Source organism: Panthera onca, chromosome F1 (assembly GCF_046562875.1).
Source record: "Panthera onca isolate mPanOnc1 chromosome F1, mPanOnc1 haplotype 2, whole genome shotgun sequence".
Classification (NCBI taxonomy): Eukaryota; Metazoa; Chordata; class Mammalia; order Carnivora; family Felidae; genus Panthera; species Panthera onca.
In genome coordinates, this window is record NC_138355.1 from 3,828,891 (window position 1) to 3,889,838 (window position 60,948).

Sequence of the window (60,948 nt, forward strand, 5' to 3'; positions counted from 1 at the left end):
GAACACAAAATCCTGGGCACATTTAAAAACAGGATGCAGAGGGAATTAGGGCATCTGGAAAAGTCATCGGCCCGTGGTGACCATTCCATAAATTAGAGCTATTGTTACAATTCTCAGGATGCCTCAAATCAGACTCATTTTCTCTTCTCCCATCCCCAACCTGAGCCTCTCCCCGTAACCCTCGCCTCCCTCAATGACGTATCCGTCGTCCCGTTGCTGAGGGTGTGTGACAGTATTATCTTTAACTTCTCGGGTACCTTATTTCTAGCACCCAATCGTTAAGTACGGCCAGTTTGTTTCAGTCCGGTCAACTTGAACAATTTCTCTTTTCCACCTTGAAAATCATTGTTCTAATTCATATCCAAAATCTTATTTTTCCCTGACCACGATGCCGTCCTCCTAACCGGCATCCTTTCCATACCAACCCTCTGCCTTCCAATCTGTCCCCAGAATTACTGCCCCAGACACACAACTGAGTGATTCCTCTACCTCTACGGGCTCCCGATGGCCCACAGCAATCACCCTCAAGTGTTTGCGGACTGGTGGTCAGAGACAGGCTGCTTCAGGGAACAAGAGGGGGCTGTGGGGGCCGTGGGGGGCTGTGGGAGCTGTGGGGGGCAAGTCTTGGGCCTTCCCCCTGCTTTGCCGGGAAAGATCTGTTAGGCTGTATTCAGGTTCCCGAAAGATCTTCACTGTAAAAACAGGATTTCCCTACTGTATCAGTCTGAGTCCAACAAAGAGACAGAAGCCAACAGTAACTTGAACAGGGAGAGTCTAATACCCCTCCATGGAGGGAAGGTGTGTACAAAATGGTCTCCAAAGGCAGGAGGAGCCATAAGACAGAATGAAAAGGCCGATCAATCCAGCTTGTGAACCTTTATTTATTTTTGAGAGAGAGACAGAGTGCAAGCAGGGGAAGGGCAGAGAGAGAGGGAGACACCGAATCCGAAGCAGGCTCCAGGCTCCAGGCTCCGAGCTGTCAGCACAGAGCCTGATGTGGGGCTCGAACCCACCAACCACGACCTCATGACTTGAGCTGAAGTCGGACGCTTAACCGGCTGAACCACCCAGGCGCCCCTGGAGAAATGGTTTATTAAGGGGACTTAAGTTTTGGGCAGTCACCAGTGAGTAGGTCTCCGTACCCCACCTCCCTCAGGACCTGCTTTTAGAGCTGGAGGCTGGGAGGACGCCGGGGGGCCACGCGAAGGGGTCAGGGGAGACGGTCACAGTCAGATCTCCAGGCCTCGAGGGTAGACGTAGGGGTGCGGGTGAACAAAAGGAAAGAGTGGGGGCAGGGGCCGGTGCTCTGGATGGTCGCGATCACCAGAGGGGATTTGTTCGAGGTGGCGTTAGTCCGGCTTACACAAACACCACAGCGGCAGATCGGAACAAGAAGAGACTGGCTAGCAAGCAGGAAAGAGAACTCTAAAGAATGCAGGAACACAAGTGTAAGGAGCGGGCACAGCCCCTGAGCTAAGACACAGCCTCCGAGGAAGGGGCTCCCTCAGGGCTGCGCCCCAGAGCTTGCTGGAGGGCACAGCTGTGGCTCAGGGGTCGCAGGGCATCGCCCGGGGACTGTGCTGACAGGTGGACAGGACTTGCTAGAAATCCGCCTCGCTCTCCAGGATGCCAGGGAAGGCTGCTCTTGGGGAGCCCCCCGTCCCCAGCTACTTCCCTACAGACCATTCATGGGAGCAGGGGTGCAGGGGAGGCCGCTGACGGACCGGGCCCTGGAGTCGATATGGCTCCATTGCGTGTTCCAATGGCTCTCCAGAAAGGAAGGGTATTTAAAGGGCCTGAATCTGGGGCGCCTGGGTGGCTCAGTCAGTTGGGCGGCCGACTTCGGCTCAGGTCATGATCTCGCGGTCTGTGAGTTCGAGCCCCGCGTCGGGCTCTGTGCTGACAGCTCAGAGCCTGGAGCCTATTTCGGATTCTGTGTCTCCCTCTCTCTGACCCTCCCCTGTTCATGCTCTGTCTCTCTCTGTCTCAAAAATAAATAAACGTTAAAAAAAAAAAAAAAAAAAAAAAAAGGGCCTGAATCTGTCTTCACAAAGCAGGCGAAAAAAAAAAAAAAAGTGATTTTGGAGCTCAGAGGCAATAAATTGAAAACTGGCACAAGGATTTTAAAAGAATTAAGAACTAAAGCAATCGCCACTGGTCTAGGGAATTAAAGCCCCAAATCCTGGGCACACGCGCAGGTACCTCCCTCATCTTCCAGCCGCTTACACAGTTCATGCCCTTTGCTCCTACTGTCCCTTTTTCTTGGAAACGTCCTCACATCCTCCTTCGCTTTTTCACTAACAAACCCCTGCGAGTTCCCCGACGCCGTCATCCTTCGAGGCCCAGCTCAACCGCCACCGCTTCCGTGAAGCTCTCCCTGACGCTTCGGCTCAGAACTGACGACCGCTACTCACACGTTGTCGTCGGGTTTTGTCTGCACACTTCACTAGTGGCTGGAGGGCGCAGCTAGCTGAATCACTGGGTCTCAAGAACACAGAACAGTCTGGGAGACTCAGCCTGTCTTTCCGAACGTGCGATGTTGGGAAGACGGTGTGTGAGGAGCCCCCCTTCCGGCCTGCCGGGTCAGTGGGGCCGGTTCAGCGGATCCATGGGACCATCACCTCCGCAACCAGGTCACTTCCTCCTGAAGGCGGGCGGGGGGGACCCTATCTTGGTGTCTCCCCAGGGCCTTATCCATTTAGTAACCAATATCCACTTGCTGATTTGAACTTGGGTGGACTATCTTTCCACAGCGGCAAAGCTTTAAATTAAAAAGAGTGCGTCTAATGACAGAATCCTGAGCGTTAGCCACGGCAGGAAACTTCCCACGTCATCACATAGTGGGTCTTAAAAAAGATACTTAAAGAAGAACAAAGTTGGAGGCTTCGCAATTCTTGATTTCAAAACGTATTACAAAACTATACTAACCGTGACACTGCAGGGTATGGTATTCACATAAAGACAGACATACAGACCGAAGAAACAGAGACAGCCCAGAAATTAACCCTCACATATATGGTCAAATGATCTCTGCCAAGGGCACCAAGACTAACCACTGGACGGAGGGCAGGGTCTTCAGCAAATGGTTCTGGGAAAACCGGACAAACACAAACACGAGAACGACCCTGGACCCCCACCTCGCTTTGCTTACAAACATTAACTCAAAACAGATCAAACACCTAAATGAAAGATCTGAAACTATAACTCCTGAGAGAAAATCATGGAGGAAAGCTTCGTGACATTGGATGTGGCAATGATCTCTTGCCTACGACACCAAGAGCACAGGCAACATAAGGGAAAACTAGATAAATGGGACAACATCAAACTGTCAAACTTCTGTGCATCTAAGGACAGTCAACAGGGTGACAAGGTAACCCACAGAATGGGAGAAAAGATTCGCAAATCACGTACCTGATGAGGGGCTAAGATCCAGAATATATAAAGAAGTCACACAACTCAACAACAACCGTGAAATACACAGACCAATTAAAAACTGGACAAAGTTCCAGAGATGATATACAAACGGCCAATAAACATCTGAGAAGACGCTCACCAACACAAACAGTTCAGGAAATGCACATCAAAACCACAAGGAGGTATTACCTCACGCTGACTAAAATGGCTACTGTCCAGAAAATTACAAGCGTTGGCAAGGATGGAGAGATACTGGAAACTTGTGCACTGTTGGTGGGAAAGTGAAATTAAAATAGTGTATCCGAGGGGTGTCTGGGTGGCTCAGTCGAGCTCTGCGCTGACCGTGCGGAGCCTGCTTGGGATCCTCTCTCTCTGTGCCCCTCCCCCACGCGTGCTGTCCCTGTCTCTCTCAAAATAAATAAATATACTTTAGAAAATTATAAAAAGATAAATGGTAACGATGGTAAATTGTGTTATGTGACCTTTTACTATAATTAAAAAGGAGAGGGGCGCCTGGGTGGCTCAGTCCAGTAAGCATCGGACTTCGGCTCAGGTCATGATCTCGTGGTTGGTGAGTTCGAGCCCCGCGTCGGGTTCTGTGCTGACAGATCGGAGCCTGGGGCCTGCTTCGGATTCCAGATTCCGTGTCTCCCCATCTCTCTCTTTGCCCCTCCCCCGCTCACGCTCTGTCACTCTCAAAAAAATGAATAAACATTAAAAAAACGTTTTTAAAAGGAGAAAAAATAGTTAATTACAATCTACAGAAACACTCAAACCTCTTTCAAGTTAGTCTATGGGCTCACCCTTCTTTCTCCACATTATAAACCTGCTCAAACATAGGAAAAACAACATCTGGTTTTAGTTTCCTCTTTTTCACATATAAAGCCCTTCTCCCTGTGGAGGGGCCATCGCTTACCTCACCCGTCACCAAGACCCACTGCACCGGACCCAACACACCCTGACCAGGAAGGCAGACGGAAAAGGGAGGCCAAGAAAACGCCCGCTGTCTGCATTACAGTAAATTGACTCGACCATCTTTAATCTGAGGAATTCGAAACTCCACCCATTTGCTGTATCTGCTCATCCTCATACCTGAGACCACCGTCTTGCAAAGGTCCTCCAGTACTTTGCTGGCATAAAACCTCATTTAGAACCCCTAACTCCTACAAGTTCAAATATTTGTTTTAGTTACAAGTTATTTGTTTTGATTGGAGAGGATCTTCAAAGCGAGCATTGATTTCAATAATTGACACAAAAAAACCATATGTTTTGAAATTTTCTCTATTAAAAAAAATGTGGGTGGTTCAGTCTATCGAGCATCGGACTCTGTTTCCGCTCAGGTCACCATCTCAGGGTTCGTGAGTTTGAGCCCCGAGTCGGACTCCATGCCGACGGTGTGAAGCCTGCTTGGGATTCTGTCTCTGTCTCTCTCTGCCCCTTCCCCGTTCACACTCTCTCTCTCTCTCTCTCTCTAAAAATAAATTAACTTAAAAAAATGTATAGGGAATATAAGGCCACCAGATGCAATATACATAAACAGAGGACAGTTTGAATGAGCTTACTGGCAGAAAGTGTTAAATTGTTTGCAAAGTTTTATTCTGTTGTGCTCATCCGTGATCACCTGCCCCAGGTTAACCAGTTGGCCACAGGTGGAAAGGCAATAGAATGTTTTCACACACCCCTTTCAAGCAAAACAAAACTGCATGCAGCTAGTGAATTTAAAAAACAGACAAATTAAATTAGGAAGTGATAATTCACTTTTTAAAGGATTTTCTATGCGTTTCCTTTATAATGAGAGTTCCCACAATGTATTTAAAGCATAATTCTATTTATAGGGGTCCAATTTCAATCCAATCTATATTTTTAATGTGTACTTATTTTTGAGAGAGAGAGAGAGAGAGAGAGAGCACACACGCGAGCGAGCAGGGGAGTGGCAGAGAGAGACGGAGAGAGAGAATCCCAAGCAGACCCTGTGCTGTCAGTGCAGAGCCCGCCTCGGGGCCAATTCCATGAACTGGGAGATCATGACCCGAGCCAAGTCAGACACTTAACCAGGTGCCCCCCAAGCCAACCTATTAACAAAGTATCAAATTTTACTAAAACAGGGTAGAAAATAAATTTCAGACCAATTTGTAATTGGTTCTATGGAGAGCAATACGCTAGGCAGAAAGTGAAATTATAATCTATTAGGGGAGATGAAACAAACATCATAAATTTGTAAATGTATCAGAAACATTTTGGCATAAAGCATTCACCGACGCCACCGTGCCCTGGAGGTGGGGCGGGGTGGGGCAGAAAGAAAGAAAGAACTACAAAGGATTTCACAATCTGCAACAAGATAGGTGCCCAGAATGGGGAAAGTGCGTCAAGTCGGCCAGGCCAACCACCACCCCCTCCCGTTAATCTCCTTGCTTTAGTTGACCCCCTTTTCCAAAGCCTGTTTACTCACTTAGCTTTTCCTGCAGTTTCCGCATCTACTACGCAATAGATTCCAAACCAGAGCTGCAAAACAAAGAACATACTGGAGACTTTTGAGACCCAGAACTAAGATCAGAAAGCTTCAAAAATTAGTCATTTATGCACCCTTATCTTTGTTATAGGATGAGGATACAAAAGTATGGAAATATTAAGTGCTAACCTTAAAAATAGGAGTCAGTTACTTTACCAGTGAAAGTAACTGATTGTTACTACCAGTAAAGTAACTGACTGTTGTTATTTGGGAATAACAGAGAATTGCGGTTGGGGACAGGCCCGCTTTGGCAACAACCATAGGCAAGTCCAACAAAGAGGAGAGGAACGTTATTTTATGGACAAGAAGGAGGAAGCTGGGAGGGGTTGTTTTGAACCAAAGTCCACTGGAGAAGCATCGGGGTTGAGGGTGGTGGTGGTTTCTCAGTGGCTGAGCTGTGTGTGGGGGGGGGGTGGGGGGTCTCTTCTCCGAGAAGAGGTCTCTTCCCCTCACATCTTCCCCGCACATCTTCCCCCCACATCTTCCCCGTGGCGCCTGGAATTCAGGATGCTTTCCTGTTGGGTCTGTAATTGACAGTTCTTCCTGTGATTGACCTTGAGCGGTACAGCTCCCCCTTCCAGGCTCCCCTTCTGCATCCAGAATCCGCTTTAGGGACGTTTCCCTTTATTAATTTTCACACACACACACACACAACCTTTAAATTTTTTTTTTATTTTGAAATAATTGCAAGGTAGTACAAGGAACTCTTGTAAACTCTTCATCCAGATTCGCCACTTGTTAACATTTATGGTATTTGCTTTGTTAATCTCCTCTATCTATTGAACCATTTGAGAGCAAGTTGAGATATGGCCCTCTACCCCTAAAACTTCAATGTGTATTTCCTAAGAAGAACATTTTCTTACGAGATCACAATTATCCAAATCAAAAAATGAAATATGATTACATTATCTAATACATAGCCCATATTCAAATTTTGCCAACTGTCACAATAATGTTCTTTAGAGCTATTTTTCCTAATCCAGGATCACCCGTTAATTTAGTTATTTTATCTCCTTAGTCCCTTTTAATCTGGCACAAATCCTTAGTCTTTGTCTTTCATGACAATACTGTTTTTACAGAGCACTGATCAATTATCCAGATTTGCCTACCTCAAATAAAGGTTATGCCTTTTTTTTCTTTTTTGCAGGAATGTTATGTTGTGTCACATCCTCAGGAGGTACATGATGTCCATTCCTCCCATAACTCCTGATATTAATACTGATGATTTGGATACGATAGTGGCCACCGAATTTCTCTATTGTAAACTTCTTTTTTATCTTTGCGATGAACATGTAACTTGTGGGCAATTATTTTGAGACTACCTAAATATTAGATTCCACATCACACCTTTACTTTCTCAGCTTAGTATTTTTTTGATGATTCCCGCCTAAATCAACTTAAAATGTTTATTTATTTATTTTCAGAGACAGAGAGCAAGAGAATGCGTCCCAAGCAGCCTCCACCAACCCAGGGCTCCATCCCACCACCCTGAGACCATGACCTGAGTCAGAGGCTTAACGGATTGAGCCACTCAAGCCCCCCTAAATCAAGTTTTTAATTGAGATATAATTCATATATTCTAAAAATCATTTTAACATTTCAGGGTACTCACAAGGTTGTGCTCCCTCTATCTCAGACTCTGAAGCGCCTTCATCCCAGGCCCCACAGAACGCATCTTCCTCCCCTCTGCCCCCCAAGTCCCCGCTCCTCCGGCCCGGCCCCGCTCCTTCTTCCTCACCCCAGCAGGACCCTGGCCGCAGCAGGAAGCAGCTCCCTCCCCCGCATCCCCCCCCCCCAGCCCTGCACACATCTCCCCCAGCCCATTACCCAGCAGGGCGGCCCCGCACCCCACCATCACCCAGCAGCACCCCGGCCTCGCACCCCGCCATCACCCAGCAGGACGGCCCCGCACTCCCCATCACCCAGCAGCACCCCGGCCCCGCACCCCGCCATCACCCAGCAGTAACCCGGCCCCACACCCCCAATCACCCAACAGGCCGGCCCTGCACCCGCCATCACCTAGCAGCAACCCGGCCCCACACCCCCCATCACCCAGCAGGACGGCCCCGTACCCGCCATCACCCAGCAGCACCTTGGCCCCGCACCCCCCCATCACCCAGCAGCACCCCGGCCCCGCACCCCGCCATCACCCAACAGCACCCCGGCCCCGCACCCGCCATCACCCAACAGCACCCTGGCCCCGCACCCTCCATCACCCAGCAGTACCCCGGCCCCATAGCCCCCATCACCCAACAGGACGGCCCCGCACCCGCCGTCACCCAGCAGCACCCCGGCCCCGCACCCCCCCCCCCCACATCACCCAGCAGCACCCCAGCCCCACAGCAGGAAGCAGCTCCCTCTCCTGCATCCCCTCCCGCTTCCCCCTTCCCCGCCCCCTCCGCGCCACGGACTAGGCTGCAGACTTCCAGAAGAGTGTTGTCCCTTGGACCTGGTTTCTGTCATTTAGCTTGATGTCGTCAAGGTTCTTCCACTTGCTTATTGCAATCAGTACCTCACTCCTGTTACCTGCCTAAAATAATCACTCCTGGGTCCGCGGAAACCACGACTCTGAGCCGCGTCCCACCTGCACTCAGGCGACACTGTGGCCACCGTCCCGCGTCAGGGGGCGCGCCAAGAAACGCGCTCCGGCGGACAGCACTTCAACCGGCCGGGCTCCCTCGCGCTCCGGCCCTGGGCGGCTTCGGGTCGCCTTCCCGGGGCGGACACGGCCCGACCCCGCCTCCCCGCCGCGAAGACCTGCGACCTCCGCGGCGATCTCCGCAGCTCCCTCCGCGCGTCCCCGCGCAGGCTCCGCCCCTCCGGCGCCCCGCCCCGCCCCGCGCCCAGGCGGAAGTGACGCACCGGAAGCGCCCCTGGGCCCCTTGCAGTGGGGGGAAGGCATCAAACCCCCAAGATGGCGGCGGCGTCGGAGGAGCGGATGGCTGAGGAAGGAGGCGGCGGCCACGGCGACGGCGGCCCCTGTGCGGCCGCCGGCTCTGCCCAGCGCCTGCCGCCCCCGCCCCCGGCCCCGGCCCCGCAGCCGGGCTCCCAGGCGCCCCCGGCCCCGCCGCTGGCTCCCGACCAGCTGCCTCAGAACAACACGCTGGTGGCGCTGCCCATCGTAGCCATCGAGAACATCCTCAGCTTTATGTCCTACGACGAAATTAGCCAGCTCCGCCTGGTGAGGCCCCCGCGGGACCCCCGCCGCCCCCTCCGCCGGCCGCGGTCCGGGGAGGGGGCGGAGAGGCGAGCGCGTCCCCGGGGAGGGAGGCGCAGCCGGCTCCGGGACGCGGAGTCCGGGCGCCGGTCAGCGGGGTCGCCCCCCCTTCCTGCCGCGGGGTCGGGACGGCGGGGCCCGGGAAGCGGGGCGGGAGTTGGGCGCCCCGCCGCCGCCGCGCCCGAGCGCCGACCTCGCGGCTCCGGTCGCCGCCTTTTGTGCCCCACCTTCCAGCCCCCCGGCCGGGCCGCGCCAGGTTCGGCTCGTCCGTGGGGATCACGCACTGTGCCCCCCTCCGCCCCCTAGGTTTCCCTGCTGGTCAGGCCTCCCCCACCCCGGTGGGCGCCCGGAGGGGCGGGAACGCGACCCGGCTGGCCGGTGACGGAGCCCGGCTGGGCCTCGCCCCGACCCTCCCCACCCCCGGGCCGCGCCGGGTCTCCCGGCCGTTTCCTAACTAGTGACCCCGGGCCCCCGGCCGCCGGCTCTGGGGGACGCCGTGCCCCCTCCCCCCACCCCCCCGGAGCCGCGGAGGTTCCGCGATCTGTGCCGTCAGGACCCTACCGCCCGCCGAGCTTCGGCCGAGGGCTTGACGAACGGCTCAGCTGAGGGAGAGGTTGGGCTTCCTGTCGGTGGGTTTGTCTCCAAGTGGGAAGGAGGTTGAAGGGGGTGGACATTTTGAAGGGACTGCAGGCCGGTTCTGTGTCGAAGCGAAATCCGGGCTCGGGGTGGCTTCTGAGAGGACAAAGACGGACTTCTGGATGCGCTGTGCGCGGCAGCTTCCCGTCGACCGGCCGCGTTCACACCTGCAGCTCCGGCTTGGCCATGACCGCGCTGTGGGAGGGAGACCAGGCCTCTGAAAGGAAAGTGGACGAATTGTGATTCAGACCGACGGCCGGTGTTCTTTCTCGCCATCCCGGGCTGCAGGGCGGGGAATTCTTCCGCCGGAAAGTGCCGTTTCAAAACTGGGTGTCCCCGAGTTCCCAGAGCATGGCACCCTGGAAGTCCCTGTGGAATCTCCAGCGTTCCGTCGGGTTGGTAAAGCACGGTGTCCGATCGGGCTTCCTGCCGTCCTGTCTTGCGTCTGCGGGTCGAGCCTCTGAGCCAGACAATGGCTCTGGAGAGCTTGGCGCGGTCACACTTCTGTAGGTGTGGAGGACACGGTTCCTTTCTCAGTCGTTCGCTTTTTCAGAAATTAAAAGCATTTTTAAAGAGGGGGAGCTGGCTTCTTTCGGGACAGAGTTAAAATGCACCCCAGTTTATTGATAAATGACATCTTTCCAGTGAAATACTGAGCTGCATTCTTAAGCGGTCACCTGTCCCAAGCTTTTAAGGATACGATTTGTGGTCTCAAACAAGGATTTTTCATAGGGAGTCCCTTAGCATCCCCTGCCCCACCATCACCCCCCACCCCCAGCCCAAAAGGTTCTGCAGCCAATTGTATGTCTCAAAGAGGGGTGCTTTTTCGCTCTGGTTTAGGAATGAGGAAATTCCTTTGCTTACTTAAGATCGGTAGATGATTCTTAGATTAAGTGGGTAATCTTTTGTGGGGATTTGGAAACGTCTTTGGTTTCAGAGTCATTGGTTTGGTGTCCTAAGGCACAATTCAGGTAGCATTATAAAAGAAAGGTGTTCTGTCTTGCCACTAGATGTCAGCATTAATTTAGTTGTGGTCTTTATGAAACTGGCAGTCTAGAAGCTGTGTGGCGGGTGCAGGGGGTGCCCGCCGTGCCCTTTCCGGCCAAGTGGCCGTTTGTACCTAAAGAACTGTTGGCCAGAAACTCCAGGAACTTCAGTGTGGGTGCTGCTATCTGGAGCATCAGTTTCTTAGCTCCTTTCATTTCTAAGTGTGTGGGGCTTGTTTGTTTGTTTGTTTGTTTGGTGGAATTAAGGCTGGATATGCTTTGAAGAGAGCGATATTAATTAAGAACAGAATTAGCTTCCGTAAAGCTAAATGTCAACTACCCAGCAGTTGATGTTGGGATATTTGGGGTTTTTCTTCCTTCCCAGGTTACTTGCCTTACTAGGACCTCAACTGTAACTGTTAGCACCTAAACTAGGTGCCCAACAGGCACAAAAGATTTGCTCTCAAAACGTTGAAATTGCTAAAATAACATTCTCGAATTCTCTGTGCACTTTGGTTGGTGTAGTCTTTGCTTCCTGTGACCACGAATAATTTAAATTTGACTCCGCAGTCTGGCTACTTCCAAGGGATTGTGCAAATAGCCTGTTGAATTGTTGGGGTTTCCCTGCCATTGACTGTTACTCCAAAAATATGCCCGGAGCCTGGAAATCCTGGTTACACAGAAATAGTTCTTTAAATATTTAACTCTTCCAACATACTTAAAATTATTTGGCCAAATAGAACTTTTGAAATGACAAAACTTGTACTTTGAGTTGTTTTTCCAGTAGATCAGACAGATTTGTGCTGATGCAGCTTTAGACCGTCACCTAGGCCCCCTTGACAAGTTTGAGAGTTTTTGAAACAAGTAGCAAAGGTTAAGAAGTGAGTTCCTGCCCTGTTAGGGAGCATGTCTAAGCCAGGCTTGAGCGCAGAGCTCCGACTGGTGAGCACGGTGTTCTCACTCACTGAATCATGAATGTGGCAGGCATTTTCAAAGATGTTTTAGCGAGATCCTAGGAGTTTCTTCCTGTGCGGTTTGAGCGTAGCTCCTGTAAATTTAATGGAACCCTATTAGCGGTTCAGGTCATAAGTACGACTAAAGGTTAAATTCAGAAGGCTTGCTCGTTATCTAGAAGGAAATCTTTTGGTAGGTAACCAAATGCAGACATACTTTATCCCAAGGTATTGCCTTAGACACTCTAGCTACTTAAATCTGTTCCCCGTTTATAGTTCCTTTTCCAGCTTGTGTTCAAATATGCTAGAAAACTGTAGTCACAGAGAAGGTTGATTGGTAGAAAATACAAAGGATAATGAGAAACAGTTATTCTTTATTTTTTAATAGCCAAGCTGTTTTCCTCATCTCTGTTGTTCTGTAACATTTTTTTTTTTTTTAAATCCGGGACATCTTTACACTCTTGAAAGTTATTGAGAACCTAAGAGCTGACCTTAGAAAATTCTAGAAGACACAGGAACACAGGAATAGACAGTACATACTTCATCAGCTGTCAAAAAATGTTATCACGTGTCCTGTTGCCTCTGGAAAAGTCCACTATATGTTATAAAAGAACAAGAGTAAAAGTGGCAAGTTACATCTTGGTATTAGGAAAATAGTTTGTCCTCACAGACTCTCAAAAGGATCTTGGGGATCCCAGGGGTCCCTAGAGCACACTTGGAGAAGCACTGCTCTTTGTTGCGGTGTTACAGAGAATATATTCTTTGTATTGCTGATTTGTGGCTCCCCCCTCCCCATCTCATCATTAGGTTATTTTTATTGCCAGGTACTTAAGTACAGGTACATGATTATAACATGTGGGGGACACTTCATTATTCCTGAAGATTCTAGTCTGAAAGAGGGTTTCAGTCAGTAAGCCTGCCCGCAGGATCATGAAAACAGAAGGAGCATACTTACAAGGCGGCAGATAACAAGTGCAAAGATGATAAATACAAGAATGTTGACGTTATTCAGGAGAGGCTCCCTCAAGATGAGTTTTTGTCCAGTTAGTAACAGTGAAAGAACGTTCCTGGCGGAAACAAAAATGACATACGGTGTGACGAAGTGCTTGGAGCAGGGTGACTAATCAGAGCAGCGACAGGATTGTGTGGCGTGTCATATGACCTACGGCAATGGTCAGGCTCCCCCTCCCTTTGCCCTTTTTCATGTCACAGACCGGCCAGATTTAAGAAGCTGTTTTGAGAAGCTCCAGCGTGGACAACTTTTGGGAGGGGGGGTGGTCAGGTGAAGACATCAGGAAACAACCCGCACCCCTTCATGTCATCATTTCCTGACCGGGGCCAGAGGCACCTGCGCGCCCCGCATGCAGGGTGTGCGGGTTCTCGCGGGGTGGGAGAAGGTGCTAGCTTCAAAGGATGGCCTGTGCGTACGGTCCAGTCTCTTGACGTTTGAGACTAGGAGCAAAAGATCACCTTTGCAAGAGGTTTCTCCCGGGCACCTCCTTCCAGTGTCTGGCACGAAGGTTGATTGAAACCAGCATCGTCGAGCTGTTGGGTTTCCCAGATACCCCGGTCCTGCAAGCACGCCTCTTCTGTCCGCAGCCGCTCCTGCCTGTCTTCGGGGTACACCGTCCTGTTAGCACCTCGGGAAAGCCTCTGGGATTCTTGCCTGAACTTGACCCCCTCCTGTTCCTCGGAGTTCCCCCTACAACACTGCTGCTCTTGCGTGTTGTGTTGGAATTGTCTCCGGAAGGGCCGGTCGGGCACTGAATTTAGGCTCCTTATACCCTTTCATCGGGGATCCTTCATAGTCTGTGATTCTGTATCAGTATTCAGTATTTGTTGAATAAATGAAATCGTTTTCTCTCTCTCTCTCTCTTTTTTAAGTTTTTTACTTACTTTGAGAGAGAGGGAGGGAGAGAATCCCAAGCAGGCTCTGCACTGTCAGCAAAGGGCCCAATGCAGGGCTCGGCCTCACAAACTGTGAGATCATGACCTGGGCCAAAACCAAGAGTCAGACGCTTAACCAGCTGAGCCACGCAGGCGCCCCTGAATCGTTCTAAAAAGCGCTTCGCTGCCCTGTGTGATGAACACAACATAAATGTTGTTGTGAGGAGAATGTATTTTCTGTACAAATTATAGCAGAGCTGAAACGTGAGCTGCTTCGTATTTACCTCCAACAGACAAGATGAGAAAATGTTTTAATTTAGGAGCATTTTAAGAAGCTTGAGTGAAAAATTGTCTTTTTTTTTTTTTTTTTTAACATTTATTTATTTTTTAAAGAGAGTGCGTAAGCAGGGGAGGGCAGAGAGGGAGGGAGACACAATCTGAAGCAGGCTCCAGGCTCCGAGCTGTCCACACAGAGCCCGATGCGGGGCTCAAACCCACGAACTGTGAGATCATGACCTGAGCAAAAGCCGGACACTTAACCCGCTGAGCCCCCCAGGCGCCCAGAAAAATACTCTTAATGATAACAAACATTGATAAGATGATATGAAGCTAGTGTATAGTTAGTGAGTAGCTGTCTGCAGGAGAACAAGAGAGCAAGACAGAGACAGAGTGAGCGGCAGAAGGGCAGAGAGGGAGGGAGAGACAGAATCCCAAGCAGGCTCTGCACTGTCAGCACAAACCCGACTCGGGGCTCGATCCCACAGACCTCGAGGTCATGACCTGAGCCAAAATCAACAATTGATTGCTGAACTGACTGAGCCACCCAGGCGCCCCAGAAGAGCTTTTCTCTTTGGCTTTTAGGAGGCATTATAGAAATCCTGGGAACAGGCTTTTCTTCCTAATTGTTTTGCTCCGTCTAATAGTAAATTTATATTTTCTTTCCAAGTGAACATCTACGGGGGATACCCAAAAAATGTAAAAGTTGTGATTCTAGTACATAATTAACTCTGTGTCTCTTTATATGGCATTGTATATTAGATAATCCATACCACCGAAGCACAATTTTTAAGTGATTTGTTACCCATCATTAACTTTTTGCCACATTTGCTTTATCTCTTTCAGTTGTCTGATCATTCTCTCCCTCTCTAAATCTACACACAGATTATTTATTTCACTAAACCATTTGAAAGTAAAATGCAAATAAAATGACATTTTTGTCCTTTTTGTGATCACACTATTATCACTTTCCAGGGATTTAAAATTACATTTTACATTTTAATTTCTCAATTGTCCCCAAAATGTCCCTATGTGTTTTTTTGGTTTTTTGTTTTTTTTGGTGGATGATAAGTGCTTTGAATCTAATAAAACATTTGTCTCTTTAGAACATTCTCCCTACTTTTTTCATTCTTCCACGCAGTTGGCATTTTGAAGAATCAGGACAGATGGCTTATAAAATGTTTTACAGTGCAGATTTGTCTCATTGTTTTCTGGTTTTTGAACTTTGGAAGAATTCTAGAAAGATTTTGGTCTAGCGCCATCTCTCTAACTTCAGCACTGTGGGGAGAACGCCCACCGATGTCCTTGAGACCTCATGTTGCCTGCTCAAGAAGTCCTACTTGAGGCCGCTGCTGACAGTCCCTGCCGCAGGACAGTGTTAGTGAGACCGCAATCAGTTGAGAGTAATTAGGGTGATTATTTCCATCTCTATGCTGCCGATTGCTAAATTTAAGAAGATACTAATTAGAAGCCTGAATTCTTAATTTTCCTTTTGCCACTGAATGGTGTGGTGACTTTGTGCAAATTACATAATTTCTTAATGTCTCCATGTCCTCACTGAAGGTTCTGGTGTCTTAAGTTCCTTCCAGTTTGAGGGTTATTAGTAAGCAGCCTAATCTTTGGTAATAGCTTCTGGATTCATTGGAGAAAAACATCAAGTATTCAGTTCACTTGAGAATGTAGACCATGAAATAAGTACATGAAAAATGTGGTTCCATTACAGTATTTCCTTGATTCTAAGATACAGCTTCAGATTTTAACATTTTTGAAATCAGAATGTGTCTTGATCAACTTATATGTAGATTTGTGTAGCAGTGCTTATGTTCCCCCCCCCCCCCAGAAGAGCTTTTGTTAAATTGGTAGCATCTTAAAGTCTCTATAACATCTTAAACAAAATCAAAGTCCACCATTTTATATTCCAAGGCATTCTAAGACATCTGAAGAAGAAATGCTGCCAGTTATAATTCTAGGACCATTTCCAATGTCAAATGTTAAAATATGCAAAAATGTGCATCTTAGAATCAGCCAAGATTTTGATATTAAGATTAGGTTTAACAGGGAAATTGTGGGTCGCACACATTGATGGCGTACATGTCTTGCATCGTCAAGGACCGTGGTGGCACAACATGTCAGAAAAGATTTCTAAACAGAGTGAAGAAAAATTTTCATTACTACTTATGTTAGAAAATGATGAAAAAGATACACACGGCATTTTAAATCTTGAAGTACTTAACAAGGAAAAACCACATCTGTTCTCTCAAAGCGGGACAGCAAGAGGGATCCAAGCCAAATGTCCCCATTAGAGGCTGATATTCCATCAGCTCCCTTCTATATTGATAGTGTAGGTTTTGGCTGACCTATAAATGTCATGGTAGTTTTTGACAGAGTCATCATCTTTGTATATTAGACTTCAGAATTGTATTTTACTGTCTTGGGCAAATGGCTGAATTGCTAGGATTTTTGTTTTGTTTTAATAAACCAAGGAAATAAATACTCTTCCCTTTAGCTTTGGGAAATTCTTAAACTACCCATATGTATAAAGCTATATTTTAAATGAGATAATTTTGCATTGCAAGCTAGCATACGTAATCAGGTATCGCAGGGGAAATTAGCATACAGTTGACCTTTGAACAACACAAGGGTTAGGGGCACCAACCACGATGGATTTGAAAATCCACATAGAACTTTTGACCCCCCCCCCCCCCCCCCCCCCCCCCCCCCCCCGCAAAAGCTCAACTACTAAAAGCTTACTGCTGATCAGGAGCCTCACCGGTGACATAAGCAGTCCATTAACACATGTTTCAGGTGTTGCACATATCATATGCCTTATTCTTATGATAAAGTAAGCTAGAGAAAAGAAATTATTTACAGTTAAATAATCTTTAAAAAAAATCATAAGGAAGAGAACATACATTTACAGAGCTGTACTGAATTTATCCACAAAAAGAAAAAAGAAAAACGCATGTATAGGTGGCCCCGTGCACTTCAAATCTGTGTTGTTCGGGGCCCAACTGTTCAGAGGCCACTTTGCTTCTTTCTGAATTCTCCACAAAGATATATGATCCGTTGTATCTTTGTTTTTGTGCTACTGGTCAGTCCATGCTTATCAAACATCCAGGAAAGAAAGAATACCACTTTAAAGGCTGATCTTTTCCTACAGTATTGACTAATGCTTAAAATATTTTTGACTTCAGCTTTTTCGGTGCTGTTCCAATTTGTCTGTCTTTGTGACCTCCTGTTTTCTCTTTTTACCAGCTTTTTTTTTTTCAAGTTTATTTATTTTGATAGGAACACCCTGGAGGGGAAGAGGGAGGAAGGGAGAAAGAGAGAGAGAGAGAGAGAGAGAGAGAGAGAGAGAGAGAGAGAGAGAATGAATCCTAAGCAGGCTCCACACTGTCAGCATGGAGCCCAATGCGGGGCTCAAACTCACAAAGCGTGAGATCATGACCTGAGCCGAAACCAAGAGGCAAGACGCTCAACCGATTGAGCTACCCAGATGCCCCATCTTTTTACCAGCTTTTAACATTAAATATTACTTGAGGGGCACCTGGGTGGCTCAGTCCGTTAAGCATCTGACTTCTGCCCAGGTCATGATCTCCCGGTTTGTGAGTTCATGCCCTGTGTTGGGATCTCTGCTGTCAGAGCAGAGCCCACTTCGTATCCTCTGTCCCCTTCTCTCTCTCTGCCCCTCCCCTGCTCATGCTCTCTCTCTCTCAAAAATAAAATAAACACTTTTTTAAAATGTTGAGACTCTGTATATAAGCCTTTATTTTCTTATCTTCCATTTCTTCCTTTGGGGGTTCATCTCCATGGATTTTCTGGACCCACATCTTTGGTCCTAATAGATTTTCTGCTTACAGAAAATGACCATTCTCCATACAAGATCTTTCCCAAAATGGGCAGTCTTTTTAAAGTTCTTTCTCATTACTGATTTCTCTGCTCCAAGTATTTCACTCAGCTTTGCCTGCACATCTGCTCTGTCGTCACTATTTGCTCAGTGGCGTATTCACTCCAGACCCTGTGCCTTCGCACGGGCCACACCTCTATCTTAGGCCCTTTGTCCTCTTGAATGGAGCACTGGTTCTTCAGGTTTAGTCCTGGGATCCCAAAGCGGTTCCCAAGACCCTTTGAAGGAGTCTGTAAGATCTAAAATATTTTCATTATACTACTAAGCTGTTCTTGCCCATTTTTCACTCGCCTTCTTTCACAAGTGGACAGAGCTTTCCAGTAGCTGTTGCGACATTAGATGATGTCAGCAAACCGAGAGTTCATGAAATGTATCCTTGTATATTATGATTTCTAGAATTTTCCAAGGTAGTATCTCAGTAGATTGAATACAGAAGCAGATATGATATTTTACTTCCTCTAAAGCCACATATCAAAGAGATTTGCAAAAATGGAACTCACTAGATACTTTTAGAAGAGTTATTTTTCCTTTAAAAGTTATTTATGTTGGGGCACCTGGCTCGCTCAGTCGGGGGAGCATGGGACTCTTGATCTCGGGATTGTGGGTTCAAGCCCCACGTTGGGTGTAGAGATTACAAAAAATAAACGTTAAAAGTTATCTTGATACATATTGTTTTTATTACTGTCATTTTCTTTAATAGACATTGAAGGTATGTTGACAGTTGGTTTATTTTAGTTAGAAACAGATCCCTCCAGGGCAGCTGGGTGGCTCAGTGGGTCAAGCATTAGACTTCAGCTCAGGTCATGATCTTGTGGTTTGTGAGTTCGAGCCCCACATCAGGTGAGCATGAGCCCCGCTTCTCTCTTCCTTCTCTCTATGCCCTTCGCTCACTTGTGCCCTCTTTCTACCAAAAAGGAAGGGGGGGGGGTAGAATCCCACCATATTTTAAAATCCCATTTATTAAGAATTACTCAGTACTTAAAATTTGCTGTTCTTGTTTTCAAATTGAAAAGCAGTGTTTCTTAACACATTTCATCTGGCGTGTTGTGAATTAGGAAGCCCATAGTATTTAGTACTAGAGCAGTAAAGCCTTCATTGTCCAGGTTGCCAGAATTTGTGTGTCTGTGTTCTCAGGGGAAAACAGACACCAAGGATTTCATCAGCATTTCCGTTTCAACAAGGGTTTGTCCAGCGTTTGTGCTTGGGCACCACGAGAGATGGGAAGAAGCACATGACAAGCCCACCTGCTTGACTTGGCCCTGGTACAGATTTACCTGTGTCGTGCACTCTCAGTGTCCACACTATGCGGTGAGAGCTGGTGTTCAAGTTGATGGCGCTGAGTCACTGCCAAATTCTCAGGGATCAAAGAAGAAATGGATTTTGTGTAGCAGGTTGTGTTAGGATAACAAAGGTGCCGGGATGTCGCAGAAATCTAGCATCTATGGAACAAAGTTTTCAAATTAGTACTAAGTTCAACAAAGTTTATTTAATGCAATCTTTACATAGTACTTTAGAGTTTACCAAGTGATTTTAGCGTCTATTGTTTCATTTAATCCTAATGATCTCCCTGGGAGTTAGATGCTGCCCACCTTTTACACACGGTAGCTGACTTGCTCAAGAATGTGTAGAAGTCAGGGTCCACTTTAGATGTTCTGACTATGATTTTGTGCTTTTACTCTATAAAAAGCACAGTATTCCTCAAAGATTCAAAATATTCAGGATTCTGCTACATATGTTAAAATATGTCATGGAGACTATGGTAGTCTAGCAGAGACTAACTCTCTGTAGTTAACCCTGACTGGTAGAAATAAATAAGAATTCTCATTCTGATTATAGGTGATATAAACTTTATGAGAGGTTGGACTTAAGTTTGAATACACATTTTTAGCTAAAGGAGAATTTTCTTTTTTCAAACTTGGAAAAACCTTTTGAGAGGCGCCTGGGTGGCTCGGTCAGTTCAGTATCCAGCCTCGGCTCAAGTCACGATCTCACAGCTTGTGGGTTCGAGCCCCTCGTCGGGCTCTGTGCTGACAGCTCGGAGCCTGGAGCCTGCTTCGGATTCTGTGTCTCCCTCTCTCTCTCTACCCCTTGCCCCTCTTGCGCGCTCTCTCAAAAACTTAAAAAAAAAAAAAGTTTAAAAACCTTTTGAATACGTTGATCTTCATGACTATAGTTCTGACCATAGTGGTGGGGATACATTCAGAACATTCAACAAATAGCTAAAGGTGAAATATTCCTTGTCTACACTAATATTAATTTCTTAACATAATGTTGCAAGAGTTAGAAACTATGAGGCATTCGCCCGTATATACTGATTCAAAGATTCAGACGGCAAACGAGGGGGCAGCATCGGCACAGAGCACTTGCAGCTGACAGGAGTCTAGGTTAATTGTTATTTATTTGGTTTTTACTTTTTAAAATTCTTTCTCCTTCTTCCTTCCTGTAGGTTTGTAAAAGAATGGACTTGGTCTGCCAGAGAATGTTGAATCAGGGATTTCTAAAAGTGGAGAGATACCACAATCTATGTCAGAAACAAGTTAAAGCACAACTTCCAAGGTACGCTGTGGCTAGTGACGGCAGTAATTTACAAGTGGGGATTTTTGTTCGTTTCTTGGTTGTTTATGTTTTTGGAATTTATGTCATCTCTACACCCAACATGGGGCTCAAATGCATGATCCTGTGATCGGGAGTCACAGCCAGGCACTCCTGTTTATTTGGGGTTTTGTTTTTTAATCTGGGTAAGTTGATGTGTTACACGGTTTCCAGATTTTTGTAGGGAAGGGTACCCAGGTCACAGTAAGTGATTTTGACCCTCATTTGTCCACCATTTCTGTTCAACATTTTATTGGGGGTTATAGCCAGGGCCGTCAGGCCAGAAGATGAAATAAGAGGCGTCCAGGTTGGAAGGGAAGAATTGATATTCTCTTTTCATAGGTGACATGATCTGACATGTATGTGATCGCGTACATAAGGAGTCCACTAATGGTTAGAGCTAATAAACACGTTCAGCAGGGCCACAAGATGTGAGATTGATACACAAAAAGGAGTTGTGTAATTGTATGTACTAGCAATAGATGATCCAAAAACCAAAGTAAAACCGTTCCAGGGTGCAGGGATGGACAGAGTGGATGAACAGGAGTGGGGGATACAGACTTCTGGTTACGGAATGAGTAAGTCATGGGGATGAAAAGCACAGCACAGGGACTCTAGTCAAGGGTACTGTCACGGCGCTGTGTGGTGCCAGACGGCAGCTCCACTTGCCGCGAGCGTGGCATAAGGTACAGAGACGTTGAATCACTACACTGTGCGCCTGAAGCGAATGTAGCACTGTGTGTCAGCTAGACTCAGAAAGGGGGGTGGCTCCCGGTGGGCTCAGTTGGTAGAACATGTGACTCTTGGTCTTGGGGTTCAGTTCCAGCCCCACATCGGGCGAGAGCTCACTTTAAAGAAAGGACCAATCCCAGGGGCACCTGGGTGACTCAGTCGGTTAAGCATCCAACTCTGGCTCACGTCATGATCTCGCGGTTTGTGGGTTTGAGCCCCCCCGTTGGGCTCTGTGCTGACAGCTCGGAGCCTGGGTCCTGCTTCGGATTCTGCGTCTCCCTCTCTCTTTCTCCGCCCCCCCCCCCCCCCTCGTGCTCTGTGTCTGTCTCTCTCAGAAATAAATATATTTTTAAAAAGGCAGTTCCATTTACAGTACCATCAAAAAGCATAAGATGTATGTAATGCCTGTAACAAAAGATGACTTGTCCCCTGAAAACGAGAAGACATTGGTAAAGGGGATTCGAAGAGACTTGAAAGAGACATTTCACGGTCACAGACGGGAAGACTTCATACCGTGAAGACAGCAGTTCTCCCCAAGCTGGTCTGCACATTCACTGCAAATCCCGTCAAAATCCAAGTTGTCTTGTTTTGCAGAAAATGACCAGTTCGTCTTGCAATTCTTACTCCGAATAACCAAAGCAATCTTGAAAAGGAGGAACAAAGTTGGTAGAGTGCTACCTCTTCCCAGTATCAAAACTGACTGCAAAGCCACAGTAATCGAACCAGTGTGTTGCCGACACAAAGACAGACATATGGACCAACGGAGCAGAACTGAGAGTATGGAAAATAGATCCTGATACGTTTAGTCCGTTGATTTTCAACAAGGACGCAAGACCACTCAGTGGGGAAAGTGATGTTTTCCACAGATGACACCGGGACACTTGGGTGTCTGTGCGCCAAGGAATGAACTTGGACCCCTTCCCCACACCGTCTACGAAAATGAACTCCAAATAGATTACAGATCTAAGTGTGAGCGTCAGGGCTGGACGATAAACCCTTAGATGGAAACAGAGTCCTGACCTCCATAAACTTAGATTAGGCAGTGGTTTCTTTGCTAGGACACCAAAAGCACAAGTAACAGAAGAAAAAAGTCTGGACTTCATCAAAATTTTAAACTGTGCTGCAGAGGACAACATCAAAAAGTGAAAAAACTACCCACACGAGGGGAGAAAATATTTGCAGCTCATACATCTGATGAGGGACTTGTGTCCAGATTGCGCGAGGAACTCTTAGAGCTCAACAAGAAACATAATTGAGTTAATCCACTGACACATAACCCAATTTAAATGTGGGCGAAGGGCTTTAGTAGGTATTTCTCCGGAGACGATAAACTGAAGGCCGGCACACACGTACGGGGGCTCAGCATCATCGGTCAGCAGGGCATTGCCCAGCGGAGCGCTGACATACCGCTGAACACCCACTGGGACGGCTGAAACAAAAAAGACAAAACGTCTTGGGAAGGATGTGGACAAACCGGAACCTTCACAAATTGCTGGTGAGATCGTACACTGGTTCTCCCACTTGCGAAAACACTTCGTTCCTCAAAAGGTTAAACATAGAATTACCATGTGACCCAACGATTTCACTCCTAGGTATATAGTTAAAAGAAATGGAAGCATAACCACACAAAAAAATTGGGACACGAGCATTCAGTGCAGCATCATTCATAGTAGTCAGAAAGTGGAAACAACCCAAAAGTCATCAGCCGATGACCGGATAATCAAAGTGGTGGCGTGTCTATATGATAGAATATTAGTCGGCCGCAGAAAGGAACGAAGCCCGGGTACACGCTACAACGCGGCCGAGCTGGGGGAAGCGTGCTGCGTGAAGGAAGACGCACACAAGATGCTGCAGGCGCTACCCCTCCGGATACCTGAAGTGTCCAGAATAGGCGGATCCAGAGAGACAGAAAGGAGACCAGCGGTTGCCAAGGGCTGGGGAGTAGGAGTGACTGATGACGGTTATGGGCCCTCTTTCTGTGGTATGAGAACGTGGAGAAGTTAAATCGTGCTAATGGGGGCACAGCTCTGTGAATAGACTAAAAGGCATTAAATTATACACATTAAAAGCGAATTTTACATGTGAATTACTTCCCAGTGAAACTGTTTAAAAATTTAAGTGAGCTGATTTTACGGGTAAAAACATACAGCTCACTTGTCTCTGTGTCCCTTTGTAATTCTTTCCTTTATCTGATTTTTCTGATTCAAATGGCCATTCGGCTCGATATAGCCAAAACACAAAGAAACTAACATTTTTTTTCAAGTATTTCACCAGTGCGTACTGGTCTTCGGCAGGGATTTCTGGATATAGCGATTCATTGATCGTTGGTTACAGTTAAATGGTGACCCGACTGTAGAGATCTGAAGTAACATGTAAATGTTCAGACTATTTCAGTAAGGCTTTTTTTTTTTTTTTTTTTTTTTTTTTTTTTTTTTTTTTTTTTTTTAACTCGAGTGAGAGAATCCTAAGCAGGCTCCACACTCAGTGCAGAGCCGAGCACAGGGCTCAGTCCCGCAACCCTGGGATCAGGACCTGAACCGAAATCAAGAGTCTGATGCTCAACCGACTGAGCCCCCCAGGCGCCCCAAGGCATTTTCATTGCTTAACATTTTGGTCCACAGTACTTCGTTCATGATGCTTTCCTTTATTACAGGAGGGAGTCAGAAAGAAGAAACCACTCGTTAGCTCGCCACGCAGACATTCTTGCCGCCGTCGAAACAAGGCTCTCACTGTTAAATATGACTTTCATGAAGTATGTGGATTCCAATCTCTGTTGCTTCATCCCAGGAAAGGTAAACTAGGATTGCTTACGTAGGACAGCTGGTCGCTCTGCTTAAGCTGAAATTACTAGAAAGCGATTGTTGAAGCGTCCGAGTTGTTCCTGCCTCTCTGGACTGAGTTTCTGTGAATGGATTTGTTTAGCTTCGGTGCCGTAACTGATATAAATACGTCCCGTATGTGATCTTCATGTTCAAGATTCACGTTAGGAAGCGAACAGCAGAAGCCCTGCTGTGCTCTCGAAGCTTGTTAGGAAGTTTATACTGCACCCCAGTTAATACGCTGTTTCCGTAAATATGAAGGAAAAAAAGAGTTCGTGCTGAAGAACACATCTGTGAGCTTTGTACTCCTTGTTAAGAACAGCAGAGAACAAGATAGGTGCCTTCCCCGCCTTCAACTGTTCTAGTTTGGGGGTCGGGGGAGGGGGAGGGACAGGCTGATGTGGTCGTGTTTGAGAAGTGCTTCCTGAAGACGACTCAGAAACTTGCAGGTTTGGTAAGAATAGATGGTCACTGGATAGCGGCACACACAGGGCTGAGGAAGAGAGTTGTTTAACAGGTATAAGTCTCCTCTGGCATATTTACTGTCCCCAAGGTAGCTGCGACTCCAGCCCTCCATGTGCCACTCCTGCTGCTGCGGACAAGTACTGCAGCATATATAACTCCGGCGTAGCCTCTCGTTGCTGGAGTGGAGAGTAAATTCAGGCGCGGTCTGTATCTGTCGTGTGTGGAAGGCGTGGAGAGTGAATGATAGTAGCAAAAGATGCCCTTACTGTGGTTGGAACCTAGTAAAATTTAAAAAAAAAAATTTTTTTTTCTGTCATCTCCATGGGTCATGAACACTGGTAATATTTTCTATATACTTTCTTCGGTTTCAATTTTCTGTGAGTTTATGGGAGGGATTCCATTTCTTATTTTATTTGAAATAGTCTTTTTTTTTAATGTTTATTTATTTTGAGAGAGAGACTGAGTAAGTGGGGGAGGAGCAGCAGAGAGAGAGAATCCCGGGCAGGTTCCACGCCACCTGCACAGAGCCTGACCTGGGGCTCAATCTCACGAACCATGAGGTGACCTGAGCCAAACTCGAGAGTCGGATGCTTCACCGACTGAACCATCCAGGCACCCCTGGAATATTCTTCAGTATATCTCACTTCCCACGTACTAGCTACAGATTCTTTTGTGGGGTACTTAACTGTAGAAGGTGACCAGTCGGAAACATCAGATTCTGATTCTTACGCCAGATTTTGTCCAGATCTGCTTTATAGGCCTTAACACTGAAGTGTTCTGGGAAGTCCATTGAACTAGCATAGGTTGTCCCCTACAGTCTCCTGGGTTTTTTTGCATGTCTCAATGTTAAGAATATGGATATTTAAGAAACATCTTACAGTTTTCATAACCTCAAAACCGATTCAGCCAATCGTCACCAGGCAGAGGGGAGTAGTTTGTGCTAAGTGCACGTGGCCTGCAGAGCCGAAGCTGGTCGGTGTCTGGCCTTTACCGATGTCTCCAGTCTTGGTTCTGAGTGACCAGGATCACAGAATTGGAATGCTGGTCTTCGCTATCTGAATGAATAAGGTCAGATCCAGATGAGTCCTGCTGGTTTTTGCAAGTTTTTGTTGACTTTTCGCTCCGTTTCTGTAGCAGAACAGCAGCCGAGGCAGCCACGGCCGAGAAAGTGTGTGGTTTTCAGGTGCAGTAGGCCCTGGGCGCCTTTCTGCGCCCCCCGCGGGAGAGCAGGTGCGAAGGAGCCCGGTGCCCGGCTTCCCCTGGGGTCCAGCTGTCCGCCCGGCCCTGTCCCCAGCCGTTGCCCTCCTCTTACATTCGCGAACCACTTGGGATTCGCAGAGCGCTCGTCTGTGCCCGGACTCGTGTTCCGGTGGGAAGAGAACCACGGCCTGGCGAGCGTGCAGGGAGTGTGCAGGGTTTGACAAAAGCTACACTCGAGCCTTCTGATTTCCCGGTTGTGTTCTTTACCATTTTCTCCCATTTTTTCTTAGTAGTGCCCGTGTCCTCACAGAAACTCACCCTGACTACTACTCCTCCTGTAAACCTGACAGACAACCCCACCAGAAAACAGAAACGAGTTTTGTTATTATCGCGCTTAACTCATCTCGGGTTGTTTTGTTTCTTAAAAGTGCCATCTTGGGGCGCCTGGGTGACTCTGTCGGTTCAGCGTCCGACTCTTGACCTCAGCTCAGGTCATGATCTCACGGTTTGTGGGTTTGATCCCCCCTGCTTGGGATTCTCTCCCTCTCTGCCCTTCCCCCACTTGCACTTTCTCTCTCAAAAATTAAAAATTTAAAAAAAAGTTCAGGAGTTTTCATACTCTATAAGGGAACTCATTTCTCTGGTTTGTATAGAACATATGCACTTTGTTAGAATTCAGGTCTGTAGTAAGCAGTTCATTCGCAAATTACTCTTTCATGAGCTACTTAAGTGAATCTGGGTCACATCAACGTTGTAGTTTAAATGAGAACACTTGATTTATATCAGAATTTTGGGATTTTACACTAACGGCTGGAAAAAAAGCTTTGTTAAAATTATTCTCGAAAGAGCAAATTTACTCTTTACGTCAGATGGTAGGTTCAGGATGGCAGACTGAATACATGTTTACCTCTGACCCGTCCCAAAGCTTGCTCAGATAGCGAAGGAGCTAATTTTAAAGAGGAAAAAAAGACCGAGACCCGTGAGAGCGAGGTCAGGAGAGCGGAGCACCAGAAGTCTGGGAGCTGGAAAGTACACGAACCAGTGGCAGCAGGCCTGGCAGAGCGGAGGAGTTTAAACCCTAGCTGGGCAGTGGGGAGCTGGGAGGCAGCGCCGTCTGCACAGCCAGCCTCTGGAAAGCTCCAGGCACCGGCGACAGTGGGGCTGACACAGGAGGCTGAGTTGCAAGTCTATATTTAAAAATGATTTAGGGGCTGCTGGGGGGCCTCAGTCGGTTAAGTGTCTGACTCTTGATCTCGGCTCAGGTCACGAGCTCAAATTAAGCCCCAGTCGGTCTCTGAGCTGACAGCATGGAACCAGCTTGGGATTCTCTCTCTCCCTCTCTGCCCCTCCCCCGCTCGCACACTCTTGCTCTCTCTCTCTAAAAAATAGAAGATAAAAATAAAAATGATTTCAGCCTACAGGTCCCTTCTCCAACTCCTCACAGCTAGGTCATTGCCTTTCTACTGAGCGAAAAACCAGGTCTGACGGAAGGGGGTTAAGATGGCGTCTCTGGACGGGGGCGATACTGGTGACGGCGTTAGGAGAAAATCTCTAAAGAGTTCAGAGCAGTTGGGAGTTTGCCACTGTCCTCCCTGGGGAGAGATCCCCAAAGTTTTCCTGTAAAAGGCCAGGCGGTACGTGTTTCTGGCTTTGCAGGCCACATGGTCTGTCACAGCTCCTCCTGTCTGGGGAACAGCCGTGTACGACACTCGGGGAGGACACGTGTGTGCTTGTGTTCCCGTGAGACCGCTGCGGGTCCACCAGGGCCGCAGCTGCCGACCCCAACCGCTCTGTTGGTCCTCCGTTCATCGTCTCTCAGAACTGAGAGCTTGCAGATACCGGGCTTACCTCCGCGTACGGTTTTCAAGCCTTCTGACCTGGAAGTCCCACTTCTTACAGTAAGTTCATGGTCTGTGTTGGCAGTTCACACATGCTGAGGCACACAAGTGAGCAGAGGCCAGCTAACCGTTCTGGGACATGGAAGGAGAAAGACAGGGACAAGTCCCTGTTCTTAAGCATTACTAGGGGCCCCGGAAACACTTCTGCTGAAACATGCTGGTTCCCCAAAGTCAGGATTTTCAGTGTAAGTGATGATGCGAGGTCATGAGTCTAGATTTCCCTCGAACAAACTTCAAATCTATGCATTAGGTTTTGTTGGTTTGTGTTTAGTGTTTTGGCCGGAGAGGCGGCGGGGGACCGGTGGGGTAGCATTTTTTAATCTCTTCTCATTTTGGCAACTTCTTGTCTCGATGCAGTTTCACATTCACACAGAAATTGCAGGAATCGCACACTGAGCTCTGTGTGTCTCTTTTCCACATCCAGCAATTGTTTACTGTTTGTCCGTCCCGTTTGTTTCACTCTCTCTCTGAATCTGGCTTTTTTTTTCTGAAAATATTGGAGATATTGTGATCCTTTATTCTGAAATATTTCCATGTATTTCCTGAGAAAGCACATCTCTCTTACTGAGCAGCACAGTCATCAAAATCAGGAAATGTAACTTTGATAAGGTAACACTTCCCCGACAGCCCACGTTCAGATTTCATCCCTGATCCAGCGATAACCCTCCCTGCTGCTTTTTCTCCATCCAGAACCCAGCCTGGGGTCACGCGTAGACTTTACCTCCTTAATGTTCCCCCTGGGACAGTAGCGTCCGCCCCCCCATGGGAGTAGTCCCCTGTGCTGCTTTTGTGTTGTCTCGATCTTCACCTTTTTTAAGAACACGGGTCCCTTATTTTGAGAAATAGCCTTTAATTTGAGTTTATCGAATGTTTCCAGAATGTTGTTTTTTTGTTTCTTTTATAATTGATTTTAACATGAAGACACTCTTAAAAATCAGTGTTATTTAGGAGCATTTCTTCCCTTTACTGTACTTGTCCCAAAATAAATATAAACAGTCCCCGAGCCTTTACATTGAAAAAAGAAGAGGGGGTGCCTGGTGGGCTCAGTCGGTTAAGGTCTGACTCTTGATTTTGGCTCAGGTCACGATCTCCCGGTTCGTGAGTTCAAGCCCTGTGTCAGGCTTTACGCTGTCAGTGCGGAGCCTATTTGGGATTCTGTCTCTCCCTCTCTCTCTGCCCCTCCCCTGCTCATGCTCTCTCAAAATAAATAAACTTTAAAAAAGAAAGAAAGAAAAAAAGAAGAATCAGTCTGTTCTCACGTTGACTTTTGTGGCCGCCCCACCCGCTGTCTTCGCTAACCAAGGGGTTCCTATGAGCCGTCTGTGTGCTCCGGTCTTAAATGGGAACAGAGAGTAAAGAATCACCAAACTGATACAAAACACAATAAAACAGGGAAAACACCTTTGAGGAAACCATACAAGAATATAAAACTTAAAGAAATTGTGACTAATACTTTTTTTTAATGTTTATTTTTGAGAGAGAGGGACAGAGCGCAAGTGAGGAACGGGCAGAGAGAGAGAGGGAGACACAGAATCCGAAGCAGGCTCCAGGCTCTGAGCTGTCACCACAGAGCCTGATGCTGGGCTCAAACCCACGACCTGAGCCAAAGTCGGACGCTTAACCGACTGAGCCCCCCAGGTGCCTCTGAAACTGACTAGTATTCTAAGAGAAATTTTAAAAGGATACAGTCAAACACATGCCACGTACAAATCTTCAGAAAATTTTAAATGCACTTCAGATTTTAAACTATGAACAAAAATGTTTGATTAAAGGGGTAGAAGGGAAAAAGATCTCAAGTACAAAAAGATGGAAAGTGAGAAAAAATGAGGACACAGGAGGTTCAGTTTTCTGATAGGAACTTTGCTGAACAGTGGATTAAACAAGATAGAAATTCTCCCTCCCTCACAAGAGTCTGAAGACTTAAATCGTATCCATAATATGTCATTTACTGCTGTGCCGGTGTAAACATGAGCATGACTGGATTCTCCCCAAACCAGTATTACGCTATATGTTAACTAGAATTTAAATAAAAATTTGAAAACAAATGAAATGAAGTAAACAGCACGACACAGTGAGCTGCATGTTCTAAAGATATGGTGGTCCCTCACCATATCTGGTATGTATCCTACTTTTAAAACATTTTCATTATTTTTATCATCTCACGCTCAGGTAGGACTCAGCATGTGGCACATCTGAAAGCTGTAGAAACAGCCAGTAAGAGTTTAAGCGACCAGGGGCGCCTGGCTGGCTCGGTCAGTGGAGCACATGACTCTTAACTTCAGGGTCGTGAATTTGAGCCCCACGTTGGGTGTAGAGATTACTAAAAAAAGAAAAAGAAGATGGAAGGAATGATCTGCTGAGAAGTAGAAAATCAAAAGTTACTAAAATAAGAGAGTTTAAGTGACCAACCTGTCGCCTGTGATCTCTCCAGGAGACCTCAAGACTCATTCCGCCATTACATTCTTGCTGCTAAAGTAATTAAACCCAATTAGAAAGTGAAATATTGTGAAAATTGGGTAAATACCGTGTTTTCTTAATAAGTGCCATTGCAGCCACTGGTAACCGAATGGGAGAAGCGTTGTGGGGCCAGCGTGCCATGGTCATTCCTCCTTCATCTTGTCCTTTGCATATAATTTTTGGAAAGAGAATGTTCTTAATTTTAATGAAAACATGAATTATCCCACTCGACTAAAATAATCTGTATGTAGTAAAAGTTAGAAATGTTACCTTTTTTAATGTATCTTTATTCACTTATTTTTTTTAATTTTTTAATATTTATTTTTGAGAGAGAACGAGTGGGGGAGGGGCAGGGAGAAAGAAAGAGAATCTGAAGCAGGCTCCACACTGTCGGCACAGAGCCTGACGTAGGGCTCGAGCTCACTTGTGAGATCATGACCTGAGCCGAAGTCAGATGCTTAACCGACTGAGCCCCTCAGGCACCCCCAGAGTTTACTTTCCCTAATGGAAGACTTGAGCAAATTGAAAGAGATAGCTCGTGTTCACAATATATTTAAAAGCCCAGATACACTAAAGAGAATATGGTACGAATGAGTTGACAGGTGTGATTTATCAGTTCATTCTAGGGATGAAAGCTGAGGGTGGAAATGCAGGTTCAGCTACGGTTCCAGTAAGAGAATTGGGAGCCAGGGTGGTCGGAACGGTTTCTCCTCCGTGTTTGCCAGGCCTGTGTTTCCCCCACTGGCAATTCCCCGTGAAGGGAGGAGTCTCTTGCTACCCTTTGGGATGGCGGGAAAGTGGGGTCTGGGGACACCTCATTCCGGTCCACAGCCGGTCTTACAGAAACAGAACCCAGAGGATCGAGCCCCTGCCGACAGCGAGAGGAAAGGACTATGGGAGGCACTGGGGCCGGGGTGGGGGGTGGTCTGGGGCTGGAGCGAAGCGGCTCGGGGGAAATGCCTCCACCCTGGTCACGCATGGGACGCGCCGTCCCTCTCCGGTCCTCCGGTGGGTCCCGAGGCTCGTGCCCCACCCGTGTGTCGCCCGGTTTCACTGCGGTCTCCTTCAGAACAGGAACTGTATTTTATTCATGCTCACTCGGCCCCAGCGCCTGATACGGAGGATCTGTAGAAACGTGTGCGAATGAAACGCGGGGAGCGTTAGAGCAAGCCCAGCCCTCTGGTCTCTGTGGGGACCGGAGGAGGGGCCGGCCCTTCTCTCCTTACTCGGCCATTGCCTTTTAAAAGCAAACTTGAAAGTGCTAAGGAGAACTCTTTACTTTAGGTGATCGACGAGATTTATCGTGTGTTGAGATACGTCAATTCTACCAGAGCCCCTCAGCGAGCCCACGAAGTGCTTCAAGAGTTAAGGGATATTTCCTCCATGGCAATGGAGTACTTCGATGAAAAGATCGTCCCAATTCTAAAGAGGAAATTACCAGGATCAGACGTCTCTGGAAGACTCATGGGCTCTCCTCCAGGTATCCTTGTTTATTATATGTTCGGTTTAAAGTAACATGCGGAGTTTTGTAACTCACTTTTTCCCCCCATTTAATCATATGTCTTGACCTTTTCTGTGTGTAAATGTGTATCTGTAACACGATCATTAATGATAGATTGATTAGAGACCGTAACTTGTATAACTGATCCACTACCGTTAAGTACATTTGTCTCTAGTTTTTCAGTATTTAAACTACATTTTGAAGAACAATCTCGTGGCTAAATCTTTGTACATATCCATAGCTACTGACTCACAATACATTTGTTAGAATTTCTGGGTGAAGAGCTATAGATATAGGGAGTTTTTTGTTTTTTTGTTTGTTTCTGACTAGTTAATATCCATTATGCTAAAACAGAATTAAACATACGAGGAAAAAAAACCCAAATTCTTCATGGAAAATTCAGGTAATTATTTCAGTCCCCAGGCTGTCTGGCTGCTACTTTAAAAGACAAGGTGCATAAAGCTATTTTAAACACTGTCACTTCTTCTTTGGTAGCTATTTTGCAAAAGTACATCATAGCCTAGAGATTTGTGCCTTTACTGAAAGACCAAATTGTTCAGAATATCTTCAACCCTTGCAAATACTTCAAATCAAGAAAAACTTTCAGTAAGACATTTTGTTTTGTTTGGATTAGTTAGCTCCCTGGAGTACTCAGTGGGGTAATCGAGTGGCTCTCTGTAATTTAATAATAAAGCCTACAGCATCTCAGCGTTAATACGTCAGTTATTTATTGAGTACCTGTTATGCGCACAGCACTGTACTGTGTCCTGTGGAGACTAAAAGGAAGTGTAATACGTGGTGTCTGCTCTCGAGGATCTTACTATGTCCCCAGGTAAGATATATGCAGACTCAAAATGAAATTATCGCCGGCAAGAGAAATATTTTAAAGAAGTGTCCATTTAAATGCCAAACAATTAGGACAGACAGAATCTTAAGGAAGATAGAGTCGTTGTTGACTGGTCTGATTGAGAGTTCACAAGAGGTAAGGATTGATCGAAGCCTCGATGTGGTTCGTGGAAATCAGATAAAGGTAAGCAGAGAGAGGAGGAGGAGAGATGTGTCAGTCGAGGAAAATATCCTGCTTATGTGTGTATACAGGAGAAAGTGAGATGAATGCAGGGTATGAATAGATCCACCATTCTTATAGAAAACAAGAGGTAACTTTTTTTAAAGGTAGATTATGATAGTGGGTTTGTTTGTTTTTTTTTTTTTAAGTTTATTTGTTTGAGAGAGAGGGACAGTGAGCGGGGATGGGGCCAAGAGAGAGGGAGAAAGAGACAGAAGGAGAGCCAGAGAGAGGGGAGAGAATCCTAGGCAGGCTCCTGTCAGTGTAGAACCCTATCTATGCTGGGCTCAAACTACTGAACTGAGATCACGACCTGAGCAGAAACCAAGAGTCACATGGTTAACAACTGAGCCATCCAGGTGCCCCGAGGATAGTGCTTTTTATGCCGATGTTACATTCTATTCCTAAAACAGAGTGATTCCAGATCCTGCATGTCAGAAATTCTTCATGATCATCACGTGTGATGTAGCCCCCCTTTTTTAATGGCATCTCTGTTTGGCTAAAGTTGAAGCTTTTACATCTAAGTGCACAGAGGACTTACGAACATGATAGGTCTTGGGGCGGGTGCCTGGGTGGTTCAGTCGGTTACGTGTCCGACTTCAGCTCAGGTCACGGTCTCATGGCTCATGAGTTCGAGCCCCGCGTCAGGCTCTGTGCTGACAGCTCAGAGCCTGGAGCTTGCATCAGATTCTGTGTCTCCCTCCCTCTCTCTGTTCCTCCCCTGCTCATACTCTCTCAAAAATAAAGATTTTTAAAAAATGTTTTTAAAGAACATGATAGGCCTGTACTTCGAAGTCTAACGTTTGTATTTGCACGTGAGAAATAAGACAGAAAATAATCGTATTCTAATTTTACTACTTTTGTTTTCTTAGTAGGTCTTAAAACGTTTTATAATACTTAGGACAGGTTTATGTCAGTAAGTGCCCTTCTCCACGTGCTGGCGGTGTGCATCGTGTGGCAGGAACAGGAGGATCAGAAGTCAGATTCCGGTATTGTTAAGTTAACGCAGTAAACCGAGTGGGCTTTCAAGAGGCAATGGCGGGAGCCCTGCTACGGTGATACCCCGCTTCAAAATAAGCCTCGTTACTGAAGTGTTGCCAGGAGTGAGACGTTTGAAGTGATTGACTGACCGCTTGAAACTCTCCCTCCCCAGTTCCGGGACCTTCTGCGGCCCTCACGACCATGCAGCTCTTCTCCAAGCAAAACCCGTCGCGACAGGAGGTCACCAAGCTCCAGCAGCAGGTGAAGACCAACGGCGCGGGGGTGACTGTGCTCAGGCGGGAGGTGTCGGAGCTGCGCACTAAAGTGCAGGAGCAGCAGAAGCAGCTTCAGGACCAGGACCAGAAGCTGCTGGAACAGACGCAGATCATCGGCGAGCAGAGCGCGCGGCTGGCCGAGCTGGAGCACAAGCTGCGGGAGGTCATGGAGAGCGCCGTCGGGGACGCAGCGGCGTCGGGGCACGGCGAGGAGGCCCCCCGGAAGCGGAAAAAGGCTGCGGAGGCCACGGACTCTCTTAGGAAATCTAAGCGGCTCCGGAACCGGAAGTGAGGCGGGGCGTGCCTGGAGCTACAGAGGGGGACCAGGCCCGGCAGCGTTGGCGGTGACGACGGTGGCGGGAACGGTGACGCGGACCCAGACGCCCAGTTGGCTTCTCGGGCTTTCGGGACACCTTCCGCCGGAACCCTCCGGGCTGGGACGCCGCGTCCCCGCCTCCCGGTGGGACCGACGCACAGATTCTTTTTACTTTGCAATAGATTTGTACTAACCAGACCTGCTCTATCACGTTGAGGAGTTCACTTTTTTCTGTGCGGATGGTGTTTAAAGTCGGTTTATTTGTCCTGCGTATATGCACATTACAGAAGGACCTGAAACAAAGTCTGGACAGACTAGAAGTTAAGTCAAATACAGAAAACGTCCTGTTTCACTTGAAAGAAGAGACCTACTTTTTAAATGGACAGTATCTTGTTTAAAAAAAAAAAAAAAGCTGACCTTTTGTTATAAGTGACCTTTGTCTGGAATGTCTGAAAAGTAGTAAATGCTTTTTGGTATTGAAGTAATGGGTAACTAAGACGGACTTCCATAGCGTTGACTGTAGAAGGGGCCTCTACAGTATTGACTATCTATTTTTATAAACTACTGGCAAGGGACTTCTCCAGTTGTTAGATACATGTTTTCAGTTCTCTTTGGGGGCCATGTCCTACATTTGCATGGATGGATGCATGCATCGCCTAGTCAGCTCACTTAAACAGCTCTTGCACTGGTATTGATCTGGAACCTCTGTACTTCTCCACTTTTTAGAGCAGCAGCGGTTTCTTTCAGCGCTTCACGCCCTCCACCCTGGCAGCTCGCCTCTAGGGAGGAATCTGTCAGTCCATTTGCCCTCCGGTCTTACAGGAACGAGAGGGCTCTGAAGCCCATCGCTTTGTCTGTTCTCTGTAGGGTTCAGGTACACTGGCCAAGGCAGAAGCCCAAACTCCAAGACTCTATTGATGTCGTACTCTGGTGACTACAGGTATCCCTTACTCACCACCGTGTGTGCTCACGGAGCCGTGTGGCGATCACCACGGCGGTGAGTAGGGGACCTAGCTGTGGGATGCAGTTTTGCCATTGAAAGGAAGCTCATTGAAGAAAATCGTACAGCGAGAAAGCATTTTGATCATTTCGTTTCTGGGGGATGACCCGAGGGAAGCTTCTAAATATTAATTTCAAGCTTTCCTTATCCTACAACTTTAAACAAAAGCTTTAATTTTCGTTTGCACTCCTGTTTTGAGCGTGTAACTGGAAAAGCATGTCTTGCACTGTTCACCCTTCTAAGCGGTCACTTTAACAACCTCCAGATTGTGTGCGGTGGTTATTTCCCCCAGTTGTATATTTTTGAGACATTCACCTCTTACTGTCCTAGATTTATTTTAATGTACTAAATTATGTAGTTATTATTTGACTGGTGAGTTCTTTTAAACAACTGTTGCCGTGGGCTTCAGTTATTTAAAATAAGTTTAGGTGTAATATAGAAAACTGTCCCTTTCCAGGTGGGAGTCTGACACCTGCATAAAACCTAAGGATTTGGTAAGTCCCTTAGTTGAATAAAAGCACAAGGTTACCACCCTTTTTATCCGTCCAACACGACATGGTTATGCATCCTTTAACCTCACCAAATGGAACTTTTTCTTATCCATTTTTAATATTGTCCTTACATAATACTGTCCTTAGATTTTGGTCCATTCTATGTCTGACTTGGAAACTCCATTGACAATGTTGTGTGTTTGCAATGAAACACCATAACATCCAAGTGTTACATGGTTTGTTGGGAAGGTAATTTTAAAATAAAACAATTTCCAAAAAACATTTGTCAGCCAAGGTCATCCATAAAAGTCCCCGTCTGGAACTCATTTTCTCAGCAGGTCTCGTTTTTGTAATCCTAGGATTTAGCCATATTGTCCTAACTTTGGAGCAGGCCCACCGGAATACTCATGGCCTTTACTAGTCTGCTTTCCTGGTAATAGGAAGACTCTTTAAAGTAACATGTTTACAGGTTTACAAAGTCGGACCCTGATGCATCAAAGGATAGAACCTCAGATGATCAACAGTTGTTAATTGTTTCAACTTTTCCAGGTTCCTTTGTAAACCACATCTAGATCCCCTAAATGTATGTGTGGTCTTCCATTAGTTAACATGAGTGTGTGGCTTCCATAACAGGCATTCACACTATCAGAAGGTAGATTTTTCTGTTTCAAAATCCACATTTCCAGAGGACACGCTTATAATCACGTGTCACGAGGTCAGTGCCCGTAGCGGTCGGGGATGAAGCACAACACATTCATCAGCGGTTTGTTTAAGGCTTAAATCTGGCCGAAGATCTCTCGCTGAAAAGCACGTTAGGATAGCGCCTTGACCAATTTGATGGCTGTTGTACTTGCTTGTGGATAGCGGTATTTAAGGTTCAGCAGATGACAAATTATTGGCATCAGCTAAAACTGGCACGTGGCGGCAGGAAAGGTGTAGATGATCCTCCCGCGCTGGAGCTGCCTCGCCCCGTGTCAGACGGCAGGCGCTTCGGTGCTGCGTGTGAGTTGTGTTGTCCTGGGACCGCCCTTCACGAATCCCCCTCGGCTGCTTTTCAGGGGAGGCTTCCCTATCATAATGGGTCGCGCCCACTTGTAAACTGGGTAAGGTGAGCGCCATAGACATAGACACGTGTGGAAAGGCGTGAGAAGGAAATGACGGGGACTTGCCCCTGCCTCACCCTAACGGAGCCATAATCTGAAAGACGGATTATTTCAGAACCCGAGGTTACAGAACCTGCTGCTTTTCAGTTCCTCTTTTATGTTCAGAGCCTGGAAATAATGAGGCAAACACAGATGTGGTCAGAGTAATTAATCACACTGTTTTAAAAACTATTGGGTGCCATCTGGTCTAAAGCCACTGGTTTTGGAAGCAGCTTTTTTTTTTTTTTTTTTTTTTTTTTTTGGGGTAAAACGTGTTTTTTGGAGTACTGAACTTTACAGGGGCTTGCCTTAATCTCTAGTAGTTTCAAGATGTATGCGCTGTTATTCTACTTGTTAAAATGTTAAAATGTTCTATGTAGCCCCGAAGGTGGGTAAAACAGTATAAGTAATGCCTAAATAAATAAGCTAAAGGTGTCACTACAGCTGAATTTTTTTTAGAAGAAATGGACACATGAACATAGGTTATGTGTAATAAACAAAAATTATGGCACCTGAAGATTGCACTATTTTATGCATTATTTTATATGCCACGTCATAGCCCGCACTTTAATCTCCAAAGAAACGATGTATGATGTCCCAGTTGTTCCTTATTACTAATAACCTTTTTCCTAAGACAGGGCACTTAACTCTATTTTCCTGAAATAGTTTCTTGGAGGTGGATTCTTTTCTTGAGTTCTCTATTTCCTTAGCCATAATATTTTCTAGGATCTAGGAACTCCCTATCTTGTCTATTTCCAACAGTATATAATTTTAATTTAATGTGATGTAAAATCTCATACTTGGTGATCAGCACACTCTTACGTCCTGCCCTAGCAGTGAGTACCCATTTGTTAGTATGTACCAAACCCTCTAAAAATACCATGCAAGTACGATTTGAAGCCAAGAATAAAGGCATTCTGAAAGGAACGTCCTCTATGATGCAGTCTCTTGGGAATGACTATTTCTAATCTATAATATAAAGTCCCAATTCGATAATGCCATCCAAGTTCTTGAGATCAGAGTCCCTTTAGTCCATGAAAGGTTAATTAGTAGGTTAAAACTCCTCTGAAATAACAAACATCTGTAGCCTGCTGTCTGAGGTCGAATCTTTTCAAAAAATACTAACATAAAAAATGAAACTAGCAATTAGTTGACTGCTGCTTACCGTTTTATTTTTAATAGCAGTCCATTGTATTCGTGGTAAGTATGATAGGCTTAAGTAATGCCGGCCTTTTCCAGCTTCCTAAGAATCTGTTAAATTCCTAAAATTCAAAAGTTAAATCCAAATTTTTCCTGTTGTGTCTGAAGAGAATGATGAGATTTACACGCTTACTGGTGATTAGGTCCACTGCCAAAGTATATGGTCCATATTCAAAGCTATTACCAAAAGTTGAGAAGTGTTTAAAATTCCTTTATGTGGTACCATGTCTGTTTACTTATGCTCATGAGCAACAATAAATTACTAGTTTACCTTCTGGAATTTTAATTGTTATAACCGAATTCAATTATTGGAAGTGAAAAGCACCTCCCGGTCACACAACAGGGTACGTAAATAAATGTGTTGTAACCAGTGCTACTTGTTTTCTTTGTATTTCATGCACAAAAGGTTGTGGAGCTCTGCTTCCAACAAGCTATATTCCTAGCTATCGCGTCCAGAAGGACTGCTGTGTGTATGTTTTCCGTATGTTCCTACAGGCTTCACAACTGCCTTTGAAAGCAGGGTTTACTCTAGCTGCAGAAGCTAAACACAGGGTAGGCAGCATGTCTCCGGGATTATACGAGCAAGTGCCTGAGTGGGATTTGAACACAGACCTGCCTGCCTCCAAAGCTCAGATACTTCCTGCTACACTATACTACATTCTGAAGCAGCTGGGAGCTCTGAGACCCTAGAGTATGTTAACTCTTAAGTTTAATAATAAGTATATATAGATGAACATTCTATACAGCTACTAGAAGCAGCCAGTGGCAAAATCACTAATGTTAAGAGTAACCTACGGAACTTACTATCTCAAAACAGCTGGGCTTGGAGAAGACAACTTTTGTCCTAAAGTTTTTTGGTAATGGGTTCACCCTAGATATACAGGCGAAACATTTTTAAGGCTTCTAGAACCTCTAGTCCTAAGTGGCAGTCCTAACAGTAGATGGGGTCTGAGGCCACTAACACAAGTCCGTAGTTGCCTTACTACATGTTGCCAAACAATTCAAAAGAGTGATCACCACCAGTTCATTTGCCCTGCCAGGGAAGAATATTCGTCCTCTTTTCAAAACTCCCTCCAGCTCTAAAACTACTCAGAATTTCAATGAAATGAACATATACAAATCACTTTCACAAATTGGATTTCATGAAAATTTACAAGTTTTGTGCATCAAAAGACCCTATCGACAGAATTAAAAGACAATCCACAAAATGGGACAAAATACTTGCAAGTCATAAGTGGTTAATATCCACAATATATAAAGAACTCCTAAACCCCAGTGATAAAAAACAAAATTAAAACCCTGTAAGGACTTGAATAGGCAGGTCTCCAAAGAATATGTACAAATGGCCAAGAAGCACATGTAAAGATGCTTATCGCCACCCATTAGGAAAATACAAATCAAAACAATGAGATACCACCTCACATCCACTATGATGGTTACTATATTTAAAAAACAAAAATCTGGGGCACCTGGGGGGCTCAGTCGGTTGAGCGTCCGACTTGGCTCAGGTCATGATCTCATGGTTCATGGGTTCGAGCCCTGTGTTGGGCTCTGTGCTGACAGCTTGGAGCCTGGAGCCTGCTTGGGATTCTGTGTCTTCCTCCATCTCTGCCCCTCCCCCACTCATCCTCTCTGGCTCTCTCTCTCTCTCAAAAATAAACATAAAAAAAATAAAATAAATGAAGGATGTCTGGGTGGCTCAGTCAATTAAGTGTCTGACTTCAGCTCAGGACATGATCTCACTGCTGGTGGGTTCGAGCCCCACATCGGGCTCTGTGCTGGCAGCTCAGAGCCTGGAGCCAGCTTCGGATTCTTTGTTTCCCCCTTTCTCTGCCCCTCCCCCCCACATTTCTCTCAAAAACAAACATTTAAAAAAATTAAAAACAAAGTATTGGCAAGGATGTAGAGAAATTGGAACTATCCTGTTTTGTTGGCAGTAATGTAAAATGATACAGCTGCTGTGGAAAACAGTGTGGTGAACCTGCAAAAAAATAAAAAATAGGAACTTCTGGATTGGTGACCATGTGGAGATGTGGAGAGGGTCATGTGCCTGGAGGGGGCACAGAATTCCAAGCCCTTGACCCATACCTCACCCTGTGCATCAATTCCATCTGGCTCTCGGTTCATATCCTTCGTCACATCCTTTAATAAGTTGGCAAACATTAAAAAATTAAAAATAGAATTACCACGGGATCCAGCGATTCCAATTCTGGGCATATAAAAAGAATCGGAAAGCAGGGGCTTGAAAAGAGATTAGCACACCATGTTCATGGAAGCAATTCACAATAGCAAAAATGTGGAAGCAACCCAAGTGGCCGCTGACGGATGCATAAGCAAAACGTGGTGCATGCACACAATGGAATACTATTCAGCCTTCAAAAGGAAGGAGACTCTGACACCGGCTGCAACATGGATGAACCTCGAGGGCATCGTGCTGAGTGAAATAGCCAGTGACATAGGACAAATACTGTGATTCCACTTACGCAAGGTACTTGGATGAGTCAAAATCAGACACAGAAAATAGAATGATGGCTGCCAGAAGCCGGGGAGGGAGTTTCAGTTTTGCAAGATGGAAAGAAACAGTCCTGAAGTTTGGCAGGTGGTGATGGTTGCACAACATGAATGGACTTAATATCACTGAACTGTACACATAAACCATGGTTAAGGTAGTAAATTTATGTTGTGTGTGTGTATTTTACCACAGTAAAAAAAAAATGAAATGTTGGGAATAAAAAAAGCATTGACAGCTATAGATCTCCCTCTAAGTACTGAGTTGCTGCGCCTCATCACGTTTGGTGTTCTGTGTCTTTTTTTTTTTTTTCTTTTTTTAAATTTTTTTTTTCAACGTTTTTTATTTATTTTTGGGACAGAGAGAGACAGAGCATGAACGGGGGAGGGGCAGAGAGAGAGGGAGACACAGAATCGGAAACAGGCTCCAGGCTCCGAGCCATCAGCCCAGAGCCTGACGCGGGGCTCGAACTCACGGACCGCGAGATCGTGACCTGGCTGAAGTCGGACGCTTAACCGACTGAGCCACCCAGGCGCCCCACTGTGTCTTAATTTTCATTCAGTTCAAAGTTTTTTTCTAATTCTCCTTGCGACTGTGTCTTTGACCCAAGGGTTATTTAGGACTGTGTTGTTTAATTCCCACATATATGTGAATTCCCCAAATTTCTTTCTATTTTGACTTTCATTCCATTGCTCAGAAACATTGTATCATTGCAATCCTTTTTACTTTCCAAAGCTTAGTTTATGACCTAAGATGTGGTGTATCCAAGAGGATGTTCCATGTGCATCTGAAAAGAATACATATTCTGCTATTTTTGTATAGAGTGCTCTACAGATACTTTTTAGGTCTAGTGGGTTCATGGAGTTTTCAAGTCTTCTATTCCCGTGTGGATCACGTCTAGTTGTTCTCTCCATTATTCAAGTCTCCAGCTATTACTATTGAACTACTTGTCCCCTCACTTCTATCAGTTTTGCTAGCATTATAAAATGTCCTTTATGTTTCAAGTCTGTTATGTCTGATATTTGCAAAACCACTCCAGCTTTCTTGTGGTTGCTGTTTGCATGATATATCTTTTCCCATTATTTTATTTTCAAGTTATTTGTATCTCTGAATCAGAAGTGCGTCTCTTGTAGTCACTATATACAGATAGTCCCCAACTTAAGATGGTTTGGCTCATGATTTTTCAATGTTATGATGGTGTGAAAGCAATATGCGTTCAGTAGTGCTTTGAATTTTGAATTTTTATTTTTTTATTTATTTTTTAAGTTTATTTTGAGAGATACAGAGACAGAGTGAGTGGGGGAGGGGTAGAAAGAGAGGGAGAGAGAGAATCCCATGCAGGCTCCCCACCGTCAGCACAATAGCCGTCAGCACAACTGGACGTGGTACTCAAATCCATGAAACTGTGAGATCGTGACCTGAGCCAAAACGGAGAGGCAGACGTTTAACCAACTCAGCCACCCAGGCGCCCCTTGAATTTTTATTTTTTCCTGTGTGAGGCAACACTGTTTGGTGACGCTTGGAGGCAGCAGTGAGCCACAGCATCCAGGCAGCCATGTGGTCGTGAGGGTAAACGACTGATACACTTAACCATTCTGCTTTTCACTTTCAGTACAGTATATTCAATAAGTTATGTGAGATATTCAACACTTTATTATAAAATAGGTTTTGTGTTAGGTGGTTTTGCCCAGCTGTAGGCCAGTGTAAGTGTTCTGAGCACCTTTAAAGTATGCAAAGCTAAGCTATGATGTTCTGTAGGTTAGGTGTAACCTACAAAAATGTATTTTGACTTAGAGTTCATATTTTTAACTTACCGTGGGTTTATCAGGACACAACCCTATTGAAAGTCAAGGAAGATCTGTGGCTGGAGCTTATTTTTTTATCTAGTCTGTCAATCTCTGCCTTTTGATTTGATTCTTTAATACATTCACACTTAATGTTATTACTGAGATAGCTAGATTTATCTTTACTATTTTTACTTTTTGTTTCTTATATGTCTCATGTCTTTTCCGCCCTCTATTCCTCCTCACCACTTTCTTTTGTATGTAGTGAATATTTTCTTGTGTAAAGTTTTAATTCCTTTAATGATTTTTTTTCACTACATGTTTTGGTTATGTTCATGGTGGTTGTTCTGGGGCTTACCATATACAACTTACTTATCAGAATATTTCAAGTTTACTGTAACCTAATTCCAGTGACATATAAATGTTACTCCTATATAGTTCCATTGCTTTTTCCTCCACTTTGTGCTATTATCGTTAAACATATTACATCTGTGTATGTTACAGTTCCCAAATACACCATTACAGTTGTTAGTTTATATGATTTTATGCCTCGGAAAGAAACTGAGAGGAGAGAAACTGTATATAGAGTGTGTTATACTAGCCTTCTTACTTACCATTTTCATTTCTCTTCATTGGTTTCTGTGGATTTGAGTTACCATCTGGTGTCACTTCCTTGATCCCAGGGAGCTTTGCTCCCATCACATCTTTTGTGCTGTTATTGTTAAATATTTTATATTTCTATATGCTATAGGGCCAACAATACAATAATATACATATTGCTTTATAGGATTGCTTTTTAAAAAACATTTTTATTTTACTTTTTTAAAGTTTATTTATTTTGAGAGAGAGAGAAAGAGAGAGCAAGCATGCAAGCGGGGGAGGAGCAAAGAGAAGGAGAGAGAATTCCAAGTACACACCGTTAGTGTGGATCCTGATGTGGGGCTAGAACTCATGGACTGTGAGATCAAGACCTGAGCCAAAACCAAGGGCCAGACGCTTAACCAACTGAGCCACCCAGGTGCTCCTACACAACTGCTTTTTAAGTCAGTTAAGAGAAGAAAGTAGAAGAAAAAAAGTGTTTATGCCGTCTTTTATATTACTTAGCTTTTCTGATGGTCTTTATTTTTCCACGTGGACTCAAGTTACATTCTGGGGTCACTTACTCTCAGCCTGAAGAACTTCCTTTAGTATTTCTTATCAAATGACTCTTTGAGCAACAAATTCTCTCAGTTTGTGTTTATCTGGAAATGTATTTTACCTTCATATTGGAAAGATAGTTTCGCCAGATGTAAGATTCTTAGTTGCCAGGGTGTTTTCCCCCAGTACTTTGAATATGCCATCCCACTGCCTTCTGGTCTCCACTGTTTCTGATGAAGAGTCAGCTGTTAATGCTGTGGAGTCTCCCTGAATGTATTGAGCCACTTCTCTCCTGCTCTTTCCAGATTTTCTCCTTGTCCTTCGGCATTTACCACGATATGTCTGGGTGTTGATCTCCTGTTTTGTCCATTGAGCTCGTGAGCTTGGAGTCCATTGTGCTTCTTGGATGTAATAATGTTTTTCATCAAATTTGTGTAGTTTTCAACTATTTACTTGAAAATTTTTCCTACATTCCCATTACATGTGTATAGATTATCTTAATGTTGTTGTCTCACACTTCTCTTAAGTCTCTATTCTTTATGTATATATGTGTGTTAAAATGTACATAATTTACCATTTAACCATCTTTAAGTGTATAATTAAGTGGCATTAAGTATATTCACAATGTGGTACAACCATCGCCACTATCCATTTCCAGAACTTTTTTTTACCACCCCAAACAGAAACTCTGAATCCATTAAATGATAGCTCCCCTTTCCCTTCTTCCTCCAGCCTTTGTTAATGTCTATTATTTTTTCTTTGTCTATGTCTGGCCAACTTTTATACTTTAACCACAGCAGCTCCCTTTTTATCAGGCTTTCAAGAAGTTGTGGGGGGGTGGGGTTGGGAGCAACTATTTAGCTTAAATATATCATTTGAAGAAAATTACTGCCTGGGGAAAAAATAGAAAAATATAAGCCAGGTGGGGATGAGAATGGTGATGAATTTCATTCAAAAGGATTTTTTGAGTAACTCTGTGGTTGGAAACTGTCCAAATTGAAATTTGATATTCAGAACCTGATAGGACAAAGAAGACATACATTCATGCCGATAGGCACATGAAAAGATGTTCAACAGGGGCGCCTGGGTGGCTCAGTAGGTTAAGCGTCCAACTCTTGGTTTCAGCTCAGGTCACGGTTTGTGGGTTTGAGCCCCACATCGGGCTCTGTGCTGACAGTGTGGAGCCTGCTTGGGATTCTCTCTCTCCCTCTCTCCCTGCCCCACCTACACTGTCTCTGTGTCTCTCAAAATAAATAAATAAACAAAGAAAGAAAGAAATAAAACCAAACACACACACACACACACACACACACACACACACACACACACAAAGATGCTCAACATCACTCACCATCAGCAAAATGCAAATCAAATCTACAATGGAATAACACCTTACACCTGTCAGAATGGCTATTATTTAAAAAGCTGTTTTCTTGTTTTATTTTGATACTTTTGCAAAAGCATTCCTGCAAAATGCTTCATCTCCAAAGAGATTCATGGAAAGGACTCTGAAAAGTACAAGTTTCTGATAACTTTAAAATCATAAAACTGGGGCGCCTGCGTGGCTCGGTCGGTTAAGCGTCCGACTTTGTCTCAGGTCATGATCTCACGGTCCGTGAGTTCGAGCCCCGCGTCGGACTCTGTGCTGACAGCTCAGAACCTGGAGCCTGCTTCGAATTCTGTGTCTTCTTCTCTCTCTGCCCCTTCCCTGCTCATGCTGTGTCTCTGTCTCAAAAATAAAACATTAAAAAAAAAAATAAAAGCCTCTGAGGCCAGGAAGCCAAGCCGAGGATTTTCATCACATGTTACCTGCAATACTTACAGTTTGGGTGAATTCCTGTCTTCTTGAGACCCCCCCCCCCCCAAAATGCCGAGGTTCCTGGTTCTACCAGGAAGTGACATTCCTAACTTACCTGGTAAGGCCGCCAAGAACCCTATGGACAAGGCTCCAGACCGACTTATCCAAGCAGTTCCCGAAAGCTGTGTGGTCATATCTGAGTTTATGCACCTCTCGCTCAAATATGACATTCCAGTCAAACCCTTGGTAAATAGCCAGTGTTTCCAGTTGTTTCCTGTTACGAAGAGAACAGATTCTTACTGAGCTTATGCAACTAATGAACTATATGGCATATGAAATGAATACTCAAGGGTTTCTGAATTCTGGAGGCATCAGGTATGGAGAAAAGGTAAATATTTCATCTTTATTTACAAAGGTATACTTTACCAAATTGCTGTTAATTCACAAATAGTTTAAGAGAATACATTTCCCTTAAGTCTAGAAAAACAAAACATTAAGGAAGCAGCAGTGTTTAAAACAAAAAGTCACAGAAAAATTACAATTATCTCCATGAGTTTATTCAATCCAATATAATTAGTTCTTGTTCTGCTTGAATCTAGTTTTTCTCTTCTGGAAATTTGTACCCAGTTTAGTTTTATGATTTTATTTTAAAAAAATTTTTTTTAACGTTTATTTATTTTTGAGACAGAGAGAGACAGAGCATGAACGGGGGAGGGTCACAGAGAGAAGGAGACACAGAATCTGAAACAGGCTCCAGGCTCTGAGCCGTCAGCACAGAGCCCGACGCGGGGCTCGAACCCATGGACCGTGAGATCGTGACCTGAGCCGAAGTCGGACGCTTAACCGACTGAGCCACCCAGGCGCCCCCTCAGAGGCTTTTAAAAGTTCAGTCTGAGATCCCTTATGAGAAGTTCAAGCCTTAAAAAGAGTTTATATGGCTCAGCCTTAGCGCCATCTTCTTGGAAAACTCTGCGCCATGAAGGCTAAGTGGAGGAAGAAGCAAATGCGCAGGCTGAAGCGTAAGAGAAGAAAGATGAGGCAGAGGTCCACGTAGACCAGTAGCGTGTGCACCCGGAAAGAAGGAAAGCCAGAGGCCAGAGACACCGCTACCAGTGGTTGGACTGCAAGCCTACTTCCCAGAGCTTGATTCAATGGATCTAGAACATCCATCACCATCTGATTGCAACCACCACCTTTGAGAGACTCCCTGGGCCTGTGACTTAAAGCACTAAATCTGTTTTCATTTGTGGCTGAACGTAACACGTGTATGATAAACCATCTCTTCTGCTGCCTTAGCTGAAGGAGAATAAATAAAAGAGTTTATATGGTCAATTGCTATTCTTGCTGCACTAGGCAGATAATCAGACCAAATTTCATAAAAAAAAAAAACCAAACCATTTGTTTACTGTGGTTATCTTGGTAGGAAAAAAAAAGCGGGGGTGATTCTAGACAGGAAAACTATGTTTGCACCTGTGTAGACATTAGATTCTAGTCTTGCTGTCGTAGAGGATGTGTTATATGCCCGTAAACTGGACCGGTTCCTGAATGTTTCTAGCTCAAATATCTGGCTGTGACTGTCCAAATTAATGTTTCCAATTCTCTCCCACCCTTCTGATTTGCGATCACTAGGGACAAAGACTGCGCTTGAACCTCCTTGTAAGGGACCGGTCCTCAGCCACACTGCAGGGACCTGAACCTTGGGCACACATCCCACCGCAAAAGAAGGCTCCACCTGCCATCTGGTCCTGTGCAGACACTGGAGACCTCTGAAACAAACCGGCAAGGAAGGGAAGCCGCTGACGTCATCGATGGAGACTGCTTCTTCCCCAGATGCCAGATCAAGACGTCATACTTAAACATAAAACCCTCTCTCGTGTCTCTTGTCCTTTATTCTGGCATGGCCCGGAAAGGTAACACCTACGTCTGTGTCTCCCAGGCCATTGCTCAGTGGGGCGACCTTTCAGACTGCTGGCTTTGCCATCAAAAACTCCAGTCTGGGGGCGCCTGGGTGGCGCAGTCGGTTAAGCGTCCGACTTCAGCCAGGTCACGATCCCACGGTCCGTGAGTTCGAGCCCCGCGTCAGGCTCTGGGCTGATGGCTCAGAGCCTGGAGCCTGTTTCCGATTCTGTGTCTCCCTCTCTCTCTGTCCCTCCCCCGTTCATGCTCTGTCTCTCTCTGTCCCAAAAATAAATAAACGTTGAAAAAAAAAAAACAAAACAAAAAAAAAAAAAAACTCCAGTCTGTCCACGATGCTAGAGATGGCTGGTCCTCCCCGTGACCAATTTCTCTTCTATTTCCAACGCATTCCCCCTCCCTCTTAGAACTCACTCGTAGAGTCCGATCTTCATGGCCACAGCACCCAGTGCCTTGCTTTTACCTTTCTCCAATGATAACTGCACTCGCCCAGTTAGACACAAACACCTACGCAAGTCACAGCACGTTCGCACCCCCACGTTCTCATGATTATCTAAACCGGATCTTACCAGTGGCAGGCATCTCTGCAAGGACAGAGTTGTTTCCGATGGCAGGACAGGCCTTGATCGTGTCTTGGTCGCACAAGGAGGCGTCCGTGCTGCGGCCACCACCACAGTATTAACGTTTCTGCCGAAGCTGAAACAGCCTCCTGAAATCACCGAACGAGCCACTTCACGTAGAAAGGTCACTCCCTCAACACGGTCTTTCTCCGGCTCGATTTCGGTTGGTTCGGGTCTCGGGGGCCGTGGCTCTGAAGCGCACTCCCGACGCCGGGGCCACCCTGAGCGGGACCACCGCGGTCTCGCCGGCCGGCTGGACTCTCTCAGAAGCTGCGGAGGCCTGTGCGCAGCGCTGACCACCGGGCGAATCGGCCCCCCGCGACTGGAACGCAGGAGAGGAGGGAAGACGAGGAGCCACTTAAAAGGCGTGAGCCTCAAGTCGCGACCGCGGGGCGTCAGCACACGCTGCCGGGCCTGCAGAGCGCAAGCGGGGAGTGGCGCCCAGGCCTCCCATTTCTGGCGTCCTGAGGCAGGCCGAGGGGCGGGTCAGAAGAGGGGGCAGTTGTTCGGAAGGAGACAAGGCCCCAAACGGACTCACTCGGGCCGAGTCCCAGTCGGCAAACCGAGACGTTAACACCCAACCCAACTGCGGTCTCGGCCTCTCCCAGAAGGTGACCTTCAGCCCGTCGACCTGGGACCCCCATCCCCACCAGCCAAGGGACCACCTGGCACGGGAAGGGGACCATCTGACACGGGGAGGGGACCGTCAGCCGTCGGCTTGGAACCCCCGGTCCCCACCAGCCAGGGGACCTCCTGACACAGGGAGGGGACCTCCTGGCACAGGGAGGGGACCACCTGGCACGGGGAGGGGACCCTCACCCCAAGCCCGCCCACTCCTCGCCGAGGCTGCAGGCCGCGCAGCTCTGAGCTCCTCTCTGACAGACGGGACGCGGGGTTAAATCGTGTTTTTTTTTTTTTTGAACTTCATCTTCCTTTCTGCAGTTTCAGCCCAAGTTTCTTCTCGACAGGAGAGGTGGGAACGGGCTGTGTGACCGCCGTCCCTCCCAGGACAGGCCGTGGCGGCGACCGGCCCCGACGGCGGAGGCTGGACGGCGGGGGCAGGCAGGTCCTCGTCCCTTCCCTCTCCTTGCCGGCGGCGGCTTCTCGTCTCGTCGGCCCCCAGCGGCCGCGCACCCGCGTTCTCCTGCGGGCCCCGCTTCCCGCAGGGGCCGACAGGCGCCGCCGAGCGCCCGCGCGGCACAGCTCACCCGAGGTCTCGCGCCGTGGCGCCACCGGGCGGCGGGAGAGCCCGCCTTCCGCGTAGGCAGCCGGGAGGCGGCGGGGCGGGGCCAACGGAGCAGGCGTGGCCGTTGGGGCGGAGCCAAAAGGGCGGGACCAATGGGGCCGACGGGGCGAGGCCGACGGGGGCGGGGCCAGAGGGAGGACCGCGGGGCCCCGCCCCGGCCTCTGTCTCCGCCGCTCCGCCCGCCGCCGGCTGACAAGAGCCGGGAGCCGCCGCCGCAGCCGCCTCACGGGAGCCGGGCCGGAAGCGAGAGCCGGAGCGGGGCCCGCCAGCCGCCGCCATGGGGAACCGCGTCGCGCGAGAGGATTTCGAGTGGGTCTACACTGACCAGCCCCACGCCAGCCGGCGCCAGGAGATCCTGGGTGAGGCCCGGCCCGCGCCCCGTTATGTGCGCGCGGCCTCCCGCCGCCGGGGCGCGCTCTGCGCTCGGCCTGCGCTCCCCGGCGCCCGTGGCCCGTTAAGGGCCCGGAGGGAGGGGTCCCTGCGGGGGAGGGGGTTCCGATGTGGAGCGGCCCCGGCGGCGGGGGGCGGGGAGGGAGGGGTCCCGGCGGTCGGCGCGGGGAGGCCCGGCTGCGGCCCCGGTGGCGGCACGGGCGTGGAGCGGCCCCGGCGGGCGGTTCGGCGGCTCGGAGACCCTCCCCCACGGCCCCCGGGGCGCTGCCGCGGGCGTGCGCGGAGCAGGGCGTAGTCCGGAGCGGGGGCGCGGGGAGGACGGACGCTCGGAGGAGCGCCGGCTGGTCCCCGCCGCAGACTCGGGGCCCTTCCCCGCCGGCGAGCTAGGCCCCGCTCGGCCCCGCGGATGGAGGCTTCTCGCGGTCTGCAGGGCCCCCCTCCCCGGAGGCCCCAGATGCTGGGCCCGGGCAGCGTGCTGCGTGGGCCACAGACGTGCCCCGGGGTAGGGCCTCGCAATAACGAGGTGGCTGTTACCCCATGTTAAAGATGAGGAGTAGGTAAAGGGCGAGTGAGCCGTTCCAGGGGGAGTTCTGATTGCGGTCACGTTGCCTCCAAGGCGGGTGCTTTTAACTTCTTGGAAAAAATCAGAAAACTGATGGGTGCTGAGTGCAATAGGAGTAGTACTTAACTGGTTTTTATTTTTTGTCTCAGCACCAATTTGCCCAGTGAAAAGGGAGAGCAAGCTTTTTTTGCTGGGGTGTCTAAAGTTAGAAGTTTCACGCTTGTTTGCAAACAAGAGTTAGTAGGTCCACTTAAAATGCATTAAAAAAAATCGAATCAGTAAAGTGGTAGCTTGAACCTATACGGTTGCGTGTTTTCTTTTTTTTTTTTAAGTTTATTTATTATGAAAGAGAGAGTGAGCACGAGTGGGGGAGGGGCAGAGAGGGAAGGAGAGACTCCCAAGTAGGATCCAGGCTGTCCAGGCAGAGCCCCGCTGGGGACTGGACTTGGGACTCCAGCTTAACGAACTGAGATCATGACCTGAGCGGCAACCAAGAGTCTGATGCTTAGCCGACTGAGCCACCGGGTGCCCTTGGATGTGTGCTTTTTAATTAAAGCAAATATGATGCAAATCACTTAGACGAAGAGATAGCATAATGATACTTTTTACTGATGACTTATCAACGTGCTACACAAGAATAAGCTGGTATCCACCTTGTAAAAACCCAACGCCTCAATACTGGAAGTTAGCCATCTATTTAATATTCAGAAAATCAAGGAAGTGGAAAGGTGCTTACTGATGCTTATCTCGGCAACGAGCCTTTTCCCACATACTTAACATCACTGAACCATTTCACTTGGAGAGTGACAAATGTCATTGATAAGTGTCTCCATGAAAATCTTCAGCATAGGTGCAAATACTGCTCAATGTCCCATTTCAGGAGCGGAGATGGGAATAACCTCAGGAAAGGTAACACTTAAATGACAAGACATGTGTGTGAAAGTGTTGTGTTTTGGGCGGAGAAAAGCAGCGCCTGTGTTCATCAGTCTCCCTCACTCCTCAGCTCTGGGCAACCCCTGATCTACTTTCTGTCTCTCCAGATTTACCTCTTCTGGACATTTCTTATAAGCGAATTCATGCAGTCCTTGGTCTCTTGTGGCTGGCCTCTTTCCCTTAGCCTAACGTTCATCCATATTGTAGCATGTCAGCATTTTATTCCTTTTAGCGGCCAAGTAGTACTCCATTGTATGGATGGATGGTCCACGTTTCGCTTGTGCGTTCGCCAGCTGGTAGACTGTGGGGCTGTTTTCACCTTTTGACACCGACGAATAATGCTGCGGTGAACACTCACAGGCAAGTTATCAGATGGATGTGTTTTCATTCCTCTTGGGTAGCTAGCCAGGAGTGGAATTGCCAGGTCATTGGTAGCTCTGTGTTTAGCATTTCGAGGGGAGGGCCAGACCCTTCCAAACCAGCTGTGCTATTTGACATGGTCCCCAGCAACGCGCGTGGGTTCCAGTTTCTTCACATCCTTGTCATTGCCTGACTTTCGACATAGCCCTTCTAGCACATGTGAAATGGTAGCTCATTTTGGCTTCATAGTGACTAATAATGTTCAGCACCTTTTGTGTGCTTGTTGGCCATTTGTATATCTGCTTTGGGGAAAACTCTGTTCGGACTCTCTGCCCATTTTAAATTGGGTAACGAATGGTAAGAGCTTTAAGAGTTCATCCTGCATTCTAGGTTCAAGTCACTTATGAGGTAGGTGATTTGCAAACATTTCCTCCCATTCTGTGGGTTCGCTTTCTTGATGGTATCCTTTGCAACACCAACGTTTTTGGATGCTAGTGCAGTTTATCAGTTTTTTACTTTTGTTGCTTATGTTTTTGGTTATAGTATCTAAGCCATCTAAGGTTATGAAGATTTCCTTCTGTGTTCTTGTAAGAATTTTATAGTTTTCCTATATTGAGGTCTGTGATCTGTTTTGAGGTAATTTTTGTGTATGGTGTGAGGAAGGGGTCCAACTCCATCCTTTTGCATGTGGATAATCAGCTGTCGCAGCACCATTTGTTGAGAAAGCTCTTTCCCTGTTTACTCATATTGGTACCATCATAGCATAGACTTTACAGACTAAAATAAGCTTTTCAAGAATTTGGTACAGAATCACTTGGGACAACTTGATTTGTCCTGGAGAACAATGCATAGGAGTTTCATCATTTTATCTTTTATTTTAAATGTTCGGTTAGAGAGCGTGAGCAGGGGAGGGGCAGGAAGAGAGGGAGAATTCCAAGCAGGCTCTGCCCTGTCAGCGCAGAGCAGGGACATGGGACTGGGGACGTGGGGTGGGGTGGGGTGTTGTCAGGAGATCATGACCTGAGCTGAAATCAAGAGTCAGAGGCCTAAATGACTGAGCCCCCCACGTGCCCCTCCTGATTTTAGAACACTGTAAAATGCGTATCGCCTTCTATGCTGTGGCAGACGTGTCCATTGAATCCTTATATAAGGTGAAAATACTGGAGCTCTGTCTAGACAGAAGTACATATTTTAGTACCAGTGAGTTACTGCTTATCCACCAATTAACTGAACAGTTGTTCTCCTGTGGTGGAAATTGCTCCCCAAATGCTCCTATTTTAACGAATGACTGAACAACTCTTCATTCATATGAGGAAAATTGGTTTTAAACTAATTCACGTCTAGGCCTGTAGGGTTACTTTTTTTGGTCTCTTGCCTACAACCTGATTAACATTTGATGAAATGAACTAAATCAACAAAGATTAGAGGGAGTGGAGAGAGAGAAGTGGGAGTTACTCACCGGGGGTTAGCGCCACCCCCATGTCTCATATATAAAACTGGATGAAATTGCTTCCTGCCTTGTAGTTTAAGCTTTGGTTGAGTTCGTCATGTCACATGTAGGGAAAAGAGGGTGAAGCTGCACTTTTCCCTTCCGTATCTTTTCAAAAATATTCTGAATGACCCGTCTCCAGAGAAAGGGCCTTTGGGGCGCCTGGAGGGCTCTGTCGGTTAAGCGTCCCGACTTCGGCTCAGGTCACAATCTTATGGTTCATGGGTTCGAGCCCCACGTCTGGCTCTGTGCTGACAGCTCGGAGCCTGGAGCCTGCTTCGGATTCTATGTCTCCCTCTCTCTCTCTCTCTCTGCACCTCCCCCACTCATGCTCCGTCTCTCTCTCTCTCTCTCTCTCTCTCTCTCAAAAATAAATATTAAGAAAAAAAAAAAATTAAAAGGTCTTTTGTTCTTATGCCGTCCTGGGTCAAACCTACTCAGCAGCACATAAAACCAAAGGTTCATCATGCCTGGGCTTCCCTCCACAGGCAGGCCGTGAGACCAGAGAAGAGTCAGCATTTGCCCTTGGGGGACACGTGCTGAGATGCAGAGTTTTTGCTATTGGTCTTTTTCCTCCTGCTTGGATATTTGTGCATGTGCTCAACAGAGAGAATAAGAACCCAACAAATTAGCAGTTATAACACAGAAATGAGCCCTTAGGAAAGTGGCATTGTAAATCAGCAGAATCCTTTCTGTATTATCCTGATGACTGTAAGAAGCCTACGCTGGCAAAAATATTAGAAATCTAAATGTCTACAAATAGGGAAGTGGGTAGAAGTTAAAACTGGCAACCAGAAGTGATTTAGTCACTGTAAAGGAAATTATGAAATCTCAGTACATACTGTCTGTAATATAGTATTTATATGTGCAAATAGATTGCACATGCATTTTATATATAAGTATATACATGCATTGTCATAAGTATATAATACATTCTGTCAGACACTAGGATAGATTTCTCAGACTATGATCACAACTTTGTAAAACTTATAAATTTTATATACAAAGAATTACTAGGGGTGAAAAGGGAATCGGATACCATGAAATCTTTACTCGTGTGACTTTCTTTCTGTTAGTATGGAGACTCTAGATTTTGAGGCTAATTTTTACTGCATACATTCTCAATTTGTGGCGACATGGTACTTTGTACCTTTACTATGAGAACATACCCCTCCCTCTAATAGAGGGCATTTAATGATTTGGAGAAAAAAATTAATTCATGGGTTAAGTTAACGGTGTTGGCTTAATTAGAATCACAGAACTATTATGTACTCTGCTCAGTTCCTGATCGTTTGTTTTTTCTTCACAGCGAAGTATCCAGAGATAAAGTCCTTGATGAAACCCGATCCCAACTTGATCTGGATTATAGTGCTGATGGTTCTCACTCAGCTGGTTGCGTTTTACTTGGTGAAGGACCTGGATTGGAAGTGGGTCCTGTTCTGGGCGTACGCCTTCGGCAGCTGCATTAACCACTCCATGACCCTGGCCATCCATGAGGTCTCCCACAATAGCGCCTTCGGCAACAACCGAGCTCTGTGGAATCGTTGGTTCGGAATATTTGCTAATCTTCCCATTGGTGTTCCATACTCAGTTTCCTTCAAGAGGTATCACATGGACCATCATCGCTACCTTGGGGGTGACGGCATCGATGTGGACATTCCCACCGATTTCGAAGGCTGGTTTTTCTGTACCACTTTCAGAAAGTTCGTGTGGGTCATCCTTCAGCCTCTCTTTTATGCTTTTCGACCTCTGTTCATCAACCCCAAACCGATTTCTTACCTGGAAGTGATTAATACTGTGATCCAGATCACTTTCGACATTATAGTTTACTACGTTTTTGGAATTAGATCTTTAGTCTACATGTTGGCAGCATCCTTACTCGGTCTAGGTTTGCATCCGATTTCTGGACATTTTATAGCCGAACATTACATGTTCTTAAAGGGACATGAAACTTACTCGTATTATGGGCCTCTGAATCTACTCACCTTCAACGTGGGTTACCACAACGAACACCATGACTTCCCCAACGTTCCCGGGAAAAACCTCCCACTGGTAAGTAAAGGATTTGAAACATTCTAATTTCTGATGGTCATATGACCAAAATCAGTTGTACCTTGCCCATTTTATTTTATTTTTTATTATTATTATTTTTTAATGTTTATAAGAAAGAGAGAGAGAATGAGCAGGGGAGGGGCAGAGAGAGAGGGAGACACGGAACCCCAAGCAGGCTCCAGGCTCCGAACTGTCAGCACAGAGCCCAACGCAGGGCTCGAACTCAAATGGTGAGATTGTGACTTGAGGCGAAATCAGACACTTAACTGACTGAGCCACGCAGGTGCCTGTAACTTGTCCGTTTTAAAAGGAATCTAATGTATTTTGTCCACCTGAGTTGCTCATCAAAGCAGACGACAAGTAGAGATCCCGAGTCCGCCCCCCCAGTGTTACAGGGTTTACTCTCCGAATCCCTAAGTCTGGGGGTGGCCCTTGGGGGTTAGGAGCTAAGGGTCTGCCAGCTTGCAAAGTATATCCGAGATCGAGCATTGCCTATGTAAAAGGAGCCGAAGCTGACGTTGCTTTATCACTGTCAGATCGATGGGCTCGGCTAAGATTTATGTGCTGGCTTGTTGGGAAATACACACGTCCTATGGAATTGGCCTGCACGGTCTGTGAACGATCCATTCCAGAGCTGCAAACGTCCCGCGGGCAGGGACTGTCTGTCTCCCTGCCCGTCAGACTTGCGTGTGTTGTTTGTGGAGCACATGAAGGAACACGCTTGGATTTCCCTGTAGGTTTTTAAATGCTGACTGATGACAGACACACATCACATGAACACTAAATGGGGACAAATCATTGTGGACTGGATTTGTGCTTGAGGAAGGAAAAATCGAGACAGAGGACTTTGGGTCCGTGGGGAGGCTTTCAACCTATACCGTGTAATAGCTAATACCGTGCGGATACTCACTTTCTTGAGTGTGAACATGGCTCCCATGGCTTTGTGGGAGAAGGTCTTTGTTCTTGGGGAATACTGAGGTGGAACGTGAGCGTAGGTTGTCACAGAATGTCTGCAACTTACTCTCAAAAGGCTCAGCAAAGAAAGCAAATCACGTGGTATGAATCTGTGCAGAGAGAGAGACTCACGGTTTCCCTTGGGGGGCCTGGGGAAAGGGCATGTGTCTGTTTTACTCTTCTCTCAACTTTTCTCTAATCTTCACGTTTTTCAAAATAAAATGGAAACCACACAGCTGAAGACAACTTTGAAAGCATCTTAATGTGACACTGGCACAGCTACTTTGTGTCTTTCTGGCCGAGTACAGGCCTGAAGACAGTGTGCGGCCTGTGTTCACTTCTGCCCTGAGGAAGGGGACTTTTTACTTACTTTAAAAAAATTTTTTTAATGTTTATTTATTTTTGAGAGAGAAAGAGAGCCTGAGCAGTGGTGAAACAGAGAGAGAGGGAGACACAGAATCCGAAGCAGGCTCCAGGCTCTGAGCTGTCAGCACAGAGCCCGAGGTGGGGCTCGAACTCAGGAACTGTGAGATCACGACCTGAGCCGAAGTCGGACGCTTAACCGACTGAGCCACCCAGGCGCCCCTTTACTTACTTTTTAAAGAGGCTATAAAGGTGGTTGCCCTTTGGACAAAGTCATTTTTTCAACATTAACCATAGAGTTGATCCTTGAACAACACCGGGGTTGGGGTGCCAACTCCCCGCATGGCTGAAAATCCACATGTGACTTTTGACTCCTCCCAGATGTAACTGCGAATAGCCCTCCTGTTGACCGGAAGCCTTACGGATGACGTAAACAGTCGTAAACAGTCGGTCAACACATGTTTTGTATGTTACAGTGTTGCGTACTGTGTCCTTGCAGTAAGGTAAGCTGGAGAAAGGAAAATGTTAAGAAAATCATAAGGAAGAGAGGACACACTTACAGGACTGCACCGTGTATCTGGAAAACACGTCTGTGTGTTAAGTGGACCTGCGCGGTTCACACCGTGTTGTTCGAGGGTCAGTGGTACTTGAACTCACAAGTTTCCTGAATAGCCCCCAGCACACTGGGCTCGGTTCAGGTTCACTTGACGTAAGGCCCAGGGCTCTGTAGTGTCCTCTTGGTTCCCGCTCGGTGCGTGCGGTCTTAGTCCTTAGCTCCTTACACATGTCCGCGTCCTCAGTGCTGTGGTCGCCTTCCCTCTCCTGCCCTTCCTGTCCAGTGCGTATCAGGGAGCATTCTGCTTCCTCCGCGAATAGCTGGTACTTACCAAGTAGTGACAATGCATGTAACTAGCACGTTGTTAACCAGTGTGCGTGACGAGGTTTCTTTTGAACATTTTATTGAGCTGTAACTCACGTACACAGCTCACCTATTGAAAATACACAGTTCAGAGCGTGATGGGAAAGAGTCCATAGTCCTCGAGGGTCAAGTATATTTTGGTGTTGAAATGCAAACTGCCTTGTGTTAGAATTCCCGAAGCTGCTGCCTTTCCCGAAGTGTTGGCTTTCCGGAGGGCGGAAGGTCTGGTGGTTTCTCCGTGTCTGTGTCGGGCCTCCGTCTGTCCCGTTCGATCGCACTCGGTCAGCGCTCACTACCCCCGTTGCTGTGTGTTTGCTCTCGTAGGTGAGGAAGATAGCGGCTGAGTACTACGACAGCCTCCCTCACTACACCTCCTGGGTCAAAGTCCTGTACGACTTTGTGATGGATGATACAGTGAGTCCCTACTCGAGAATGAAGAGGCACCAGAAAGGCCAGGCAGCACTGGAGTAAGTGTCGCTACGGCCGAAGGAAGGTCCTCTGTGAAACTTCACCACAGCTGAAAAGTGGCGTTTCTGCATTATTCATCCAGGACCGCGATGTTGAGAAGCCCCTCTTACGGTGTCTGCACGTGACCCCCGCGCCACCAGGAGCTTACCTGGCTGTCAACAGCCGGCCCGCCTGGCCGCCTTCAGCTGCGCTCACGGGAGACGTGTGTGCTGCGTCATCGTGGGGGAAGTTTTCCCTGGTGTCTGAGGTTTTGTAAGCATATCATAAAAAAGCTTTAAAAAAAGCTCTTTCTAGTATGTTATTTTCACTATCAAGTTGTACTTTATTAAAACAGCTAATAAACTGAGCTATTAATCACGGTAGCGTTTGTGACATTTTCATACTTGACTGTCCTCATCTAATACGGTACTGGGGTGAGTCTACTTCAAAATGTCACTGCCCTCCAAAAAGAACGATCCGGACACCTCTTTCCCTGTAAGCTGAATTTTTAATTTCTCCTATTGTACACGGAACTTACATCACACTGCTGAAACTCGTAGCCTGTTCCCAAAGAAGTTGCTGCGTTTAATCACATCCAACATTTCACTTCCTTTTTCAGACGCACAGACTCAAATTAGGAGCAGCTGAGCTGAGGTTTTGTGTCGTCTCACTGCAGCGGAAGCGGGCTGCGATCTGGTGGCAGGGAGCGGCTTCCGGCAGCCGGCATCCCGGGTGTCAGGCTCGCAGCCCTGCGTCCCCGGACGGTCACGTGGGTGAATTTAGTGTAATGCGGTACAGTATTTAAAGATGATACGCGGGATCAAAAAGTCAAGGAGGTCTCCAACACAGCCCTCAGGTAGCCGTGCTGTGAGATGTGACAAAATTCCTCTAACGTCATGACCGCCCCGCTCAGGGTGAAAACAGAAGCCTTGGCCTCCGAAGGGCCAGCAAACCTGCTTGACAGACCTCGTCTCACCCCCACAGGACTTTGCTTTCCCCTCCTGGCCCTCCCGCCTGGGAAAATCCCCGGTCCCCGAACTACTGCTTACAGAACCATCGCGTGAACAGTGAGCAGCGTTCAGAGCACTGACGCGATGACAGACGACACCATCTGTGCAGCACGCCCCGGACTCGATGCGTTGAGTCTGCTGTGTCCTCTCCTGCTGTCCTTGCCTGCGGGACGCAGCCACGCAGGCTGATGGCCCCCGAATCCCCCCCGTCAGGCGGCTCTGCCTTCTCCGAGCCCCGTCACTGCACAAGTACACGCCCAGTTGGTTACCCTCAATATACTTGGTGCACACGCTTAACCCTTCCCCAGGCCTGCGGCTGGCGGTCCCGTCACCTGTCCTCACCTGGGTGGTGGGTCTCCTAACCCAGCAGCCCCTTTTCTGTCCCCAGCAGTGACTTTTCCCAAGAGAGGCCTCTGGCCCGGCGCCCGGGGAGCTCCAGGGCGGGGCGTGTGAAATCCTCCCGTGGCTTTGCACAACTCCCTTCTGCCCACATTTCCTTTCCCCTTCCGGTCTGCTTGGCTCACCTCAGAACTCACGCCAGCCCTCGCGGCCTGTCCCCACTCCCCAGCAGTCCAGCGCCGCTCTTGGACTCCCCGAATGATTCACGGCCCCGCGTTCTGCTTATACATGTGTGGTTTGTGTCCCCGTGAGGCGGTAGCTCCCGGGGGCAGGAAAGATCTTTACTGTCATCTGCCAGACCTAGCAGGGTCCACGCTTGGCTCTGAGGTGGGCTCGTAGTAGATGGAGAGCAACTTACGGAGATGGTCCTCGAACAAAGCCAAAGGTGGAGGGCGTGTGGGGTTCCGAAGACAGCGACCCTACCGCTCGCGGAGCCTGCATCCGGCCTCCTTGGGTTCATCCTTCCGCGACGCACACAGAAGACGGCTTGGCAGCGCCGAAACTGGCCCGAGGCCGCCCTGGGCGAGTGGCAGGGGCGGCTTATCTGCTGAGCCCGGCTCAGGAACACGCAAGAACGAGTTCCTTCCAGGGCCTGGGCGAGCACTTCCTACGTGCTTGTGGTCAGGCTGTATCTCTGGGGTTTAAACTTTTAACCATCCAAACTCTGGCGTTTTAGAGTTTGGCTTTTTATCGAACGTGTCGCAGCAGGGGTTAGCCAAAAAGCCCAAAGCCCAAGCTGCCGCCGGACTCCTCAGATTCTTCCTCTTGTGTCCACTTTCTCCTGGGGGGAGGGTGGCGCTGGGTGGGAGGTGGCACCGGGGGGAGGGCAGGGCAGCTCCCCCAGCCCCTCCGCTGCCCGTGAGGCCCCCGATGTGGATGCCGGCCGACGCCTCTGCAGACGAGCCTGCCAGAGAGGTTCAGTATTTACGCCAGCATCGCTCTCCCCTAAGTGACGTGCCCGTCGTGCACAGGAAGGGGACCAAGGAGACGCGGGCGGCGTGCACACGGCTGCCGGGCGTGGTGAGCGCCAGGTGAGGCGAGGGCCTCACCCCGACGCCCCCGAGCACCTAAGCAGAAGCTGAGGAAAGGGCCGGCCTAAAATGCCACTCTGGAACATCCGCGTGTGAACTCAGAGCAAAAATGCATTTCCTTATTCAGTCTACAGGCACTGCGTCAGGCAGTGAGGACGCGGCCAGAACCCGGTCCCAAATTAAAGAGCTGATGCTCTGGGGCGAGGACTGTGTGTGCAATCAGAGATCCCCCCAAAACAGGGGGGTCCCGTGCGGCTACGGCCGAGGGGGGGCACACAGCCGCCTGCAGGCCACTGCGTAACTCGTACTGGGCTAGCACGGAGGGAGCCCACACTTTCTCGGGAAGAAACGTGGGGCCCGAGAGACTGGCCCGAGGGTGTGTGCGGAGCGGCCGGGCCACGGCCGCGGCGCCTGTTGCACTCGCCCTGCCGGCTGGGAGGCTGCGCGTCGGATGAGGCAATGTGTTCTCTCTTGTCTTGCCGGAGCGTCTTCCAGGAGCCTTAGTCACGTGGAATGAAGAAGGATGGGCCGGTGGGCCCGGAAACGCCACCCCAGGAGCCTGAGACCCTGGAGCGGCAGCAGCTGGTGGGGAGGCCGGGGGAGGAGACAGAGGGCGGGAGCCACGCGGGGCGGAGGCGAGTGCCACCTCCCGGGCAGCCCCAAGTGGGAGAAGGGCAGGCCGTGCAGGTTGCATCGGGCGGGTGCACTTTGGCTGGAAAGTCGTTGACGCGGTTGAGGACACAGAATGAGGAGCAGGGGGGAAGAGGGCGGCTTCGTGGCTTTGTGGTCGCCGGGTCCGGCCCGCCGTGGCCGACGGCCCAGGAGGGCCCAGCGGAGGGAAGCTCTCCCCACACCGACACACGCAAGCCTCGGGGCGGTTGGGAAGGCAGCTCAGGCGGGCGTGGCTCAGCAAGGGGTTGGGACCCTGTCCGAGACGTGTCGTCTGTCACGGGGCTGCGTGGGGGTGCGACACACCCCTTCTTGGCCTGGGACACACACCTGGCATTTTCTCCCAAAAGGCAGGATGCGCAGACACACAAAGAGCGTGTTCACAGCCCACGTCCTTTTATCGGTGGCCCCGGCGAAAGGAAGAGAATGGGGGCTTTGTGGG

General features: G+C 47.4%; 2 protein-coding genes across 4 annotated transcripts; both read left to right on the top strand.

Annotated features, from left to right (window-relative positions):
• Nucleotides 1-8,801: 8,801 nt before the first annotated feature.
• Nucleotides 8,802-47,012, top strand: FBXO28 (F-box protein 28). 3 transcript variants are annotated; one of them, XM_060643276.2, is made up of 5 exons: nt 8,802-9,104; nt 20,232-20,341; nt 23,763-23,901; nt 31,233-31,428; nt 46,778-47,012. In XM_060643276.2, exons 1-5 carry the CDS (start codon nt 8,838-8,840, stop codon nt 46,840-46,842), a joined length of 777 nt encoding a protein of 258 aa, XP_060499259.1. In that variant the 5' UTR covers nt 8,802-8,837; the 3' UTR covers nt 46,843-47,012. The 3 variants fall into 3 exon arrangements, with proteins under 3 accessions (XP_060499259.1, XP_060499257.1, XP_060499258.1); XM_060643274.3 differs by lacking the exon at nt 46,778-47,012 and adding an exon at nt 33,669-38,292; XM_060643275.3 differs by lacking the exon at nt 46,778-47,012 and adding an exon at nt 32,203-33,779.
• A 2,066-nt stretch (nt 47,013-49,078) lies between these two features.
• On the top strand, nt 49,079-57,780 carry DEGS1 (delta 4-desaturase, sphingolipid 1). Its single transcript, XM_060643278.3, has 4 exons — nt 49,079-49,287; nt 53,972-54,714; nt 57,275-57,417; nt 57,501-57,780. Exons 1-4 carry the CDS (start codon nt 49,206-49,208, stop codon nt 57,541-57,543), a joined length of 1,011 nt encoding a protein of 336 aa, XP_060499261.1. The 5' UTR covers nt 49,079-49,205; the 3' UTR covers nt 57,544-57,780.
• Nucleotides 57,781-60,948: the final 3,168 nt, after the last annotated feature.

Bases quoted from the DNA above. Each gene is read 5' to 3' on its own strand.
- DEGS1 (XM_060643278.3), top strand. From the start codon at position 49,206: ATGGGGAACCGCGTCGCGCGAGAGGATTTCGAGTGGGTCTACACTGAC. The intron at 49,288-53,971 runs GTGAGGCCCGGC...TTTTCTTCACAG, and splicing joins CCGGCGCCAGGAGATCCTGG to CGAAGTATCCAGAGATAAAG. The intron at 57,418-57,500 runs GTAAGTGTCGCT...TTATTCATCCAG, and splicing joins AAAGGCCAGGCAGCACTGGA to GACCGCGATGTTGAGAAGCC.
- FBXO28 (XM_060643274.3), top strand. From the start codon at position 8,838: ATGGCGGCGGCGTCGGAGGAGCGGATGGCTGAGGAAGGAGGCGGCGGC. The intron at 20,342-23,762 runs GTACGCTGTGGC...CCTTTATTACAG, and splicing joins GTTAAAGCACAACTTCCAAG to GAGGGAGTCAGAAAGAAGAA. The intron at 23,902-31,232 runs GTAAACTAGGAT...TCTTTACTTTAG, and splicing joins GTTGCTTCATCCCAGGAAAG to GTGATCGACGAGATTTATCG.